The 72089-nt window shown below is 37.1% G+C and overlaps 1 protein-coding gene across 1 annotated transcript; it reads right to left on the bottom strand.

The window, feature by feature from the left end:
- Positions 1 to 20181: 20181 nt before the first annotated feature.
- Positions 20182 to 47781, bottom strand: LOC127075457 (myosin-2). The gene is made up of 24 exons (XM_051016921.1): positions 47091 to 47781; positions 46437 to 46538; positions 46201 to 46344; positions 45966 to 46116; positions 45837 to 45864; positions 45265 to 45433; positions 44997 to 45060; positions 44846 to 44859; positions 44673 to 44757; positions 42955 to 43058; positions 42712 to 42850; positions 42391 to 42509; positions 42117 to 42269; positions 41948 to 42037; positions 27371 to 27448; positions 26634 to 26789; positions 25386 to 25586; positions 25002 to 25207; positions 24785 to 24920; positions 24401 to 24530; positions 23570 to 23680; positions 23372 to 23484; positions 22218 to 22430; positions 20182 to 20877 (listed from the first exon to the last, which is right to left on the bottom strand). Exons 1-24 carry the CDS (start codon positions 47475 to 47477, stop codon positions 20419 to 20421), a joined length of 3552 nt encoding a protein of 1183 aa, XP_050872878.1. The 5' UTR covers positions 47478 to 47781; the 3' UTR covers positions 20182 to 20418.
- Positions 47782 to 72089: the final 24308 nt, after the last annotated feature.

The raw sequence follows: 72089 nt of genomic DNA, 5'->3' as shown, positions 1-72089 counted from the left end.
AAACTATTAAAATCACATTTTTCTCGATTCAATATCGAGCCCATTTTCCATACCCTTGTAAGTCGATTGCTTTTAAGCATCGCCATCAACCTCACATAGCTTACTCTTCGGCTTTCTTACAATGACTCAGTTCTCTTGCACTTACACTCATGCATTGCATTATTTGTTGTTTGGGCCCGATTTAATTATTTCATGATTTTTGAATCCCCATTTTGACAAAATGTACCCCACTCCCCCGATGTGTAATAATCTTGTACTGTTTTATTTCTTTATTTGTTTGACTATTTAGTTAGATACTAACACAAGAATAAAATCAACCATTTCCAAAAAATACAAAAATATGACTCGATCCAACGTCGAGTATTTTCTCAATAAACAAATCAATTCATTTCTCCCTCCTATTCTATTCCATTTCTTTCAAACTTTCTTCAAACGCCTGATTCAACGTCAGGCCATTTTTTCTAATAAAAACTCAAAAAATATTAATTTATAGTTAAGACCTTTTCAATAAGATGGAAGTGGAACGTGGTGTATACCGCGCACTCCTGAGACTAGGATTCGTGATGTATATCTCGCCAATCCTAGCTCTCGCCATCATCCAAATTTATCCACTTTGTTTTCTCTCAAACACTCATTCAAATTTCTCTTAAACATCCATCAATACTTGATCTAGGGTCAAGTCATTTTCACAACAAAACTCAAAATACCTAATTCTTATTTAAACACTTTTTCAATAAAGATGAAAATGGAACATGGTGTATACCATGCACTTCTGAGATTAAGATTCGAGACGTATGCCTCGCCTATCTTGGCTCTCGCTGTAACACCCCGATAATAATATAATAATTATTTAAATTAAGTTAATAATATATTTATTAATTTAATTAGATAATTGGATTATTATTATTATTTTTGGAATAATAATTATTGGGATAATTATTTATTGGAATATATAAGTTGGAATAATAAAAAGTCCCAATTTTTGGAAAAAGGGTTTTCACGTGAAAAGGAAAAGAGAAGCGGCTGAAAGAGAAAGGGCAAAGAGGCAGAGCAAGAGAAGAGGAAAAGCTTGAAGCTAACGGAATTTGCCGGATTAGCTCAGGTAAGGGGGGTTTATCATCGGTTAACGGGTATTATGTGATGATATGTACTGGGTAGTAATAAACTATTGTTTTACCTCTGATTAGATTGATGTATGCTGAAAATGGTGAAATATTGGATGAACGAAATTGGGATTTTAATCAAAGGAATTCGTAGAAATTATATGTAGTGATGTTAGGATTTGTGAAATCGAATAGGGGATGATTCGGATTAGATGATATGAGTAATATTGTGCGAAATTTGGACTGTGGAAGGGTGAATTGGATAGATCTCGTAGCAGAGAAAGACATTGCAGATCTGAGAGTTCTGGTTTCTGGTCATACGCGTATGGCACTAGGCAATACGCGTATGAGATGGCTGGTACGCGTATGGCACTAGGCAATACGCGTATGGATGAGGAAGATGGTGTTTTGAACGTGTTTTGGTCTCTGTTGGTACGCGTATGGGAATGTGATACGCGTAGCATACGCGTATGGGCATGGGCATTACGCGTATGGATTTGGTCAGGCGTGGGCAATACGCGTATGGGCATAGGCAATACGCGTATGGGCAGAATTGAGATTTTTCTGTGCTGTTGTTGTGCAGTTTTTGGCTGTTTAGGCTGAGTGATGTGACTTAGCTGATGCATGATGTAGTAGGGATCATTTCCCATTGTTTTGAGTAGCATAGGTATTAGTAGAGTGTGCTAATACTATGATTGATTATATGGCATGATATGATATGCTTTTGTGATAAATGTGTTGATGATATGTGATGGTATGCATTATGCTGTGAATGTATCAGTTATGTATGCATTGTGAATAGACTGTTTTATGGCTTAGAGTGTGAGCATATGTCTATTCTTGAGTTGTTGTTGATGCTGCATTGCTAGATGATTAGCGTGCATGGCATAGCCTGTGGGGCTGTAGCTAATTCCCATTGTGAGGAATTGGTGAGTGAATCGTTGTGAATTGTTGTTGATGTTTGCATGCTAGATGATTAGCTTGCATAGTCTAGCCTTTGGGGCTGTAGCTAATTCCCATGGTGAGGAATTAGTGAGTGAGTCATTAGATCTCAATGAGTGGGACTAGTGAGCTTAGTAGCCGTATCCGGAGGGATCGGTGAGCTTGAACTGTATGTTCAAGAATAGTCGGTACCACATGTGTGGAGTCTCATTGCATGAGTCATGTATGGCGTATAATATGAATGGATGTATTCCAATATTATACGTGTGTCGTGTTGCTATTAAGTATGAATATGAGTTGTATTGATGTTGAGTATGATGATTGAGTTGATATGCCGTTACTGAATGTATTAATCTGACTTGGGTGATGAAATGTGTTATTTACTTAGCATTACATGTTGTTCTATAATGCTTATTATATTGATTGAGGAACTCACCCTTACAACTGTTTTTCAGGTAACGAGCAGTGAGTTGAGTAGGAGCTAGTGCTTGGAGTCTAGTGTAGTCTCCTAGTGGGTCATGCTCTGATAGATGTAACATCGGGAGGGGATGTTTGACTATATTTTCTTTTAGTTGTTGATCAACTTTACATGTAATGTAATACATGATTTGAATGTCGATATTTTGTATCCGCTGCGAATTATGCAAAAGTATCTTATTTTGATTAAATACATGAGCATGACAGGATATTTTGACGAATGTTGTGTGACACCCTTCGGGGCATAATTACTCTGATTGATATGTTATTATTTTAAATTAAATATTTTGGGGTATTTAGAAGGGTGTTACATTAGTGGTATCAGAGCATAGTCGGTCGAGTCGAGTCGTAATTATTCTGTTTCCCCTGTACGGTATGGGTGTTGTATAACCCTATCAGTACTCATTGTTTTAGTTTGTTTGGGTTTTCAGAATAGAGATGGCTGGAAGAGGTAGAGATGATGCTGCAATTGCTGAGGCTCTGGGTATGCTAGCTGGAGTACTTGGAGGAAATCCGAATGTTGTGGGAATGGGAGCTGCTCGTCAATTGAGTGAGTTCCAGAAGAACAATCCTCCAATGTTCAAGGGAGCATACGATCCAGATGGTGCTCAGAAGTGGTTGAAGGAAATCGAGAGAATCTTCAGAGTGACTGAGTGTGCCGATAACCAGAAGGTCAGGTTCGGTACGCATATGCTGTCAGAGGAAGCTGATGATTGGTGGGTTGCTACCCGCACTGAGTTGGAATCTGCTGGAAATGCTGAGATCACTTGGGCTGTGTTCAGAGAGAGATTTCTGAGGAAGTATTTTCCAGAGGATGTTAGAGGGAAGAAAGAGATAGAGTTCTTGGAATTGAAGCAGGGTAACAAGTCTGTTACTGAGTATGCTGCTAAGTTCACAGAGCTGTCAAAGTATTATACTCCCTACAGTGAGGCTACTGGGGAATTTTCCAAATGTGTGAAGTTTGAGAACGGGTTGCGTCCCGAGATCAAACAGGCTATTGGATATCAGAGGATTAGAGTGTTTTCTGATTTGGTTGACTGTTGCAGGATTTTCGAACAGGATTCCAAGGCTAGAGCAGAGAGCTATCAGCAAAGGGTTGATAGGAAAGGTAAGAATCAGATTGATCGTGGGAAACCGTATGCAGCTGGCAAAGGTTTCCAGAGGCAGAGTGGGATGAAGAGGCCTAGTGGGGGAGACTCTAGTGCTCCTGTTAAGTGTTACAGATGTGGTCGGGCTGGACATCGTGTTCATGAGTGTACCAGTGCTGAGATGAAGTGTTTCAAGTGTGGAAAAGGTGGTCATTTGGCTGCAGAGTGTCGGTTGAAGACTGTGACTTGTTTCAACTGTGGAGAAGTGGGTCATATCAGTCCACAGTGTCCTAAGCCGAAGAAAGAGAATCAGTCAGGAGGCAAGGTCTTTGCTTTATCAGGTTCCGAGACTTCTGCAGATGATCGTTTGATCCGAGGTACGTGTTATATTAATGGCTTTCCTCTTGTAGCTATTATTGACACAGGTGCGACTCATTCTTTTATATCCTTGGATTGTGCTGTGAAACTTAAGTTAGAGATATCTGAGATGTTGGGTAGTATGGTGATTGATACTCCTGCGAAGGGTTCAGTGACTACTACTTCAGTTTGTTTAAGTTGTCCTTTGAGTATTTTTGGTAGAGATTTTGGGATAGATCTTGTGTGTCTTCCACTAGTGCAGATTGATGTTATTCTGGGCATGAACTGGTTGGTGTTTACCCGAGTCTATATCAATTGTTTTGATAAGACTGTGATTTTTCCTGAGATTGAAGAAGGAAAGAGTTTGTTTCTATCAGCAAGGCAGGTGAATGAGGAAGTAGCTGATGGGGCGGAGTTGTTTATGCTGTTAGCGACTATGGAAGCTAAAGATAAACTGGTGATTGGTGATCTAGCTGTGGTGTGTGATTTTCCTGATGTATTTCCGGAAGAAGTGAATGAATTGCCGCCAGAGCGTGAAGTTGAGTTCTCAATTGATTTGGTACCTGGTACTAGACCGATATCGATGGCTCCGTACCGTATGTCTGCTGTTGAGTTAGCTGAATTGAAGAGTCAGCTGGAAGATCTGTTAGATAAGAAATTTATTCGTCCGAGTGTGTCACCGTGGGGTGCTCCAGTGTTATTGGTTAAGAAGAAAGAAGGTACTATGAGGTTGTGTGTGGACTACAGGCAACTGAATAAAGTGACGATCAAGAATCGGTATCCTTTACCGAGAATTGATGATTTGATGGATCAGTTGGTTGGTGCGAGTGTGTTCAGCAAGATAGATTTGAGATCTGGGTATCATCAGATACGTGTGAAAACTGAGGATATTCAGAAGACTGCTTTCAGAACAAGGTATGGACATTATGAATATTCTGTAATGCCTTTTGGTGTGACTAATGCGCCTGGAGTATTCATGGAGTATATGAATAGGATTTTCCATCCGTACCTAGATCAGTTTGTTGTGGTGTTTATTGATGACATTTTGGTGTATTCGAAATCTGAAGAAGAGCATGCTAAGCATTTGAGAGTAGTTTTAGAAGTTCTACGAGAAAAGAAGTTATTTGCTAAACTATCCAAATGTGAATTTTGGTTAGAAGAGGTTAGTTTTCTTGGTCATGTGATTTCGAGAGGTGGTGTTGCTGTTGATCCTTCTAAGATAGAAGCGGTATCTAAGTGGGAAGCTCCGAAGTCTGTTGCTGAGATTCGAAGTTTCCTTGGTTTGGCTGGTTATTATAGGAAGTTTATTGAGGGATTTTCTAAGTTGGCGTTACCATTGACGATGTTGACTAGAAAGGGGCAAGCGTTTGTTTGGGACTCGAAATGTGAAGAAGGTTTCCAAGAGTTAAAGAGAAGGTTGACTACTGCTCCTATTCTGATATTACCGAGTCCGTCAGAATCATTTGAAGTCTACTGTGATGCTTCATTGTTGGGTTTGGATGGTGTGTTGATGCAGAATAAGCAGGTTATAGCTTATGCTTCGAGACAACTGAGGATTCATGAAAGGAACTATCCGACGCACGATTTAGAGTTGGCAGCCGTGGTATTTGTTCTGAAGTTGTGGAGGCATTATTTGTATGGATCAAGATTTGAGGTTTTCAGCGACCATAAAAGTTTGAAGTATTTGTTTGACCAGAAAGAGCTGAATATGAGACAGAGGAGATGGTTAGAATTTCTGAAGGATTATGATTTTGGTTTGAATTACCATCCGGGTAAAGCAAACGTAGTAGCTGATGCATTGAGTCGGAAGTCATTACATATGTCTATGTTAATGGTTAAAGAGTTGGATTTAATTGAGCAGTTTAGAGATTTGAGTTTGGTGTGTGAGAGTACTCACAATAGTGTTAAATTGGGAATGTTGAAGTTAACGAGTGGGATTCTGGATGAGATCAGAGAGGGTCAGAAATCCGATATGCTTTTGGTTGATAAGTTGACTTTAGTGAATCAAGGTCAAGGTGGTGAATTCAGAGTTGATGAGAATGGTATTTTAAAATTTGGTAGTCGGGTGTGTATTCCGGATGTTACTGAGCTTAAGAAGAGTATTCTTGAGGAAGGACATCGTAGTGGCTTGAGTATTCATCCTGGGGCTACGAAGATGTATCATGATTTGAAAAAGTTATTTTGGTGGCCAGGAATGAAAAGGGAAATTGCGAGTTTTGTTTATTCCTGTTTGACTTGTCAGAAGTCAAAGATTGAGCATCAGAAGCCGTCTGGGCTAATGCAACCGTTGGCTATTCCAGAGTGGAAGTGGGATAGTATCAGTATGGATTTTGTTTCTGGTTTGCCGAGGACGAGTAAGAATTTTGAGGCTATTTGGGTGATTGTTGATAGATTGACGAAGTCGGCTCATTTCATTCCGATCAGAATGGATTATCCGTTAGAGAGGCTAGCTGAGTTGTATATTGAGAAGATTGTAAGTTTGCATGGTATTCCGTCGAGTATTGTTTCGGACAGAGATCCTAGATTTACATCGAAATTTTGGGAAGGTTTGCAGAGAGCTTTGGGAACTAAGCTGAGATTGAGTTCTGCATATCATCCGCAGACTGATGGTCAGACTGAGAGGACGATTCAGTCATTAGAGGATCTTTTGAGAGCTTGTGTTTTGGAAAAGGGAGGTGCTTGGGATGGTTATTTGCCTTTGATTGAGTTTACCTACAACAATAGTTTTCATTCGAGCATTGGTATGGCACCGTTTGAAGCTTTGTATGGTAGGAGATGTCGGACACCTTTATGTTGGTATGAGTCCGGTGAGAGTGCTGTGGTTGGACCGGAGATTGTTCAACAAACTACGGAAAAGATTAAGATGATTCAGGAGAAGATGAGAACTGCTCAGAGTCGTCAGAAGAGTTATCATGATAAGAGGAGGAAGTCACTTGAGTTCCAAGAGGGAGATCATGTGTTTCTTCGTGTTACTCCGATAACTGGTGTTGGTCGAGCCTTGAAGTCGAAGAAGCTGACACCTCGATTTATTGGTCCTTATCAGATTTTGGAGAGGATAGGAGAGGTAGCCTATCGTATCGCTTTACCGCCGTCGCTTGCGAACTTGCATGATGTTTTTCATGTGTCTCAGTTGAGGAGATACATTCATGATCCATCGCATGTAGTCCAAGTAGATGATGTACAGGTGAGAGATAACCTGACTGTTGAAACATCACCTATGAGGATCGAGGATCGAGAGTTGAAGCAGTTGCGGGGTAAAGAGATTGCCTTGGTGAAGGTAGCTTGGGGAGGACCAGCAGGTGGCAATGTGACTTGGGAACTTGAGAGTCAGATGAAGGAGTCTTATCCGGAGTTATTTGCTTGAGGTATGTTTTCGAGGACGAAAACTCTTTTAGTGGGGGAGAGTTGTAACACCCCGATAATAATATAATAATTATTTAAATTAAGTTAATAATATATTTATTAATTTAATTAGATAATTGGATTATTATTATTTTTTTTGGAATAATAATTATTGGGATAATTATTTATTGGAATATATAAGTTGGAATAATAAAAAGTCCCAATTTTTGGAAAAAGGGTTTTCACGTGAAAAGGAAAAGAGAAGCGGCTGAAAGAGAAAGGGCAAAGAGGCAGAGCAAGAGAAGAGGAAAAGCTTGAAGCTAACGGAATTTGCCGGATTAACTCAGGTAAGGGGGGTTTATCATCGGTTAACGGGTATTATGTGATGATATGTACTGGGTAGTAATAAACTATTGTTTTACCTCTGATTAGATTGATGTATGCTGAAAATGGTGAAATATTGGATGAACGAAATTGGGATTTTAATCAAAGGAATTCGTAGAAATTATATGTAGTGATGTTAGGATTTGTGAAATCGAATAGGGGATGATTCGGATTAGATGATATGAGTAATATTGTGCGAAATTTGGACTGTGGAAGGGTGAATTGGATAGATCTCGTAGCAGAGAAAGACATTGCAGATCTGAGAGTTCTGGTTTCTGGTCATACGCGTATGGCACTAGGCAATACGCGTATGAGATGGCTGGTACGCGTATGGCACTAGGCAATACGCGTATGGATGAGGAAGATGGTGTTTTGAACGTGTTTTGGTCTCTGTTGGTACGCGTATGGGAATGTGATACGCGTAGCATACGCGTATGGGCATGGGCATTACGCGTATGGATTTGGTCAGGCGTGGGCAATACGCGTATGGGCATAGGCAATACGCGTATGGGCAGAATTGAGATTTTTCTGTGCTGTTGTTGTGCAGTTTTTGGCTGTTTAGGCTGAGTGATGTGACTTAGCTGATGCATGATGTAGTAGGGATCATTTCCCATTGTTTTGAGTAGCATAGGTATTAGTAGAGTGTGCTAATACTATGATTGATTATATGGCATGATATGATATGCTTTTGTGATAAATGTGTTGATGATATGTGATGGTATGCATTATGCTGTGAATGTATCAGTTATGTATGCATTGTGAATAGACTGTTTTATGGCTTAGAGTGTGAGCATATGTCTATTCTTGAGTTGTTGTTGATGCTGCATTGCTAGATGATTAGCGTGCATGGCATAGCCTGTGGGGCTGTAGCTAATTCCCATTGTGAGGAATTGGTGAGTGAATCGTTGTGAATTGTTGTTGATGTTTGCATGCTAGATGATTAGCTTGCATAGTCTAGCCTTTGGGGTTGTAGCTAATTCCCATGGTGAGGAATTAGTGAGTGAGTCATTAGATCTCAATGAGTGGGACTAGTGAGCTTAGTAGCCGTATCCGGAGGGATCGGTGAGCTTGAACTGTATGTTCAAGAATAGTCGGTACCGCATGTGTGGAGTCTCATTGCATGAGTCATGTATGGCGTATAATATGAATGGATGTATTCCAATATTATACGTGTGTCGTGTTGCTATTAAGTATGAATATGAGTTGTATTGATGTTGAGTATGATGATTGAGTTGATATGCCGTTACTGAATGTATTAATCTGACTTGGGTGATGAAATGTGTTATTTACTTAGCATTACATGTTGTTCTATAATGCTTATTATATTGATTGAGGAACTCACCCTTACAACTGTTTTTCAGGTAACGAGCAGTGAGTTGAGTAGGAGCTAGTGCTTGGAGTCTAGTGTAGTCTCCTAGTGGGTCATGCTCTGATAGATGTAACATCGGGAGGGGATGTTTGACTATATTTTCTTTTAGTTGTTGATCAACTTTACATGTAATGTAATACATGATTTGAATGTCGATATTTTGTATCCGCTGCGAATTATGCAAAAGTATCTTATTTTGATTAAATACATGAGCATGACAGGATATTTTGACGAATGTTGTGTGACACCCTTCGGGGCATAATTACTCTGATTGATATGTTATTATTTTAAATTAAATATTTTGGGGTATTTAGAAGGGTGTTACACTCGCCATCATCTAAAATTGTCAATGCGGTTTCTTCAAACCCTTTCTCAATCAAATTCCAAAATACCTAATTCCTATCTTAACCTTTTTCAATAAAGATGGAAATGGAACATGGTGTATACCGTGCACTCCTGAGGCTAGGATTCGAGATGTATATCTCGCTCATCCAAGTTCTCGCCATCACTCAAACTACATTCAACCAAATAAACTCTTTCTCGCCGCCGTGCGATTAATCAAAACATTTTTTCATAAATGAAAGACATATTGTCTTAAGGTGATGCAAAACAATGTTTTGGCCACGATTGTTGAGTAGAGATAAATGAAGCTTTTCCGAATGTAGATTTATAAATCCGTTCGATGTGTGGTATGCGTCCACTCCTCATCTGTTTTGGGTAAAACAATGTTTTCGTCGATTAATACAGTATAGCTTTCGCTAAAATCGACCAACAAACAAACATTTTTCTACCCAAAACTACGTAAGCCTTGATTTCTCTTTTGAGATACGTAGGAGCAGGATTTGTAAATCTTGTCAGGCCCACTAATAAAAAACTTAGGTTTAGTCCTTCGTCAAAAATCCAAAAACATTCTCTTCTCATCCTTTCTTTCTTTCCCACCTAATAACTTGAAAAGCCTAATATTTTAACTAACACTAACGCACACAACTAACCTAATGGTTCCCGTTGAGTACAACGGACGTGAGGGGTGCTAATACCTTCCCCTTGCGTAATCGACTCCCGAACCCCGATATTGGTTGCGATGACCATATCTTATTCTTTCTTTTGTCTTGGGTTTTATCGATATTTCCCCTTTTCTTTTCAGGAATAAATAAAGTTCGGTGGCGACTCTGTTCAGTCCATCATTGCGAGCGTGCGATCGCGCTTCGCTTTGAAGTCGTATCCATCATTTTTCCGAGGTGCGACAGTAGGCATGAGGACCCCAATCCTCACCGAGCACTTCATCTATTTCTTTTCCTTTTCCCATTCTTCTGCAAGTAATCTTTAGATATAACACCTATTCGAGCGAGAAAAATAAAAATGGTTCCCATGGAGTACCATGGATGTTAGAGGTGCTAATACCTTCCCCTTTCATAACCGAATTCCTTACCCATCATATCTCTTTCCCCGGGTTTTATTGATTTTTTCCCTTTCCTTTGGGAATAAATAAAGTTTGATGGCGGCTCTTTTTGTATGTTCGAGTGTGCGATGCGTTCGGGTATATTTTCGCTAGCTTCACACTCTGAACTTCCCGAAGAAGCAGTTAACACTTTGAATGGGTAAGTGGTATTATTTTTAACTTTATAGTTGAATATTTTTTATTCATGTTTAATTTTAACCGACATGTGTAGAGCGATGGAAGAGTATAATACACTCTAACATAATGTACTTGGTAAAAGACCATTCTATATTTCCTCAAAAGTAAGTATATTACTTGTGCATTTATTGACATTATATTATTTGTGTGTATTAGTGTGATATAAATATATTAAAATTATTTGTAGTGGAGAAAACAACCCGACAACCATTCATGTGGATACTATGTATGAGATATATTCTTTATATTGTCCCCACAAGCATTAGGGGTGGATGGATGAAACATAAGGTATTAACTTAATCCATATCTTCTTAAGTTCATGTTGTTGTTAGCTTATCATAATTTAATTTTTGATCTAATTATAGAAGTTTAACAACTAAAAACCTTACTCAAAAGAAGATATGGATGACATCCGATCACGTTGAGCCAGTGTCTTTTTATCTTGTTATGATTCTCTAAAAAAATTGTTTTTTATTGGTTGTAAATGTGTAAATTTCCTTAATTTTTTTGTGCAAATATGTAAATGTGTGTATTATGTCTTGATGATCAGAACAATGTAAATTTCTAACCTTTGTTTAAATGATATAATATATTCTAATTCTATCGCATATTTTATTGTCTGTGTAAAAAATGATACAGACAGGTGAAACTAAGATTAATAACAATGTAAATCTGGTATTCATTGGTTAATAGATTTATAATGATATGATACAGGCCAGTGAAAATGATACAGGCCAGTGAAAATGATATTCGCCGGTGAAAATGATATAGGTAAAAAATGAGATTTTATCCCTCGTTATTACATAAAACTAAGGTAAATTAAAAAATGAGATTTTATCCCTCGTTATTACATAAAACTAAGGTAAATGAATACCTTATTACCTCAGTTATTATATAAAACCGAAAGGTATGTGGCGCATGCAACAAAATTTAGAAAATAAAAATATGCAGTTGATAAGGATCGAACCGATGACCTTTTAACTTATAACCTTGGTTTTATAAACACTGAGGTGACAAGTGATTTCTTTTCATGCCACCCTTTGTTACCTCAAATGTGTAGTCGAGGTTAAATGCATTTCTCAGCCGATGTTAGCTGTGTTATATGTAGTAGTGTACCTGAGTATCTGTACTCCAGAGGAGCACAGATATGATAAACACAAATAGGGGGTGAGAATATATTCAAATAATAAATGTTGCACATAACAATTAGGATAGATTCACTCATCACTAACTATACAAGTATCCAATATGCACTATAATATCATGTATTCACATTTCACCCAGATCACCATCTAACTCAAGCAAATCCATATAGAGTATTCAACAACAATTAAACATCTCAGTTGCATAACTTTTATGTAATGCAATGCAACCTCAACTCAACTCATGCATGTGGTACCGACTCAACATTTGGTTCTTCATACGAATTGGGTCCCCTCTCTGAACCCTGAGCCCCCACTATGAGCTTGGGATAAGTCACTAATCCCTTCTCTGAACTCGTCACTCTTCTCAGAATACTCATAATGACCATATCTCGTTTTGAATGTAGTATTTGGAATATCGTTTGTCTTCACACAAATCTAATGATAACCCGAGGGAAAACCAATCTTGCTAAACACGTAAGTACCAACCAACTGATCTATCAGATCATCAATCCTCTGAAGGGTATACTTATTCTTGATAGTAACCTTATCTAGCTATCGAAATTCAACACACAACCTCATGCTACCATCTTTCTTCTTAACTAACAGCATCAGCGCTTCCCACAGGGAAACACTCGGTCAAACAAACTTGTTCTCAAGCAGATCCTCTAACTATTTCTTCAGCTCACTCAGCTCTGAAGTGGACATCCTATAAGGAGCCATCGATACAAGACTAGTACCAGGTACTAACTCTATAGCAAACTCCACGTCACGCTCCGACGGTAAATCACTAATGTCATCTAGGAAGGAAACTCACACACAACATGTAGATCAGTAATCATTCTCTCACTTTTCCCACTCAAGGACACGAACACGATGAACACTTGAGCACTCTCTCTTAAGGGTATCTCTACCTGCCTCGCGGTCATGAAAATTGACTCCGTACTCTCATTGGATTCAAGAAACTTCACTAATTTATTAAAACAATTTATAAACACACAGTTGAACTCCAACCAATTCATCCCCAAAATAATATCAAGTTGATTTAGAGGCAACAACCCAAAATCGATAAAGCAAGTTAGATTACTACTCCTACATTCAGAAGCTCGGTGATCTGGCCTCCTACACTTGAAGCAATTCATAGTTGTGTTCTTGTACTAAGAAACAGGATGTCCAAACTCACCATATTTGAAACATCTCACAGAAGTAGAAGTCCCTCCCTCACTTCGCTCATTCCCACCTGCATTCTTCTGATCCACCTTCTTCTTTCCCTTGTCATCTTGAGCACTATATGATTTCTCACGATTCTAATTCTTCCCTTTCTTCTCACTAAAAGTTATAGTGACCAGACCGTGCTCTGTTATCCTCGTCATATATTTTGCACTTATTTACCAACACAGGAAACTAACGAATCTCTTGATACCAAATAGCTTGCTAAATCTTGGGACGCAATCCGCTCTCGACTTGATACACTTTGACCCCTTAGCAGCCCCACTATTATAGTGGGGACAAAACTTTACCAGCTCCTCAAACTTCACAACATATTCTGCAACTATCGAATTTCCTTGTTTCAGCTCAAGGAACTTGATCTCCTTACCGCACATATCCTTAAGAAAGTACGTCTCTAGAAAATGAGTTCTAAACACAACCCAAGTAATCTCAGTACCTACGGCCTCCGGTCGCTGATGTACATTATGCCATCATGCTTCAGCTTCCTCTAACAACATATGAATACCAAACTGCACCTTTTGGACTTCAATGCAAGCCATCACTCAAAAAATCTTCTCAATTTATCTAAGCAATGTATGTGCACCCTCTGGATCATATCTTCCCTTGAAAGTCGATGGGATGTTTCTCTAAAATTTCCCCAATCCACATAATTCATTACCAGTCTAATTTTGTTGACCCTGTAGTGCCTGAGCTGCCGACTCAAAAGCATCAGCAATCACTCAGTTGTTTCTTCCCACCATTACTCTGCACATCATCAACCAGACATTAGGAGAATCAATGTATCTACAATGTTCATACACATGTCGCATATAAGGGAATAAGCAACAATACATAAATTTGGTCGGATGGACCAACCTTCTCTATTACCACTATGTAGCACCCTACTTTTAGAGTCATCAAATAATTAAATAAACCATGTAAAACACATATATCCTCCGATTAGGGTGCTACTCAAGAACAATCAAACTCATATTTGAACCACATAATTTAAAAATTAAATCATTTGATAAGTAGCAGAATTATAAAATACTTGGCATTATAAGCCTCAACAACATAAAGTTTGAAAATATGGTTCAACATCAAAATAAAAGAAGAGATAACTAATATAAGGAAAACAAATAAAAGAACAACTTGTTCTCCTCGTGTTACATATCAGAGTCACTCCAACTATAAGACTCGATTGACAAGCAACTAAAGAAACACAATGTTACCCTCTACATCAAGCTCCTACTCAAATACCTGATCATTTGTACTTCAGAGGAGCACCAACGCAACAAGCACAAATCGGGGTGAGAATATATTAAAATAATAAACGGTGCACAAAATAATTAGGATAGATTCACTTATCACAAACTATACATATATCCAATATGCACTACAATATCATGTATTCACATTTCACCCAAATCACCCTCAAATTCATACAAATCCATACGCAGCATTCAACAACATTTAAACATGTCATTTGCACAATTTTTATGTAATGAAATACAACCTCGACTCAACTCATGCATGTGGTACCAACTCAAAATTTGGTTCTTCATATAAATCGGGTCCCCTCTCTGAACACCGAACCCCCACTCAGAGCTTGGGACAAGTCCCTTCTCTGAACTCGTAACTCGTCTCTTTTACAACAACGACAATATATGATGCATGACATATATTAATGTAATGAAAGCAACATAATAATTATTACAACCTTTCTCTGACTCTAAACAATCATACAACAACATCATCATGATAACGAATACAACCACACTCTAACTATAGACGAATATGCATTAACTGCACAATCATTAATTCTCATCTAAACTACTCATCTCAACTCATCAACAAACATGTATAATAATTTACACAATATTATACTTGTATTTTCACCATATATATTCATACATCGAACATGTATCCATAATTACACATATTACCCATTTATGCATAATATTACTAAACAATGATCAATTAATTACACATATCAATTAATCAACTAATATTCATCAAGACGCGCCAAACAACAACCAACGATTGACCGGACGACAAAACCATATCAAAACTCCAACTCAACAGGCCAATATGCACCCACTAACACGATGACGGGTAGCCCGTCACCAGGGTGACGTCCGTCATCACCCTTATCCCTCAACTGTCACCCAATTGACGACTGGAAAGATTCCAAACTTGCCTAGAGACCATGACGGTCTCCCTGTCAGACAGCTGGCGCCCGTCAGCATCTCAAAGCACATGACGACCAAAGCGTCATGCAGGCGATGCCTGTCACCCTATTAATAGAAGACCTTTATCCCTCAATTGTCACGACTGTGACGACTGGCAAGGTCCCACGCTTGCTTGGAGACCATGACGATCTCCCTGTCAGACAGTTGACGCATGTCAAGGTCTCAAAGCACCTGACGACCAAAGCGTCATACAGGTGACACCCGTCACCCTGTTAATAAAAGCAAAAACGTGTTTTGCCATTGTGAAACCTTCAAAACACCCCAAACCAATTCCAAAACATCCCCAAACAACCCAAAATTGATACATACATGATTAACACATATTAGCATTTTATTTCCTATTAATCTAACATTTTATTCCATCAATCAATCACAAAAATTTAGAATTACATTCATGCTCTAAAACCCTCAATTTCACACCAAACAACATGTTTATGAACAATTTAGCATACACAACAATCACCACAATTATAGAGCACGAATTTCAATCAACTCATTACATAAAACAGAATTGCACTCATATTATTCATCAAATAAACAATAAAAAAAACGAAGAAAATCTTATTGGAGGTTAAGGGAGACCTTTATATCCTTTCATGATTAAGACACCCTTAGATAAATAATCACCCACTTACCTTGAAAATCCGGCAAAAGCAATCCAACAACCTTCCATGGACTTTCCTTTCTCAGACCATAGCTCTCCTTCTTTTCATTTTCCCGTACTTTCAAAATGCTCAAACAATCCCTATTTCTTCTAATTTTCTTATATATATATATATATATATATATATATATATATATATATATATATATATATATATATATATATATATATATATATATATATATATATATATATATATATATATATATATATATATATACATATATATATACATATATATATATATATATATATATATATATATATATATATATATATATATATATATATAAAATAACCTAATTAACTTCTTTTTAATTAACTTTTGGCCCAACTACCAAAAACTTGTCATTAATAACCTTCTATTTTTCATTATTTTCACTTTTTACAACAATCTTTACTATTTATTAATTAATTAATTAATTTCCACAAAAACTAATTAAATCAGCATAATTTACCACAAATATCGACATCGGTCAAACACGTTATAATTCACATAAAATAATTATTTAAATAATTTAATTAATTAAGTCAAATAAATAAATAATTAAAAAGATAATCAAGTCGGGGGGGGGGGGGGGGGGGGGGGGGGGGGGGGGAGATTGTCCAATACCCATTATTTGTTGACTCTTCTTTAATAATTTTACTATTTTATCTAATTGCAAAGTGCTCTTCCTGGCTAACATTAATTGCACTAATAATATTGGGGTAATGAAACCAACAAAAGTAGGGTTTGCTCTTCATCTTTGATATCTTCCCATGCATTCATGATTCTAAATACCAACTCATTAAATTTATTAATATGGTCAAATATACTACCTTCATCTTCCATTTCCATTTCCATTGAGTATAAATTCATTTTCATCATATATAGATTGGCTAATGTGATTGATGCAAACTTGCTTTCTAATGAATTCCACAATTTCTTTAAAGAGATTTATTTCAACACAATCACTTTAATTTGTGGAGTAAGTGTCAACCGAATTGTACTCACTGTCTTTTTGGTATTGAATTTCAATCTGATTCTTTCATCTCACTCACCTTTTCCTTTTCCAAAGCACAATCAAGACCTTATTGAAGCAAATAGTCTAGTATTATGCATTGCCATAACGGGAAATCCATTTTTCCATCAAATAAAAGAATATTCAACTTCAATGTTGACATAATATTATTTTAAAAAAACTCAAATCAAATTAGATAATAGCAACCATGTGATTTCTTCCCTTGATTGGAACCTTTGCTTTGATGTCGGTTGTTGGGAATATAACTAAAGTAAATATAAAAAAAATTGAATACAAATAAAATAAAATAAACTATTTTAATAATTTTACTATTTTATCTAATTGCAAAGTGCTCTTCTTGGCTAACATTAATTGCACTAATAATATTGGGGTAATGAAACCAATAAAAGTAGGGTTTGCTCTTCATCTTTGATATCTTCCCATGCATTCATGATTCTAAATACCAACTCATTAAATTTATTAATATGGTCAAATATACTACCTTCGTCTTCCATTTCCATTTCCATTGAGTATAAATTCATTTTCATCATATATAGATTGGCTAATGTGATTGATGCAAACTTGCTTTCTAACGAATTCCACAATTTCTTTAAAGAGATTTATTTCAACACAATCACTTTAATTTGTGGAGTAAGTGTCAACCGAATTGTACTCACTGTCTTTTTGGTATTGAATTTCAATATGATTCTTTCATCTCACTCACCTTTTCCTTTTCCAAAGCACAATCAAGACCTTATTGAAGCAAATAGTCTAGTATTATGCATTGCCATAACGGGAAATCCATTTTTCCATCAAATAAAAAAATATCCAACTTCAATGTTGACATAATATTATTTTAAAAAAACTCAAATCAAATTAGATAATAGCAACCATGTGATTTCTTCCCTGGATTGGAACCTTTGCTTTGATGTCGGTTGTTGGGAATATAACTAAAGTAAATATAAAAAAAATTGAATACAAATAAAATAAAATAAACTCACAACCAAAAACTTGTTACTAACTTTCAATTTTTGGACGGAAAAAATTGCAAACCATCTCAACAACTATTGTGGGACGGAAAAATAAAAAACCTTCTCAACAACTATTTTTTAATGGAAAAATAGAAAACCATCTCAACCACAATTTTTGTACGGAAAAATTATAAATCCTCACTAGACACACACAACTACCCAAATCTCTAATATATCAAAAAAACTCTAATTGTTTTGGTAAATAAACTTAAACTAACTCTTCATATTTATAATAACTTTTTACTTCTTTTTTCTTCACATTACCGTGGGACTCAGATGAGTTCCCACTTCAACACAACAATAACTACAAGTAATTTTTTATCACTCATAAAATAAGCATAGTAAAGTAATGGAATGACCATCAAATAATCAACAAATAAATCATGACATTCATATCAATCAAAGACATTCGTAAAAAAATCCTCTCACCCCAAGAATTTGTCTGAGGATTATTTCTTTTACACTCTTAGTCGAGACTAAGTGGCTACATGATCTGGCCCTCAATTATGATCATAGGTTCAGGCTCCATAGAAGATACTAATATTTAACTTCAGATCCATTGTACTTCGTCTAAGAGATATTGTTCACTTTGATATGTGTGGAAGTCCTTCACGATTTTGTCTTTTAAAAAAATATTTGTTGGGAGTGTTGTATATAAATCATTCTTAATTTCGATTTTCAAATAATATAAGATTTTTTGAACCAAAACAATTTATAACTATAACAAAAATATTGGATTCTTGTATCTTTCCGATGTTCTATCGTTTTGAAAAGAAACCCCTGATACTTAGAAAAATACATGTTTGATCCCTATATTTTAGGACATTTTAGTCACATTAATCATTTTAAGGACATTTTACATTTTAAGGACATTTTAGTACCTAACTATTTACATTCATGGACCGATATTTCTAGAATTTTTTTCAATTATTAGTTTAGACAATTAATCTACTTTGTTTTTTTCAATATTAGTTTAGACAATTAATCTACTTTGTTTTAAAATGAAATATTAAAGGATAAGTAAAACATAAAAATAATGATAAAAATCATTATCGTTTTTTTTCTATTCTTTTACTTTTTTATTATAAATTAATTTTTGCCACTTTCATAAATATTAAAAATAATAATTAATTTTGTTTAAAAAATAATAAAAATATTTTAAAAATTATTTTTGAATAATAATATGTGAAAGAGAAATTAAGAATTAAACAAAAAAGAATAAAAGATACTTAAAAACATCATTAAAAAATAGTATTAATATTTTATTAATACTTTTATAAAAGAGTTTAATGAACATGCACACGATCAATAAAAAACCAACAATCTATCATGCCATCACTTAAAAATATCACTAAGAAAGTATTAATACTTTATTGACGTGCACACCCAATAAAAAAACAACAATTTATCATATCATGCCATCAAAATAATTTTAAAATATAAATGTGATTTGACAAAATACACGTTGATAATTGATTGTCAATATAAAATTTATTTTACACGTAGTCATAGTTTAGAATAATTTTTTCTTGAATTTAACGTATAATTAGAAACGGAGAGTACTAGTAAGTGAGACATACTATGCCAAATTATGATCTAAAATAAGATGATTCATCCGTGTTGGGTTATGCTTGGAGCACAAGGTTCCATCACCATGAAGTGCAGGAGCATTAGCTAGGGTGCACAGTGCACTTCAAACATGCAGTTTGGTTCAAACCTTATTCATGCACAAAGCATTCTACCAGTGTTTGGCTTTCATGTTGTTTTGCTGGGTTTCGTTGAAGTATTTCACACAACTTCTTGGAGTAGGAGAGTGTAACATAAAAGCCAAACCTCTGCTCTTGCTAATGACCCTTTCACTTTTGCTGAGTTCAATTTCAAGGAGATCAAAAATGGAAGGTTGGCTTCTCCATGCCTGGCTTCTATAACCTAGCCATTGTTGCTGGAAAAGGACCACCGGAGAATCTTTTGGATCACATTGACAAGAGAGAACTGTTCGCAGACATGACAAGACAGCAAGAATTCTTTTCACTTACATTGAAGATACCAACACTTGAGTATTAAAATCTTTGAGGTCAGACACAATATTCGCAAGCCATTATTGGTTTTGGACTAAATAGAAGGAAAAATACTACACCTAAGCAAACTAGATCAATCAATACAACTATGCTACAGATCTACAACTATGCACAACCTATAATACTTCCACCATATAACAAAATTGATAGATATACAATGTCATTTCATTCACCAAGTAGCACTCTGATAACACTTTTATCAAGTGTTCAAACAACATAGTGACATATAAAGGAAGAAACTTTTCGAAAGGACAGTTCATGACAAGAATCATTTTGCAATTGTTGCTGAGTCTTCAACATTTATGTACTTCAGCAAAAAGACTGCTTGAAAAACCGGGTGCTATTATGCTCTCGAGCTTAATTTCCCCCACCATGTCCGTCGACTTTTTTCGGATTCGGAAAGCCTTGCTTTTGTCTCGTGTAATCTAACCTTGTATTGTTTCTTCCATCCCTCAAATCTTTGTTTAAGTTTCCGAAGTTCATCAGCGGAACTCGTGTTGGCAGACTGCCCTGGTTTAATCTCATTCAGAGCTTTAACTTCATCATTGAAGGTTTGTCTTCGTTGCTCAAATTCCTTCATCAGATTGCTTACAGTTGTCAAAGTACCATTAGCCTGCTTCCCGGCATCGGAGACGGAAAAACTACCAGAAAGCTTCATTGGTGTGCTCCCACTAGTTGTTCGAGATCCCATAAAAGAAGCATCTTCAGAATCATAGTAGCGAGGCGACACAAGATCGTGTCTTACAGGTTGAACAATGCCATTCTCTGAAGCAAGGCTCTTTCTAGCAGCAACAAGACTCGACTGCAGTGATATTGTAATTAGAACCAGCTATAAAAGTTTAAATTCTCTGTCTAGTTCAAAGTGAAATAAACTCCAGATAGAAAAAATCTACAGAGAAGTAATTTATCAGCCACAATTCTTCAGAAAAATAGAAATGACAAATTCAAAGTTAAGTTCAACACAATATCAAACAAACATGTGGTAAAAAATCTGGATTATTTAAGAAAATTGACAGGTTATCAAAGTTAAAAACACCAGTCGTAGGTTTAGGATTTGACCTAACCCCTCCTTACAAAATTGACATGTAGATTAATGGGTGCACTTCCTTATAAACTTCTTCATATCTTCTCATTTTTCACCGTGGGATATGGGTTTTTCGGTATACATCTCCTCACACACAACACTATTGGGCTTGTTGCATGATAAGTATAGTATGGTGGGCTCGAATACCGTCTTAGATTTTGGATTTTTCCTCTCTTTCATAAACCGATTTGTAATTTTAGGATGTCCTTCATTTCATATACTCTTTTCAGACCTTATCTCTTTTCAATGCAGGACTTGAGTTTGCATTGAATATGGTTGGTTGGAGCCAAGATAGAAGCATCTAGGCTTGTTGCACCCAATCAAAACAAGCAATGCTGACTGTATCAATGTAGCAATTTTGCGCTGTGAGAAATTGTAGTGGAACGTTATGGCGCACAATGAAATGGAATAAATGGCATGACTTGATGATTAGTTCTACTTGCTCACGCTAGAGCAAGAAATTTCGCTCATTAAACTTCTCTGAACTTGAATGCGAAGACGCAGTCATAGTAAGAAATATTTGATATGCAGATATATATCATCGGAGCAGATGAGTTTAACGGCCCAGTGTGTAGAGAAGGAGGCTGTGCCACCGTGGCTGATGGCGGTGAAGGAGGCGAAGGAGGAATATGATATGAGAAAGCCATGGGTAAGGACTAGATAGCTCTTGATACAATTTTAGAGTAGTAAGGAACCCAGGGAAAGAGAAAATTGAGTGATGCAATTTCCTTAACATGATTTCTGAGTATTACAGTACAGACTACAGAGCATAGGCTTATACAAAAATTGTAGCCATTATATGGCTGCAACTGACTCTATAAGACAACTATAACTAAAACAGTTAGTGACATCTGTCCTAGCTAACTAACCAATTAACAGAGATAGAAATTAAGTCAAATCAGACATTTAAAACTATCTTATTATTTTATCATATTTTGGATATAGATGTAATTTGGTCCATTAAGTGGAGGAGATATGATGAGATTGTTATTGCATCCATTTCAGTAACATCCATGAGTATATAAAAAAATGAGGCCTAGGCTAAACTGAAAACTTACTTGCAAGGATGCCATCTGCTTTTGCCAAGCCTCCTCCATTGACTTCATCTTTGTCTCATATTCAACCCTCTTTCGCTCAGATTGTTTTAGTTGTTCTCTCAATTCAGTATTTTCTTCTTCCTTTTGCTCCACAATTGCTTCCACCTTGTACACGCGTTTTTGTAATTCTGCTAAAGCTGAAGGCATGTTCTGAAGCAGCTCTTTGGACAAATCCTGCTAAACCAACAAGGAAAAGAAAGGGCCTTCATCATGAGCGGATGAGAATTTTAACAATATCCTAACGAAAAAATATTATATCCATGGAAGCAATATTTCTAATAGTAAATAAGAAAGATGTGTATTAAATGCATACGCAAATGAAGTTACAATATGTTGAATGGAAGAAAAAAATTGGAATACAACATCGTAAATCAGTGCTTGGTGCCATTTTCACTAGGTGGCTTACACAACTGTATAATTACCACAAAAATGAAGAAAAGGGGAATATTTTGGATATCTGGCAGCCGACTAGTAAAATCCGGCTGCAACAGAGTTTGGTTTTTATGCCGCTATCTTAATTAAATACGGAAAAAAGTTTGTCCAATGCATTTCGAATCATTGTTAATAGATTTAAGTTGAGGGATTAATAATTGGGATATAATTAAGAACTCAAATATACTAGAATTGGGAGTAGTCAAAATTACAAATGATTTAAATACTCTATCTAGGACTTCTGTCCATTGGGTTACAACTTTGTGTTTTATTCTTACTCATTAGTTTAAGACTTTTGTGTTTTATTCTTATTCTTAAATTAATTGTTCACTACTTTGTTATCATAAACAATTCTGCTCGTTAGGTACTTGCTAATTAATCTAATCTTTGTGGATCTGACAATTTTTTATACTACTTATGCGATAATTGGCACTTGATATAAGTGACTTTTTAGCACAACAACAGACATTTGTGTGATAATAGTATTGAATGGTGGGACAGAAGAGAAATGTGAAAACTATATGTTTGAAACTCTAATTAGTTACAATTTTTAGTCAGAAAAAAGAATAGAAAAACTAGATTTTAGTGTATTTACAACAACTGAAAAATAGCTAAGTAGAGATGGAGTTGTCTAAATTAAATCACAGAGAAAATAAGACTATATTGAGTGCATGCTAAAATACCTCAACTTCTGGCATCTGAACACAAGAGTTCCGTCTAGGTTTTTCATTTTCATGATATTTCTTCAGTCTATTGATGTAACTAGAATCCCTACGAACCAACCACCCACGAATCACTGCATGAAAAGGAAACAGAATAACCAAATCAAATTCAACACCTATTTGGAAGATAAGTATGACAGAAAAGAGAACCGTGCTAACCAGATTGAAGTATTATGATTGCATGAATCTCCTCAAGTTTTTTAGAATAAATTGTTATGGAAGATTTCATCAAAACACCATGTTTCCTTCTTGTAATGTCTCCTCGCATAACTGCAATATGACAAAGTAGCAATTAGAAATAAACTAGAACCAAGGTTATGAATAATCAATTGTGACAAGAATTTTGTGATATGAGCCTACAACAACAACTAAGCCTTATCTCACTAAGTGGGATCGACTACATGGATCAACTTCCATTATAATGTTCTATCCAAGACCATACTTTTATTTAAATTGTTCAGCTCGAGATCTTTCTTAATAACTTCTCTTATAGTTTTCCTAGGTCTTCCTCTACCTCTAACTCTTTGACCCCTCTCCATCTGGTCTACTTTCCTTGCAACAAAATCTAAAGGTCTGCTCTCTATATGTCCAATCCACCAAAGTCTATTCTCCACCATTTTTATACTATAGGTGCTACCGATAAGGTCCTCAAATTTATGAATAATCAATTGTGACAAGAATTTTGTGATATGAGCCTACAGTTTAGGTATTTAATTTTCTTAAAGCGTGAGTACCAATAAGGTCCTCAAATTTATTATACAACTAGAGGCCAAACTGCAGAGGTGTTTCTATTTCAACCAATATCATCTATATTATGATAGTTAGTTTCTATTTCAACCAATATCATCTATGCTATTATGATAATTAGTTTCTATTTCAACCAATATCATCTATGCTATTATCATCTTCACTTCAGAAACTTATTCATAATGCCTACACAATCAGTCGATAGGTTTGCAAAATTGAAACTAATATTGATACTGGCAGTACATGATTGTAATGTTGTCACTCCATTCCTAAGTTTACAGAAATAACTGTGGGCTTGATGACCACGGAAGCATTTTTGAATCCCAAGTATTCCCCGCAAAAACTGTTTTCTCTTATCCTCCAGCGCACCAATCTACAAAACAAATCAGAGCACACGATTGACCAAAAAAACACAATACGTAAAACTATAAACTCAAATAACAGATTAAACATAAGCAAAAATTTATGCTTCATGAACAAAGTATTGAAAAACGGGTTGGTCATCTTTCAATGGCACCTTCAGTGTTGAAGTACATGTTTTTAATTTGACTTGCATGATGCAGGGGGATAAACAAAATGAAAATACCAAGTAAGATACATCCCTACAAAGAAAACTTAGACATATACCTGCCCTGCTCGAAGATATAGTTTTGTGTAGCCAACTTGGTACATTTCAGAAGGGATATTAAATTTTTGCAAAACAGCAACTGAGACGCTCAACGGATCCCGAGGTATATCAGTCTCAGAAAGCAGAAACTTGTACCTAGATACATAAAGGAACTGAAATCAACTCATCAGTGAAGATAATCTAGAAACCCTGGGAAAGTTCTCAAATTCCAACTACCTTCTGGAAAATTCTTGATGGTTCACTCGAGTAGGAAATCCAACCTTCGAAATTTTAACAGCTTCTAGAACTCTACAACATCTGAGCTGTTGTAGGACAAGTTCCTTGTCATAAATTCCAGGAAGGTTCTTAATATTTGGCTTTATGCAGCGAATAAAGTGAGGAGTGGTGCTCTCCAATTGATGCATCAACTTGAACAATTGATCCTAAAAGTAAGGAACTTGTTAGATTTGTGTTACTTGATTAATTTCTTTGTATATGTAATGTTTAAGATGGCATTTATTTCCCATCATCATGTCCTAATCTTCTGTGAAAAACCAAAAAGTAATTTCTTTCCAAAGCCTTATTAAAGCTAAAGCAGCTTGAGAAATGCTAAAAAATTACCTTGAACTTTGTTCCAACACCTCTCTTTTGTGAGTATAGTGCACCAACATGGAAAGTGGAGTTTCCATGCTCCTCGGATTGGTTAATCACTTTGGAGAACAACTTCAGCAGTTCACAATTACATGATGAAAGGAGTTGAATAGCATTAGAAGACAATTTATCTCTGTTCTTTACTAGAAAGCCATTTGTATCATACAAAACCTGATAGAAGCCCATATGTTAGCAAAATCAAAAACTTAAAATAAAAATTTCATGGACATACCCTGAGTAACCAATGGCTCAGAGAGAAAATTAACAAAACAATGTTTGCTCATAGCTACTTGACTATAAGAGTTCCAGTCATAAAACACTTGCCAGATGCTTGCACGCTTAACGAAATTACATTTTTATTTGCAGGTAACGAAATAAACTGAAAACAAAAACTCGTGTTACGTATATTGTAGAAACTAGGAAGGGAGCAAGACACCACGTTCAAAAACAACTTATAGGTCATATTCAGAACTCGCACCTTTTTGCAAATCACATGCTAGATAAGAGTACATTCCTGAAAATATACACACTATTGTGGAACAGGAATTTGTCATATGTCATCTACATTACCATGCATGTATTGTTTAGACACTTTTCTTTTCCACTATATGCAATATTGTGGAAAAGAATGCAAAATTTAAACAATTTAACTTGAGTATTAATAAATTAAATAAAAAAGTTATAAAGTGGATTTTAGTGACCATATAACCAGTGTTTTACGATATACATGTGAGTCGTATCTCAGTTCTAAGTAAAATTGAACTCAATATATATATATATATATATATATATATATATATATATATATATATATATATATATATATATATATATATATATATATATATATATATGAAACTGAGTGTAATTAATTTTGGACATGAATACCGATCATATTGATGAATCAAAATTTTCTCCTGAAATTTTTGTAGCCAGACACTTTTTCTTTTCATTTTTTTGTATCCAGTCACTTTTTGTTTTGTTACTTTCATTTATGACTTGAATTGTTGAGGTTTGTGTATAACATATAGGTTTATTATTTTGCACGTCTCTTGTTTATACTAAGAAATGCCTTTTCTTCATCACGCGTCTTACAATTAAGATTCAATTCAAGATTTGGGAAACAGGTCTATCAATTTATGATTAGAATCTCAAATTCACAATTAGATTTGCAACTACTAAATTCCAGAACTCCTTAGATGCCGGGCAGAAACTAACCTCCCCTGCATAGTGACGTACACTAAAAGCCCTGCCTCTTTCCCCTTTGAAGCAATGATTAGTTCCCAGGAGGTTCAGTCTGTTGACAAATGTTAAATCAGAAGCCTCGGCAAAATTTGATTCATCATCCAATAAAGAGAGTAGATTGAGAGGTTTCTGCATATTTTCAACAGATAACATAATGACTACAGCAATGACAGAATAATGTGAAGCAGACAACATTGGACCCGAACACAATTTTTTTAAAAACCAAATAAAGACCTGTTTGGTTGATGAATTTTCTTTCTATTTTCATCTTTTAATGTCCTTTTTTAAAAATAATTTTAATATTCAAATTTCCAAGTTTTAGAAAATATGTTTGTTTCTACTTCTTATTGTCTATTTCCATGAAATGAAAATATGGGAAAGATATTATTTTAACATTTTTAACAAAAAAAAACAGTGGAAATATATTATTTAATCTTTAATTATTGACTCATTTTTAAAATTTTAAAAGTGTAACTAAACTTGGTAGGAACGTGTCTTCTGCACTTTTCTGTATAACTTTTGAGGTCAAATGTGTGATTGTGTGCTTTACTTTGATTTAGGAACCTTTCCCCAGAGAATATACAATAATAAACAGTTAATAGTCAGTTTTTTTGTTGTATTGGTATCAATTTCTAATATATAATAGCAGCTCAATTTCCAGACAAAATGGAACAAACAAATAATTTTGAAAACTAAAGCAAATAAGTAACCTTCTCAAATAGATCCAAGCACTCTTGATTGTCCCCAAAATCTAATGCTGTACAATCGATGCCATCTGATTCACAGTCCTGACAGAAAAAGTAAATTGCATATCAAGAACTTTTACCTTATACATGTGCGAAAATAATACCTCCTCTCACTGGATTCAATTTTCACTCTGATGAGAGTCAATTTACAAGTTGTAGATAATTATGGAAATTAATCAAAATTAATATGATTCTGATTTGTATTTATTTACTTTGCACTGTTACAGAAAAATCTCAAATTCAAAGATAGGTAACAACGGTTAGTGGAAAAATTAATAAATTTGGCACACACCAAGCCAGATATTGGATATTGGATTTCTTGTAAGTATGGCAAGCCGCCATATGTCAAATCCCACATAGGCAAATATGGCAGCATGTGCTTTAGGCAGAAAACCCACGTCTGGCTTTTGTTTATTTGTGTGGGAAAACCTAGTTACATGGAGAAGCAAGATGCCTTATGTGGTAGCTAAAAATAGCGTAGAAGCAGAACTAAGGGTGTGATTGGTTGTAAAAAGAAATAGTTAAGAGTGAAAGAAGAGAGAAATATGTGAGAAATAAAGAAGATTTGAGTTATTGTTTGGTATAAAAGAAGTATAAGAGAAATAGAGAAGAGAGAAATTTTGATGATTTTTAAAAATACAAAAATGTCCTTAAAAATAACATTAAATTTGGAAAAATAGAGGCATAAATAAAAAGTTAGTGTCAAAATAGTATTTCTCATTTCTTTCTTCCCCATTGTGAAGAGATTGAGAAAAGTGGTGGGTCCCACTTATTTTTTTCTTTCTTCTCACTTTCTATTCTAAACCAATCAAAGAGAAATTAGCTCTCTCTTCCACATTTCTCTCTCACCTTAGTCTCTCTATCTTTAACCAATCGCAACATAAGAGCCATTGGCAGCATGAATCTGTGAAGGTGAGTGGCTAAAGAGGATGCTTGAAGAACTGAAAATTTCTTATAATGGTAGGGTGAGAATTATGTGACAATAAGGTTGTTATCAGTATGGCCTAGAATTTAGTTCAACACGATAGACCAAGAAATTGACAGACACTTCATAAAAGAGATTGATCATAACAGATTGATCATGGCAACATTATGGTTCACCACGTACCACCGTCATGTCATCAAACTGAAGACATTTTGACCAATGCTCTTCCGAGGCACATCTATGGATATCTTAGAACCAATCTTGTTATAATAGATATCTATCACCCAGATTGAGAGGGTGTATATAATTATGCAAATTAATCAGAATTAATATGATTTTTGTTGAAATAAAAGAGATTAAGAGACATTTGAATAAACTGTGTGTTTTGAAAAACACTACGAAGACTTTATTATTTATAGAGAGATTACAACTAATTACATGATATAGTCGATGTGGGACTATTCTATATACAAATATTCTTAACACTATATATTTACAAATATCAACACTTCCCCTTAAGCTTGAGCATATAAGTCAAATGCACCAAGTTTGTTACATATATAATTAGTTCTGGGACTTCGTTGTGATTTTGTAAACATGTTTTTCAATTGATCATTAGAGTTGACAAAGCTTGTGACGATGTCACCTGACTCGATCTTCTCACTGATAAAGTGACAGTCTATTTCAATATGTTTGGTCCTCTCATTGGTCTTGCTTCTTCAATTTGAAGTTCCTTGAGCAACTGTTTTAACCAAATAAGTTCACATGTTGCCATTGTCATGGCCCTATACTCTGCCTCGGCGCTTGATCTTGCAACTACGTTTTGTTTCTTACTTTTCCAGGATATAAGGTTTCCTCCAACAAGTACACAATATCCAGAGGTGGATCGTCTATCAATTGGTGACCCTGCCCAATCAGCATCAGAGTATCCAACTATCTGAGTATGTCCTTTATCTTCATACACTAGACTTTTTCCTGGAGCACATTTGTTGTATCTCAGAATCCGGATAACAGCATTCGTGTGTTCCTGACAAGGGGAATTTAAGAACTGACTTACCACACTAACTGCAAAAGAAATGTTTGGACGAGTGACTGTGAGATAATTCAACTTTCCAACCAATCTTCTATACCTTCCTGAGTCAAATAGAGGCTCCCCCTGATTGGGTAGTAGTTTGACACTTGGATCCATAGGAGTATCAGCTGGTTTAGCATTCAACAAACCTGTTTCTTACCAAATATGCATAACATATTTCCGCTGAGAAATCACCAAACCATCTTTAGATTGGGCTACCTCAATACCCAAGAAATAGTGGAGTTTACCAAGATCTTTTGTTTGAAATTGATGTGAGAGATGTTGTTTTAACTGGAGTATACCCTGTTGATCACTACCAGTTATGACAATATCATCTACATACACAATAAGATAAATACACCATTGGACTGAGTGACGATAAAAAACATAATGGTCAGCTTCACTACGGACCATACCAAACTGTTGTACTACAGTTCTGAATCTGCCAAACCAAACTCTCGGAGATTGCTAAGACCAAAAAGAGACTTGTGTAACCTACACACCATATTCGACGACTCTCCCTGAGCAACAAACCCAGGTGGTTGCTCTATATATACTTCCTCTACAAGATTACCATGTAAAAAGTATTTTTTATATCAAGTTGATGAAGAGAGCAATGTTGAATGGCTGCAATGGCTAGAAGAAGTCTCACAGATGCCATCTTGGCTACAGGCGAGAAAGTATCACTGTAATCCAATCCAAAAATTCGAGTGTATCCTTTGGCTACCAAACGAGCTTTAAATCGATCAATCGTACCATCTGGACCAACCTTCACTGTATAAAGCCAACGGCAACCTACTAAAGATTTCCCAGGGGATAGAAGAATCGGTTCCCAAGGTACCACTACTTTGAAGAGCACACGTTTCATCAATTATTGCTTGCCTCCACTCAGGGTGAGATAAAGTTTCACTTGGAGTTTTAGGAAAAGAAACAGAAGACAAAGAAGACAAACAAGTATACTGCAAAGGGGAAAGACGATGATAACATAAATCAATATAATGTAAAGAAGGATTTCGTGTTTGACGTATACCTTTTCGAAGGACAATTGGAAGATCGGACTCAGGTTGCAGGATCGGATCCAGTGATGGCGGAGGCATCGGAGGAGAGTCTGCAATGACCTCAGGGACAGGGACGACAGGCGTTGGGTGACGACGCTGATATGTTTGAAGTGGTCGAGAAGTGGGGGGGGGGGGGGGGGGGGGGGTGTCAGGAACCATAGACTAATGGGGGATAATGGTAGACGGGACATTAATAACTGTCGGAAAAGGTATGGAAGTATTTTCTTGAATGGATTCTGGAGTTACGTGACTGGACTCGACATATGGAACAGACTCGAAGAAGGTAACATCGGCCGATATGAGGTATCATTGTAGAGTATGTGAATAACAACGATAACCTTTTTGGGATCGATGATAACCAAGAAAGACACACTTTAGTGATCAAACTGATAGTTTATCAAGACCAGGAGAGAGATTGTGTACAAAACATGTGGATTCGAAGACTCGAGGAAGAATTGGGTGAAGTGGGGAATTGGGAAAAAGGATTGAATGAGGGATTTTATTGTTAAGAGCGGATGAGGGCATGTGATTTATAAGGTAACATGTCGTTAGCACAGCATCCCCCCAAAATCGAAGTGGAACATTACCATGGAGAAGTAGGGTCCGAGTGGTTTCTACGAGATGTCGATTTTTATGTTCGGCTACCCCGTTTTGTTGAGGTGTGTGAGGGCAAGATGTTTGATATAAAATTTTGAAATTGTTAGGATAAATATTCACGGGCATTGTCACCTCTTAAGGTACGGATATACACACCGAATTGAGTTCTTATTTCTTGATAGAATTGTTCAAAGATAGAAAATAATTCAAATCTATTCTTCAATTAAAATAACCATGTGCAGCGTGAAAAATCATCAATAAAGGTGACAAAATACCTAGACTCAAGAGTAGAGACAGTACGTGAGGGACTCCAAACATTGGTGTGAACTAAAGCAAAAAGGGACGAAGCTCGTTTATTGACTCGATTGGGAAACTGACCACGAGTGTGTTTCCCTAGCTGACACGACTCACAATGTAAATTAGATACCTTCGATAAATTTGACACCAACTTATGTAGTTTAGAAAGACTGGGATGACCTAACTGGACATGAATAGTGAGTAAAGAATCTTTGGCTAAGCATGTGTGAGATGACACTGAGAGGTAATAAAGGCCTTGAGACTCACATCCGACGCCACTCATCCTTCCCGAACTTCGATCTTGCAGGGGAACATTATTGTTAGTGAAGGTGACACTACAATCAAGAGAACGAGTTAAACGACTGACTGAAAGTAAATTAAATGGACAATTAGGTACATAGAGGACAGAAGTAACAGAGAGAGAAGATAGAATTTGAACATTACTAATCCCTTTGGATCGGGTTTGAGAATCATTGACAGAAGTTATAGTAGGGAAGAAACCAGATGTAGAGAGGGAAGAGAAAAGATTTTTATTACCGGTAACATGATCAGACGCACCAGAATCAAGGACTGAAGTTCCAAGAGAAGATGATTGAGAGAGACAAGCAGATGAATTACCAATATGTGTTACCGAAGTAGTAGAATCTATGTTCTGATAATTCTGATACCATCTGAGGAAATCATCGTAGTTTGGCGTAAAGTTACGAAGAGTAGCAATGAGTATCTGAAGAGAGAAAGTATCACGCGAATCGGGTGAACGTTGGTGAAAAGTGGGGAACGGATGAATCGGAGGAGGCGCTTTTGCCGGTAGGGTTAGTTTGCTGGAAGATCGCCGGTAACAATAGCGACGGCGGCAGCAATGCGGTGGTGACTGGAGAATTTTGAAAGCTGATGTCGGAATGAGTCACGACAGAGTATGGAAGGCAAACCGGAGTTATGACACGGTTTGCCAAAAAAAAATCACTAGAAGACAATGGGTCAACCAAGTAAAGCACGGTGAAGGATTGTCTCTCAATAGACTCTAAATACCATGTTGAAATACAAGAGACTAAGAGACATTTGAATAAATAGTGTGTTTTGAAAAGCACTACGAAGACTTTATTATATCTAGAGATATTACAACTAATTACATGATATCGTCGATGTGGGATTATTCTGTATACAAATATTCTTAACACTATATATTTAAAAATATCAACAGATTTGTATTTAGTTACTTTGTAACATTTACAGAAAAATGTATAAGTTGTTTCCTTATTAGTATTAGTTATAATGAGGATCAATTTTCCTCCTCATCCTTAGGCCATAGAATTTGTTGAAGATTGGCACATATCAAATCATAATCATTTGATTATGATTTGTTAAGTTGTTACAAAACAGTGGTGTAAATAGATTTATTCTCTATTATTATTATTTCCTTATTTAGGTAGCAGCAATTATAGGGAGTTATGTCTCTGTTTATTAACAAGTTAGTATAGCTTGTTGTATTCTATTTATACCTTACAATGTAATAGTTCCTATCACGATGAAATATACAATATATTTCTATATGGTATCAGAGCGCAAGATCTGAACCATCCATAAATCGTGAGCACCACCCATGGCAGATACTAAAGCAGAAAATTCAGCCAACAGTTTGGCTGAAGGACATGCTCTTCCTATCACTGGTCACAAATTGAATGGCCAGAATTACAATCAATGGGTGCGCTCAGTCAAAATCTACCTTCAAGGAAAAGGGAAGGAAGGTTATATCACAGGAGACTCCAAGTGTCCAAAAAAGGGGGATTCAAACCTCGAAAAATGGCAATTAGAAAACAGTCTAGTAATGTCATGGCTGCTAAACACCATGACAAATGAAATTGGAGAAAATTTCATGTACTACGACACTGCCAAAGAGATGTGGGATGCCGTAAAGGAAACCTACTCTAATGTCGACAATACATCTGCAATTTTTGAAATCAAGAGCATACTCCATGATTTGCGTCAAGATGACCGATCAGTCACAGAGTATTTTAATACTCTCAATCGTCACTGGCAGCAACTGGATGTATATGATGAAGTTGAATGGAGCTGCACGGAGGACAAAAAGAAGTACAAAGAATTGGTGGAGAAAGATAGAGTCTACAAATTTCTATTAGGTTTGAACACAGAACTTGATGAAGTTCGTGGGAGAATCCTTGGAACCAAACCTCTTCCAAAAATTCGAGAAGCATTCTCGGAAATACGAAGAGAGGAGAGCAGGAGAAAAGTGATGCTTGGAAAATCCAGTGCAGTCCCATCTATAGAAGGATCTGCAATGGCAGCAAGGGGAGATCAGCGTTCTTTCCAAAAGAAAACTCGGCCTTGGTGTGACCACGGCAAGAAACCGGGTCATACCAAGGAGACATGCTGGATCATTCATGGAAAGCCATCAGAGCTAAAATGGACTAAAAACCGGGACAGCAGGGGGAACACAGCTGAGGTAAATTCTCACTCATCACCATTCAACAAGGAGCAAATGGAAGCCTTACAAAAAATGCTTCAACAAACAATTGGTACAGCTACTGTGGCACAAAAAGGTAATCTTTTTCATGCTCTAAACACTAGCATGGGAAAACAAAATTCATGGATTATTGACTCAGGAGCATTTGATCACATGACTGGAGATTTGACTGTCTTTGATAGCTATTCTCCATGTCAAAATAATTCGACTGTTCGAATTGCTGATGGTACCCTTTCTAAGGTCATGGGTAAAGGTTCAGTCATTATTTCACAAAATATTACTCTTAGTTCAGTACTGTATGTGCCTAAACTTGATTGTAACTTGCTGTCCATCAGTAAACTTACAAAGGATTTGAAGTGTATCACTAAATTCTTTCCTAACCTGTGTGAATTTCAGATTTTGGAGTCGGGGAGGACGATTGGCAATGCTAAAGAATGTGCTGGACTCTATATCCTTCAGGCTGAAGCATCTAAACCAAAATCCGAGGCAACCTCTTGCGCTGTAGTTTCTGCATGTAGTGAAAATTCTGCAATGCTGTGGCACTATAGACTAGGCCACCCAAATTTTATGTACTTGAAAAAAATGTTTCCTAAAGTATTCAATAAAAATCAGAAGTTGTTTCAATGTGAAATTTGTCAATTGTCCAAACATACACGCAGCCCCCACCCACCTCAACCCTATAAACCTTCCCAACCTTTTTATGTTATTCATAGTGATATATGGGGACCATCGCGAGTCAGAAATGTAACTGGATCAAGATGGTTTGTCACCTTTATTGATGACCACACACGGATCACTTGGGTCTACCTTATGAAAGACAAATCGGAAGTTGGTAGAATATTTGAATGTTTCCATACCATGGTGCAAACACAATTTCAAAGCAAGATTAGAGTGCTTAGGAGTGATAATGGTCGTGAGTACTATAATTCTGCACTAAGCTCATACTTTACGCAACATGGAATAATACACCAAACCTCATGTGTGGATACACCTCAGCAGAACGGGGTTGCCGAGAGAAAGAATAGACACCTCCTAGAAGTAACCCGATCTCTCATGCTAGCTACAAATGTCCCTAACCATTTTTGGGGAGAAGCTGTCCTCTCTACAACCTATCTAATAAACAGAATGCCTTCCCGAATCCTTAACTTTCATACGCCTTACTCCACTCTCCAAACCTTATACTCAACCAATCGCATCCTTACATCTATTCCTTTAAAAATATTTGGATGCACAACCTTTGTCCATAATCTTGATCCCCAACGCAGTAAACTTGACCCGAAATCCATTAAATGCATATTCCTCGGCTACTCTCCTCACCAAAAGGGATACAAATGTTATTCACCTCAAAACAAAAAATTCTACCACACCATGGATGTGACTGTTTTTGAGAATCAACCATATTATCCCAAAGTTGGCATTCAGGGGGAGAACATTTATCCAATTGAAGTGGTAGAATCCCAACTTTTGGAACTTGAGCTAACTGAACCCAAACTCACTGGAGAGGCATCAAAACCTACACCTGAACCAAATGTAACTGGATCAAGATGGTTTGTCACCTTTATTGATGACCACACACGGATCACTTGGGTCTACCTTATGAAAGACAAATCGGAAGTTGGTAGAATATTTGAATGTTTCCATACCATGGTGCAAACACAATTTCAAAGCAAGATTAGAGTGCTTAGGAGTGATAATGGTCGTGAGTACTATAATTCTGCACTAAGCTCATACTTTACGCAACATGGAATAATACACCAAACCTCATGTGTGGATACACCTCAGCAGAACGGGGTTGCCGAGAGAAAGAATAGACACCTCCTAGAAGTAACCCGATCTCTCATGCTAGCTACAAATGTCCCTAACCATTTTGGGGAGAAGCTGTCCTCTCTACAACCTATCTAATAAACAGAATGCCTTCCCGAATCCTTAACTTTCATACGCCTTACTCCACTCTCCAAACCTTATACTCAACCAATCGCATCCTTACATCTATTCCTTTAAAAATATTTGGATGCACAACCTTTGTCCATAATCTTGATCCCCAACGCAGTAAACTTGACCCGAAATCCATTAAATGCATATTCCTCGGCTACTCTCCTCACCAAAAGGGATACAAATGTTATTCACCTCAAAACAAAAAATTCTACCACACCATGGATGTGACTTTTTTTGAGAATCAACCATATTATCCCAAAGTTGGCATTCAGGGGGAGAACATTTATCCAATTGAAGTGGTAGAATCCCAACTTTTGGAACTTGAGCTAACTGAACCCAAACTCACTGGAGAGGCATCAAAACCTACACCTGAACCAAATGTAACTGGATCAAGATGGTTTGTCACCTTTATTGATGACCACACACGGATCACTTGGGTCTACCTTATGAAAGACAAATCGGAAGTTGGTAGAATATTTGAATGTTTCCATACCATGGTGCAAACACAATTTCAAAGCAAGATTAGAGTGCTTAGGAGTGATAATGGTCGTGAGTACTATAATTCTGCACTAAGCTCATACTTTACGCAACATGGAATAATACACCAAACCTCATGTGTGGATACACCTCAGCAGAACGGGGTTGCCGAGAGAAAGAATAGACACCTCCTAGAAGTAACCCGATCTCTCATGCTAGCTACAAATGTCCCTAACCATTTTTGGGGAGAAGCTGTCCTCTCTACAACCTATCTAATAAACAGAATGCCTTCCCGAATCCTTAACTTTCATACGCCTTACTCCACTCTCCAAACCTTATACTCAACCAATCGCATCCTTACATCTATTCCTTTAAAAATATTTGGATGCACAACCTTTGTCCATAATCTTGATCCCCAACGCAGTAAACTTGACCCGAAATCCATTAAATGCATATTCCTCGGCTACTCTCCTCACCAAAAGGGATACAAATGTTATTCACCTCAAAACAAAAAATTCTACCACACCATGGATGTGACTTTTTTTGAGAATCAACCATATTATCCCAAAGTTGGCATTCAGGGGGAGAACATTTATCCAATTGAAGTGGTAGAATCCCAACTTTTGGAACTTGAGCTAACTGAACCCAAACTCACTGGAGAGGCATCAAAACCTACACCTGAACCAAATGAAAATGCAACAGAAATTGCAGAACCTACACATGGACCAGAAGAAACTACATTAGAAAATGTAGAGGAAATTGCAGTAGAAACTACAGCCCCTACAACAAAAACTGCACCAGAAAACAACGTGAAAGTGTACTCCAGGAAGAGCAAGAAGGGAATAGAGTCCTGCACAGCTCCAAGGCAGAACCAAGAAACCTCCAAGACTCTAGAAAATGACGTTCCCTCAGGTAATACTGCTCCTAACTCTGTGAATGTTAATGACATTAATATTCCTATTGCTTTGAGAAAAAATGTAAGATCGTGTACTAAACATCCCATTGAAAGATTTGTATCTTATGGAAAATTGTCCCAGAGTTACAAGACGTTTGTAACAGCCCTTGACAATACACATATTCCAAGCAACATCCAAGAGGCACTCCAAAATTCTGAATGGACAGCAGCCGTAACTGAAGAGGTTCAGGCCTTAATTAAGAATGGCACTTGGGAGATCACAAGCCTACCATCAGGGAAGAAGCCGGTAGGATGCAAATGGATATTCTCCATGAAGTATAATGCAGATGGGAGCGTAAATCGGTACAAAGCTCGACTTGTAGCAAAGGGATTTACTCAATCATATGGAGTAGACTATGAAGAGACTTTTGCACTGGTGGCCAAACTGAACTCAGTTAGAGTTATTCTCTCTTTGGCTGCAAATTTAGATTGGCCACTCCATCAACTAGATATCAAGAATACCTTCTTAAATGGTGACCTAGAAGAGGAAGTTTATATGCAGACTCCTCCTGGACTTGAATCATCCAGCACCGCAAATATGGTGTGCAGGCTCTGAAAATCCCTTTATGGCCTCAAGCAGTCTCCAAGGGCGTGGTTTGATAGATTGACTCGAGTTGTAAAGAAAGACGGGTGCAACCAATGTCAATCAGATCACACTATGTTTGTTAAACACTCCATGGAAGGAAAGGTAGCTTTGTTTATTGTTTATGTTGATGATATCGTTATTACAGGAAATGATTATGATCAAATTGATCATTTAAAGGGACTCTTGGCAAAGGAATTTGAAGTTAAGGACTTGGGACAACTGAAGTATTTTTTAGGGATGGAAGTTGCTCGAACAAAGGATGGTATCTATGTATCACAAAGGAAATACACCCTTGACTTACTTCAAGAAACTGGAATGCTTGGGTGCAAGGCAGCTAATACACCAATAGAACAAATAAAAGGAAGAGAAGATGAAAGTCCACCAGCCGACAAAGATAGATATCAAAGTTTAGTTGGGAAACTAATCTACCTATCTCACACTAGGCCCGACATTGGGTTCGCTGTAAGCTTGGCTAGTCGCTACATGTCAAATCCAACTGAGTCTAACATGAAAATGGCGAATAGAATCCTCCAATATCTCAAAGGCACACCAGGCCGAGGCCTCCACTTCAAGAGGAATTCAAACAGGGACATTGAAGTTTATACAGATTCAGATTGGGCAGGATGCTCCACAGACAGAAAATCGACTACAGGCTATTGTTCATTTGTGTGGGGGAACCTAGTAACTTGGAGAAGCAAGAAACAATCTGTAGTGGCGAGGAGTAGTGCAGAAGCAGAATTTAGAGCTATGGCCCTAGGTATTTGTGAAGGAATGTGGCTTAAGAGCATGCTAGATGAAATCAAAATTCATGTGAACCATTCTGTGAGATTACTATGTGATAACAAAGCTGCTATAAGCATTGCAAAGAACCCAGTCCAACATGATAGAACAAAACATGTGGAAATTGACCGACACTTCATTAAAGAAAAAATTGATCAGAAGATTATAAATATTGATCATGTCCCATCATGCAAGCAACCTGCAGATATTTAACCAAGGCTCTTCCAAGGAATACTTATGAAAATATCAAATCCAATTTGGGTATGATAGACATCTACCACCCAGATTGAGGGGGAGTGTTGAAGATTAGCACATATCAAATCATAATCATTTGATTATGATTTGTTAAGCTGTTACAAAACAGTGGTGTAAATAGATTTATTCTCTATTATTATTATTTCCTTATTTAAGTAGCAGCAATTATAGGGAGTTATGTCTCTGTTTATTAGCAAGTTAGTACAGCTTGTTGTATTCTATTTATACCTTACAATGTAATAGTTCCTATCACGATGAAATATACAATATATTTCTATAGAATTGATTATGGGATCTGTATTTTTTTCTATTTATTTCCTCCTCTGTATCATTTAGAATCAATCAAATTAATATTGTCTTCACATTTCTACATAAATCTAAATTAATATTGCCAAACAACAGACTCTGATAAGATACCCTTGATTAAACTATTTTCTATGAATAGAATACTAATAGAGATATGGATGACGAGGTGGGCCTCAACTATGGATCTAAGCCAAAAGTGTGGAAGGTCTATACTAAAAGAATAAAAGGAATAATTATAGGAGTTTGTTATTGTTATTATAGGAGTTTGTTATCATAATTAGAGGAATTTGTTATTATAATTAGAGGAGTTTGTTTCAATAAAATAGGAATAAGTTTGTGGCTATAAAAGAGGATAGAAAGGGTAGGAATGAGATATCTAAGAATTCTATTAGGATTCACCATCTTGGTGAGGGAAGCACTGTGTGCTTAAGGGGCTGATAGGTATTCACCTTCGGTTGTTATTTTACTGTTTCATTCATTTATTTTCTATTATTCCATATATTCATATAAGAACCCATCAATTGGTCCGACCTATCGGATCCGAACCCGCACCGTGTCTGAGAGCGCTAGATGCCACGGAAACAAAAAATGGAAAACAGAATTGAAGCATTGCAGGAACAAATGGGTGAAGTAAAGACGACGTTACAGTCCTTGATCGAACAAATGCAGACTCAAAGCCGGGTGATCGGTGAGATGAGCAAGCAACTGGGCAAACAGAAGACAGCACCGGAGAATGACACGTCTGTCGAAGTATCGTCTTACAACGCATCACGTCTTGCTGGGAAGAAAGTGAAGCTGCCAGTCTTCGAAGGTGATGATCCAGTTGCATGGATTACGCGCGCAGAGATTTATTTTGATGTGCAGAACACCCCGGATGAAATGCGGGTTAAGCTGTCACGTTTGAGTATGGAGGGTTCAACTATACATTGGTTCAATTTACTGCTTGAAACAGAGGATGATCTCTCTTGGAAAAAATTGAAGAAGGCCTTAATTGTGCGTTATGGCGGTCGACGCTTAGAAAATCCGTTTGAAGAATTGTCCATGTTACGACAAACCAGAAGTGTGGAGGAGTTTGTGGAAGCTTTTGAGCTTCTATCATCGCAAGTGGGTCAATTACCTGAGGAACAATATTTGGGTTATTTCATGAGTGGTTTAAAACCACAGATCAGAAGGCGAGTTCGAACATTGAATCCTATCACTAGGATGCAAATGATGAGGATGGCTAAAGATGTTGAAGGTGAACTAAAAGAAGAAGATGACGATGGGGAGCGATATTATGGGAAGAAGAAGGTCGTTTCTGATTTTTGGGGCCGAAAACATTGGGCTGGATCCTCACCCAAATATCGTAATGGGTCAAATTTTAACCCTAAAGATCTGACCAATCGACTAATACGGGTTGGTCCAACCCGACTCAAAAAACGGGTTTGGTGGGTTCCATGCAAAATTCCTCTTCGTTGTTGCATTCAACCGGTAAGAAAACAGAAAACGACCGGCACACTAATTTTTTTAAGCGATGGAAAGGGGTTCGAAGTGTGCACAGTGATGAGATGGAGGAAAGTCGAGCTAAAGGTCTATGTTTCAAGTGTGGCGGGAAGTATCACCCCACTCTTCACAAATGCCCTGAAAGATCAATAAGGGTTTTGATTCTAGGAGACGGCGAGAGTCTAAACGAGGAAGGCGAGATCATATCCATGGAGGCTCATAATTCTGAGAGTGAAGAGGAAGCAGAGTGTAAGTTCATTGGGGTGTTGGGAAGTATGGGTGAGCATCGAACTATGAAAATTGAAGGCAAATTGGGGGATGTTGATGTGGGTGTTTTAGTGGATAGTGGAGCTAGTCACAATTTTATTTCTTCTAAAACCATTGCTGCTTTAGGCTTGCAAGTCACTCCTATGGCTGCAAAGAGCATTAAGTTGGGAGACGGACATAGGGTGTTTTCTCAAGGGGTGCGTAAAGAAGTTAGGATAAATCTGGGTCCAATGGTGATAGTGGTGGATGCCTTGGTTCTGGATTTAGGGCGACTGGATGTAGTACTGGGAGTTTCATGGTTGAGTACTCTAGGGAAGGTCGTTATGGATTGGAAGGCTCTCTCGATGCAATTTTGGCATAAAGATGAGCTAGTAATGTTACAAGGGCAGGGAGGGAAACAATAACAACAAGGTTTCCTCAACAATTTCTTGGAAGATAGACATGAGAGAAGGGGTGAAGTGTGGAGTTGGTCCAAAGGTGAAAAGAAACTAGATGATGCTTATCTGAGGGGACAATTTCCCGAATTTAGCCTTGAGGACAAGGCTGGTTTTATGGAGCGAGGTATTGATAGAGATATGGATGACGAGGTGAGCCTCAACTATGGATCTAAGCCAAAAGTGTGGAGGGTCTATACTAAAAGAATAAAAGGAATAATTATAGAAGTTTGTTAGTGTTATTATAGGAGTTTGTTATTATAGGAGTTTGTTATCATAATTAGAAGAATTTGTTATTATAATTAGAGGAGTTTGTTTCAATAAAATAGGAATAAGCTTGTGGCTATAAAAGAGCGTCTATGGTATTAGACCCACTGCACTGTGTTTTTGTTAGTATTTGGCAACAATTTTCGAAGTCTGATCAAATCTCCCCTTTTGCAAAGAGAACGGAAGTACTAAACTTTAAATGCAAGGAGACATTTTTCTAGGAATTCACACTAAGCATTCTTAGGACAGAAATTCGCACAACAAAATTCACAAAATTGTTTCACATTATATTGTTCAATACTAATTTATTAAAGGTGTTCAGCATCAAAATATCAAGTAATATTGACACCTAAAATAGTTCCTGACCTCCTGCTCAAGTTTAAACAGATGCCGATTAAAATGTTGTTGAAGCCTTTCATTGGCATAATTTATACAAAACTGTTCAAAGTTGTTCTTCTGAAAAAGAGAAGCAAGAAACTGTTAGAACATATACCATATTCTTTGAAGCATGAATATATCAATACAAATCGCCTACCTGGAATGACTGAAACCCATAAAAATCAAGGATACTAATGGATTTCTCTGTATGTTTTTCATTCACTTCAAGTGACTTGTTAAGTTGTTGTACAAGCCATTCAAACAAGCTTGAATAAATAAATTTGGCAATTGCATCTCTTGTTTCAATGGCCTGGCATAGAATGTGAAAAAGATAGATAAATAAATAAACAGCACACATATACACATATTGAATAAAGAGCATTTATAACCACAGAAAATACAAGAATGAAATGTTCGAATAATAAGCAGACCTGCAATAATGTCAAACTTTTGGAAACAGTATCTTTGTCAGATTGGACTTTATGGGTAGATAATGCTGCCATTAAGTCCTGGGAACTGCAACCCATCAGCAGGGCAGCACTGGTTACAGCTGCAAAAAAAAAATCATGTATTCTTCAAAATCATTTCCGGACACATTACAAAATAAGATATTTTTTGTTGTCTTTAGTCTATGGCATTGCAAAGAATGCTAGCCCCAGTGTGCTTTAAGAATTTAATAACATCAAATTACCATACACAGCATGAGGTAAAGATAGACCACCAAAAGACATGTGACATGCTATGAAACTTACCTTCATCACCCACAACCTCGATGTGATTTTCACTGTCAGTGACTTTGAATGATATATTTCCCAACCATAATATTGCAGCAAGCACTTTAAAGATCAGCTCTTGGTCCTCTTTACAAATTCGAACAGCATCAAATGCTTCCTGGGGAAATTGTAGATGCAAAAGGAGAAAATTAGATGAATTTTAAGAGGCCAGAAATAAAGTAAGAATTTTTTATAAAGCAAACACATTGTCAAGTATTATACCATCAGCTGATGAAAGTTTATAGCATCGTCAATGCCACCAATAGTGATGCAGTCACTCTGGTTTAGATATTTATATTCATGGGCTGCTCTAAGACTTAGTCTATCTGCATAGGAAAAGAGAATGGATCTATAAGTCAATATAAAAATTCAATTATGGTCAAGAAAACACTCTGCAAAGAAAATATAACTTCATATGTGAAAAATTATGCTAATTAATGTGTCATAAATAAAAAAGTCTCTGCAAGACCTTATTAAAATATATTTAAAAGGGCAAAGGATGTACACTGATAATACTGGTTGGCATAGGATAAAATTCCAAACTACATTCAAATGAGATGGTCTTGAGGATGGTAATTAGTTTAGTTGTCCCAGAATAGTGATATATTGGTCAAAATATTTGAATTTGGACCTACTCTCTCATCGGTTAAAGTTGTTGTACCAAAACTGACGTGTAAGGTCGGGGATGCATCTCTCACTTATAAACATGTTTTCAGGTCATATTTGATCTAATGTGAGTAAGGCTGTTCAAAAAACCATGAACCGAACTGAATCGCCCGAACCGAACCGAACTGAGGGTAAAATAATCGAACCGTTATGTTTGGTTAGTGAACCGAATCATATTGCATAAACAATTCTAATGCTAAGTAAACCGAACCGAAATTGGAACCAAACTGATTGAAACTAAAAATGAAAAATACTAAAAACAAGTTTAAATTTAAAAAAAAAAATCGAAAAATAGTTCAACGGTTCGGTTCTTTAACAAATGGTTCAGGTTTGGGAAAAATTGTCTTCTAACGGTTCGGTACGGTTCAGAATTTTGAAACGGTATACCAAACCAATAGTTTTGGTTCGGTTCGGTTTTTAATAAATTAAAATGGTTCGGTTCAAGTGAATTTTTAGCATGGTTTGATTCGATTTGGTTCGGTTTTTTCATTGAACTGTACTATAAATAGCCCTAAATGTGAGACTCTCAACACACCTCCCTCAAACCAAAAACCTAGACATCTAAAGCATGGCCTGGCTACCTAGTTAACAGGTGGCCCCACGTGTTTTGGATAGGCTTTAACACTGTTGAGTTTGCAACCTCAATTGATAATATCATATCAAATAAATGCTTAGGATTTGATACCGCATTTATAAACACTTTTTAATGTTGCATCTCATCAAATGTAGACTCTCAGAGCACACCATCCTCAAACCCAAGACTGGACATTTAGAGTGTGACCCAAGTGGCCCGATAGCAGGTGACCCAAGAGATCTTCGATAGACTCTAATACCATCATACAATTTTAGATTGAGCCTAACTTAACCTTATGAAACTGGCTTACACAGTGAAGGATGCTTCTCACTTATAAACATTTTTTCAAGTCATATGTCATCTATGTGGAACTCTCAACAGAAGATCATACTCATTGTCTAAGCATGACAGCTTCAATAATGGTAACATAAGGGTAAGTAAAACCCCAAAAAATGTCCTGAAGCTGAGAGCTTCTTCAGCATCAAAATACTTCAATATTTTTCAGAATAACAAAAGAATGTGCTACTAAAATCCAAAGAAAATGGGCTGTTTGGCTCTTTAAAGTAAATGATATGATCATTACAACTTCAACTGATTGCATAAACCCCATATAAATACGTCATATACAAACTGTGAGACAGAAAAGTATACAAGTACTCGAAGTTCACAAAGAAGTTGATAGATTGCTAAGAAGACACACCTTTAAGACTAGATGAAGATCCAGCACAAAGTTGATATAGTACATGATACGACCTCTCACCATTGGCCACTTGAACAACTCTTGACTGCTCACAGAACACATGATATTTCATCAGTGAGAAGAGATAAACATTACAGATTAAAACTTGGTTCAAATAGGGCATCAGAGATTACCTTTTCCAACAAATCTGTCCGAGTTAGCATATGGATTTGAATATGACAAACACAGAGCCATGAAAATAAGTTAACTCGGTAATTACAATAGAAATGGAGATAAAAATGTCAAGCACATGTGTAGTAAAATATATAGCTTGAATTAGCTTACAGGTTTGAATTTTAGCCCCACATATTTTACCCGTGGCACTGAAATGAATTTCCATAAACTTTCCCTGCACCAAATTAAAAATGCATATGAATGAAACTGCTCAGCCTTTAAAGATCATCCAAAAGGAGATGCATAGCCTTCAACAATTAAAAGTAAGATTAAAATTTCAAATTTATGGACATACTTGTTGGAAAACCTTTCAACTGTAGAAATCCTAATAAAACAATAGCATGAGTAAATTCCATTACACTAGGAATAAAATACTCACAAATCTGGTTGAGTTGTCATTCACAGATGTTTTTGCATTCCCAAAAGTTTCTAGTATACAATTTGTTTGAAGAACATCATTTGTTGTCCCGCTACTGCCACTGCCAAGAGAAGCTAAGTATTGTATAGCAATTTTAGCTGTCTCTGTCTTCCCAGATCCACTCTCACCACTGCAAAGAAATTCTAATAGTGAATTTCAGCAACTGCTAGAATTTATATTTATTACTACTATGAAATTTCAATGCCATCAAGTTCAAGAACATATATATACAAGTATTGTGCATAATAGAAAGCGAGAAACTCATGGTAAGAGTAGAAGAATCAGAGAGAAAGAGTGGGAAAATCTGAGATCTTAGCTCTTTGTATTTTGAGATTGTGTCAAATTTAGTTAGATGAGGGACAGGAACTGGTATTTATACAAGAGGGACTTGTGCTGAGTTAGTACAAGTTAACTACAATAGATAGGCCTTGTTTGGTTTTATTCTATTTTTTGTTTTCCAGCTACTACAAGCCAAAGCTAACAGTTACTCAATTAGTACACAAAAAGAGTCTCCAAGGTACTAAAATGCTGACCTTATGACAATGGACTGATTTACTTCATCTGCAAGATACAAAAAAGACAAATAGAAAACCTTTATAAACTTGTAATTCACTTACAACACAAAAATTTCAAACAAAGAGAGGGAAACAGTCCCCACTCACCACTCATCATCTGGTTATAAGCTGCATCTATCATGCCATAAACATGAGGACTATCAACAAGTTGTTGCCTATAAGTGAAAACATAATTATTTCCATAAATCTGGAGATCTTTGAAAGGATTGAGTGCAATTAAAATGGGCCCTGCTTTACTCTGCAGACAGAAAGCAAGAGCAGCTTATGAGATCATATAGATGATCACCCAAGCCAAGGAAAAAGCCAGAGCAGGCATACATACATAAATCATCTCCTGAGAATATCTAAACCTAAGATTGTGAAGAACCGAGGGCTCATTCAAATAAGCGAGTTTAATAAGGTTGTCCACACCATCTAAAATATTAGGATTAGCTGGTACAATTTCTGATGTAGCCAAATTCAGCACCTGAAGTAACCACTGAATAGCATGAGCAACTTGTAACCTTGCAAACTTAAGATTACTCGGTATCTTCCAAAGACGCAAAGCATAGAACTTACTTTTCCATTTGAGAGTAAAACATATACTTCCTCTCCCGAAGTTGACTGCATTGACCCTAGCTCCCATTGCCCTCTTGGTTGCCTACACCAAACACTAAGCTTCTGTAGGAAACAAACAACAAACCAAAAGTAATTTATTAGAAAAACAATTCATTCATTAAGCAATGTCTTGGTCTCTCTCTCTATCTATCTATCTATATATCTATATCTATCTATCTATCTATCTATCTATATATATATATATATATATATATATATATATATATATATATATATATAGCACAACACCAATCACTAACAATCAAAAGAACAAAAATGATGCTCAAACATACTTAACTCAAAACCGACAACCGCAAACAAAAACTCTAGCTTCTAAGGTTAAATCTAAAAAGTAAAGTAGATAAACTTTACTCATATACCTAAAATAACCAAAAATAAAATTAGATAGAAAATGAGAAAAAACTTAAGTGAATTTGGTTTTTGTAAAATGTTTAAGTATAGTTTTTGCCAAATTCAACATGAATCGAAACATGCACTAAGAACCATTGTTAAAACTTGATTCGTGATTTGAATGCATGATGATAATCATATTATTTTAAAAACAAACTAAGAATCAATTAGTTTACTCTTTCTATTTTCAAAATTCACAGTTACCATTTTAATGAAATAAGAAACAGTGTCAGTATCCAATTCTGAAATAGCTGCCACATAAGGTGACTCCACAATATCCATTTTCACCCTCTTCCTCCCAAAACTGCTTTCTCTTGCCTTGTATTCAAAACATGTTGATGTTTCCTTCCTCATACTTTCCACATTGTCGTTAAATCCATTATCCACCACACCACCACCGTTGCAGACCTTAAAATTATTGGGCAAGGACCGCCTCGCCGGCGGGAGGCGAGCCTTGGATGCCGGGCGGGATGGCAAAGCAGGCGGTGAGTCCTTCTTCTCGTCTTCATCTTCATCCTTCCGGCGAAGCGAATCTAACATCTCTTCCAAGGAGCTTCTGGTAAGAGAACATGGCGAAGCTGATAACACCATTTCTTCTTCAAAAAAAGAATGTGATTTCGTTGGCGACTTGTAAATCGACAAGAAGAAGAAGAAGAAGAAGAAGAATGCGAAATTTGGGATTTGGAATTGAGCAGGTGGTAGTTGGAGTTTCACGTTTGCATTGCGAAATTGAACGACATTTGTGGGTGAAAATTGGTTAGAGTTGTTGCAAGAATTGAAGAGTTGTTATACGGGTTTCGATTAGTGAAAGGGTGACTGAAAAGTGGTTGTGTTGTGTTTGTTTTTGGAGAGAAACTCAGAGACAAAAATGGAGAAACAATGGGTAACTAAAAACAGAACTAAAAAATAATAATTTATTTTTATAATATAATAAGGGGGAGAGAGAGGAAACAAAATTTCTTTTTAAAAATTCGTCCGTTGTATAATACTTTTTCTTTTCGGATTAAAGAAAATTGAAAATATTTATATTTGAATTTGGTTTTTCTTCTGTCGTGGTTATAGTAAGTCACTAGGTTTTGGTTTTCTCTCTATAAATTCAAATCATTGAGGGAGGTTACAAATCTTCATTTCATTTTCAAAAAATAAATATTTAGTTGAATTTTTTTATTAAAACTATTTGGATCTGATAAACGAAATAATAATGAAATAGCATAAAATAAGTAAAATATGGTTCTATATATAATTTTAGAAGAAAAGATAAAAGAATGCAGGAGTTTGAGTATATAGAGTTGATAGTTCCTTAGATTGATGTTTGACTAAATTAGATATACTCTTTTTTTGTGCTATTATTATAATCTAGCATTCAGACGGACACTCATCTATATGTTTTTTTAATAAACACACGGGCATTTATCTATATGTTCTTTTAATAAACACACGTGAAAATATATACGATATTGTTTTATTTTATTTTATGTTAATTTTAGTTTGAAGTTAATAGTAGAAAGTTATGTGAAACATGATAATAGTAGTTTCAATAGAAGTTATTAGAAATTATTATGTAAATTACTTAAGGGTAAAATTGATAGAAAAATAGGTTACACCAAAATCAATTTTTCCCTTTATATATTGTTATAGATAAATAGTAGTAATAAGTTATTTCAAATTTTTGAACATTATTAATATTATATGTAAAATTATACTTTTTTTTATTTAATATTATTATTTGATAAGCTTTGATTTTAATTTAAAATATTTAATTTTAACAAAGTTCAGTTTTCCCACTAATTTTAAATAGAATAATTTGATAAATTTGATTTATATTTTATATAAAATCTATAAAAAAATTGTACTATTTTTTAATTACCCAAAAAATAATTGATGTTTATTAATAACTATTACAGTGGTTTGCAAGGTCTACTATGAATGTCCAATATTAAGCATTGCATGGAAATACGTGCAGAATTGGTGAAACATCACTCCAATTAAAATAAGTGTAGAATTGACTCCAATTAAGGACATGAGATTCCAACCTCCAACACATTTTCTATCGTTAGATCTAATTGGACGACAACTCATACAAGACGTTGTATCTCGTAGAGGCAGTTTTAATCGCTCACATTATATAAAATCCAACATGCGTCATTTCAGGTATTCTCTCATTCATACATTCATACTACTTTATTACTCATTCATTAACTTGGACGTTGAGTGCTAACCTCGCAAATCTGTCTCATCTCCGTCGTACTGGAAGTTCACCCATTTCATTCGATCTCCACCTATTTCTAGTTCTAGTTCTAAATAATGGCGTCGTATGTGTGAATTGACTTTTGATTCTCGTGAATTTCCACGAAGAACTACCATTTATTCACCATGATTCCAAATCGTCGATATTTTCTCTATGAGATCACCAATCTTTCTTCTTTCAAAGCGTCGATCTCTTCCTTGTACAAAGCGTCAATCCAGTTTGTACCATCATCGCAATAATGAAAGTCACTCACTCATCCACCACACACAACGCCAACGTCACAACTATTGCTACAACCAACGCTCATGATCCAGTGAGGGAGGTTTCACTTCCTTCGTCGATTGAAGATGTTTTGGTCTTAGTTACTCCTCATACAATTCCTACGCCACAATATCTAGAACCTCCAACATTTGTATAAGGGACCTTTCAATATCTTCCAATCTTCTCTACAGTCGCTCCAAGGTCAAACATCGAAGCAATTCTCATCACAACCTATAATTCCTAGACATGAAATATTCCATAGTCTCCAACAATTGCAAGCTAGATTAGGCACACAAAGAGGAAAACAATATGTTGAACAATGTTTGTAACCTAGTGCAACAACAAAATTAACATTTCCTCGTTGAGGGGGTATTTTAGATCAAAGTAAACTTGTAGTTCATTTCCCCCACAAATACTTCTGACTATGAGACTGTTTCATGCGTCGAGTAGGGAATCAAACCAGAACATATTCTCGTTGACATTGTTTCACCACCCAAAACGGCCCATAGATCACCAAACCACGATTTGTTTCAAAGAAACCAAACCTCACATCATGGTTCTAGAGGAAAAGGCGGGAGCCACATGTCGCTGGATAATCGTCATCGTCACTGATCGCCATCAAACCACTCCTAGAGAAAGAGAGACGTGGAGATGAAGCACAAGCTAGTAATCAAAAGATCAAAACCAATTCTCAAGATAGATCCTCAATAACATGATCCTCATATATCTTGAAAAGCCCCCGAAGCTGGAGAGTCAAGATGAAACAGGGGATCCGGGAAGACATATTGAACATATAGATATCAGGTTGGAGTATTATCACTGACGGGGATTGTAGCGGGGTATTCGTTACCTTTAGATTTATTGACTAAATCAAAAATAAATCATACAATTTGAGTCGCCACCGCACTTCTATTTATCCAAAGGAAAGGTTAGAAAGCGAACAAAAACCGAGAAGTTTTATCAAATCAAAAACTAATAAAAATGCCAGAGATCGGGGTAAGGGGGTTGGTTATGCAATGGGAAGGTTTTAAGCACCCAAAACATCCTTAGTACTCTAAGGGAGCCCTTTTTACAAATGTTGTAAGGTAGGTTGGTATTTGTGAAAATATTTGTGCAAACATGATTGGGGAGATGAGAAAAGAATATACAAATTATTTACAATTTTGTGTTTGAATGGATAAACCCATTGCCTACGTAACATCTTAAAAAGGTAGGATCAAAACCTCGTAGTTCGGGGTAAAAACCTCAAAAGAGGTTGTGAATTGATTGGTCAAAAGCCTTAAGGTCTTTTGTTATCAAAGGGAGAAAACTCAACCTAAAACCACAAATCCACCATGTGAGGAGAGCTTCAACATGCTAGCGAGGGGTTAACCCTATAATAAGCATGGAAGACTTATAGTCCATCACTAAGGATATAGGCGAGTATTATATCAACCTCTAGGATAACTCAAACCTAATAGCTAATGTTTATGAAAAGCTTTAACACAAATGGTCATTGGAACCATAAAACAATTGAGTGAGTTGTATTTACAGATGAAAAGTATTCACAAAATAAGGTCAAAGTTGACTTAAGATTCAATTCAAAATAAGTATTATGAAAAGAGTTTGAAAAAATCAAAGGCATAATGCCTAGGTTTCTAATTTTTGAAAACAATGTTAATGTTTGCACAAAAGTTTGGCTTGGGTTAGAGTGGAGAGAAGAAGAGAAGGGTTAGGTCCTAAACATGCAAAGATGAGGGAAGAGTAATAAAACCACTTGGAGTTCCCTTCTTGAGATCATAAAGATGATCCAAGTTGCTCCATTCCTTTGGACTTAGCAAGCAATAAGCAAATAACTCAAGCAATCAAGCAAACAATCAATCAAGCTCCTAGGAATCTTCCAATTGGCTTTTATGTCTCTTATCTTGGATGTCCATGACAATGGTTCTTCTAATGGGCTCAAGTTTGGGATCCCTAGCACACAAGAACACACAAATCAAAAAGTTCCACAATGCAAATTAAAGAATGTACAAGAGTGAGTTTAGAATTAGGAGTCCTTTCAATTCATCTTCAAGATTAATCATTCTAAAGGCATGAGGCCTAGTTGCTCTTTGACAATTTTAGCATTATAAAGGCATGAGGCCTAGTTACTCTTCAAACTCCATTAGCATAGGTAAGGTCCTAAATCTAAGTCCTTTCTCCATTTGCATTGGGTTCACACAAACAAAACAAAACAAACACAAGGCAATAGTATATACACAATAATGTGCTCAAGTGAGCAAAAGGCAAATTGCATTAACATAAACATGAGCTCAAGTGAGCAAAGGGCAAAGACAAATTAATTAATGTGCAAGAAATTAAATTGCATTGAAGTAAATTGCAAGAATTAAATGCTTGAATTAATAGTTAGTAATTAGTAGTTAGTGTTAGTGTGTCATAAGGCAATTCAGCACTATGTTAAGCAATCGTAAGTGGACTAATGTAGTAGTCACACCTATCTGAGGTCGGTCAATACAACTATAGGCAACAAACACAAGTTAGAGACCATGACTAGTAAGCCAAGCTCCTACAACTTGCCATGCCAAAAGAAGAGAAAAATGATCTTGTATGGATTTAGGTTTCTTGCTTGACCAAGAAGCAACCTATCCTTAATGCAAAGCAATTCACTTGATCTTTGATCAAGATGAATTTGATTTGAATAAAGAAAGGTTAAGCCCCTCATATGTCAAGGCTAACCACCAATCTTTAACTCATTGATCAAAAAGAAAAAAGAAGAAGAAGAAGAAATGGAATGTACATAATTGAAATTCAAATGATATAACCAACACACATTGATCAAATATGAAGGGAATCAACATCTATCAATGGTAAACAGAAGTGAGATGAAGCTTAGAAGTCAAGAAACAATAAAAATATTTTTGGTATTTTTTGGAATTAAAATAATACTTGAATTAAAATAAACAAATAAAGGTCATGAAGGAGAATGGCGATCAAAAACGCAGTGGAATTTAAAAAAAATTCTCCTTTAATGATCCTTAGGAATGGGCATGATCAGTGATAGAATCATTACCTTTTGTGGCGATCACGAACGTTGAACGATGACAACGTCTCTACTCAGTCCATACGAACGGATTCCTTCAATCTCAATGCTAGCTGCTATGAATGAAGGCTTTGAGTGAGAGAGAGAGAAACGAAATTGCAAGAGTGACAATGCTTCTACCCAAGGGTTCTATTTATAGAACCACTTGTATGGGCTGCAAGCTAAAAAATCCACTCAAGTGTATATAGCCCATATCTTATAATATGCCATATACACTTAAGGGCACCGTACATTACGGTATTCCTTAATTACTCTATCTCTCATCAATCCGTCCTTTGTGTGTGACCCTATAGGTTTTCGCGGCATTGGTAATTATATTAAATCACGTATTTAACATAATAAACAGTGAGCGGTATCTAGCAACACATCACTGCTACCCAAGACACGAAAATGTCATGTGATCTGACAAATCCTTCTGTGATAATAATTATGTGTATAATTACCCTTTTGCCCTTATGTCTATATTGAACACAGGGTATAGACCGTGTCATCCTTGTCCAGTTCAATATTGGGCCCATAGACATTTATCTTGTTACGCAGGATGGGCAAATTTCATCTAGGTCACTCATGTCCCTTAGCATGCTTCGTGGAGTACCCATCAACTGTCTTTATGGTTATCCAGTTACGGACAAGGTTTGATCAGCAATAAAGCACTTGACTCTACATCTAGGGTCCATAGTGGTTTCAGGTCGAAGAGTGGTGTACACCATTATCACCATGAGAATAACTTATGACACTTTGCATAACTTTCTATATAGTATTCTCATAGCGGGTCAATCCGGTATAAATATTACTCTTAATATTCATACCTATGTTTAAGACTTGATAACTCCTTATCCATGATCCATGAGATGTGACCATCAGTCTATATACATAATAGTCTTCATGCTTTAATGTTATCCCATTTCACAATAAAGCTTGACTACGGATACTTTAAGAATAGTGTCCTTATGTTTAATGTGATCTCATGATTAAGTCATACTTGATACATTAAACGGACTAGCTATTCTAGGGACTTTATTAAACAAACATAATAAAGAAAAAGCCTTTTTATTATTAAGAAATAATTCGATACAAGCACCAAAAATATTGGCCTCTAGGGCTTACACCAACAATCTCCCACTAGCACTAGAGCCAATCAGGCATATCCCTAATGCCCATAGATCTAGTATGGCCATCATGCTTTTGCTGCGCAAGAGGCTTTGTCAGTGGGTCAGCAATATTGTCAAGTGTAGGTACTTTACATATTTTCACATCTCCTCTATCTATTATCTCTCGAATGAGGTGATAACGCCTAAGTATGCGTTTGGATCGTTGGTGAGATCTAGGCTCCTTAGCTTGTGCGATAGCACCATTGTTATCACAATAGAGACCAATGGGATCCACAATGCTAGGAACTATGTCAAGTTCACTAATGAACTTTTTGATCCAAACAGCTTCCTTTGCTGCACTTGAGGCAGTAATATACTCGGCCTCGGTTGTAGAATCAGCAATTGTATCTTGCTTTGAACTTTTCCAGCTCACAACGCCACCGTTTAAGCAAAACACATAACCAGATTGCGATCTAAAGTCATCCTTATCTGTCTGGAAGCTAGCATTGGTGTATCCAATTACAGCCAACTCTTCCTAACCTCCATATATCAAGAATGAGTCCTTAGTCCTTCTCAAATACTTAAGGATATTCTTGACAGCTATCCAATGGGCATCACTAGGATCAGATTGGTACCTACTCGTTGCACTTAAAGCATACGAGACATCTGGTCGAGTACATAACATGGCATACATGATAGATCCTATTGCAGATGCATATGGAATCTTATTCATGCGATCCTTTCTTCCTTAGTTGAAGGGGACTGTGTTTTTGATAGACACAGGCCATGTTGCATAGGTATGAATCCTTTCTTGGAATCATGCATATTAAAGTGTCTCAGCACTTTGTCTATGTACGTACTCTGACTTAGGTCAAGCAGTTTTTATGATCTATCTCTATAGATTCTGATTCCTAATATATAGGCTGCTTCACCTAGGTCCTTCATAGAAAAGCATTTCCCCAACCAAGACTTTACTTGTTGCAGGATAGGGACATCGTTTCCAATGACTAGTATGTCATCTACATATAATACCAGGAACACGATCATGCTCCCACTAACCTTCTTGTAGACACAAGGCTCATCTTCGTTCTTGATGAATCCATATTGTTTTACTGTTTCATCAAAACGAAGATTCCAGCTTCTGGAAGCTTGCTTCAATCCATAGATTGACCTTTGTAACTTACATATCTTTTGGGCTTCTTCTGGTATGTCAAATCCTTCAGGTTGTGTCATGTACACATCCTCAAGAAGATTCCCATTAAGGAAAGCAGTTTCGACATCCATCTGCCATATTTCATAATCATGATATGCAGCGATAGCAAGTAAAATCCGAACAAATTTAAGCATTGCAACTGGTGAAAAGGTTTCATCATAGTCAACCCAATGAATTTGTTTATATCCTTTTGCAACCAGTCTTGCCTTATAGGTATGTATCTTACCATCCATGTCAGTCTTCTTTTTGAAGACCCACTTGCATCCTATAGGGTTAACTCCTACAGGAGGCTCTACCAAGGTCCAAACTTGGTTTGTGTACATGAAATCCATTTCAGATTTCATGGCTTCTAGCCACTTCTCAGACTCGGGACCAGTTATGGCCTCTTGGTAGGTCACAAGCTCATCTTTATCCATGAGTAATACATCACCTTGATCTGTTATGAGATATCCATATCTCTCAGGTAGGTGACGTATCCTGCTTGACCTACGCTGGTCTTGTTCTACTTGAGCAGGTTGCTCTTCCACAAATACTTGTGTTTCCTGCTCTAATTCCTCCATAAGTGTATCGATGCTTTGTGATTCTTGAATTTCTTCAAGCTCTACTTTCCTCCCACTGATTCCTTTGGAAATAAAATCCTTTTCTAGGAAAACTCTAGTTCGAGCGACAAACACTTTGCCCTCAGAAGGATTGTAGAAGTAATACCCTCTTGTTTCTTTAGGATACCCCACAAATAAGCATTTGTCAGATTTTGGCTCAAGCTTAGTTGAAATTTGTCGTTTCACATAAACTTCGCAACCCCAAATCTTCATGTAAGACATATGTGGTTTCTTACCACTCCATATCTCATATGGTGTCTTCTCAACCCTTTTGGATGGAACACGGTTAAGTGTGTAAGCTGTTGTCAATAGTGCATGTCCCCAAAAGGAGTTTGGAAGATCGGGACACGATATAACCAACACACATTGATCAAATATGAAGGGAACAACATCTATCAATGGTAAACAGAAGTGAGATGAAGCTTAGAAGTCAAGAAACAATAAAAATATTTTTGGTATTTTTTGGAATTAAAATAAACAAATAAAGGTCATGAAGGAGAATGGCGATCCAAAACGCAGGGGAATTTAAAAAAATTCTCCTTTAATGATCCTTACGAATGGGCATGATCAGTGATAGAATCATTACCTTTTGTGGCGATCACGAACGTTGAACGATGACAACGCCTCTACTTAGTCCACATGAACGGATTCCTTCAATCTCAGTGCTAGCTGCTATGAATGAAGGCTTTGAGTGAGAGAGAGAGAAACGAAATTGCAAGAGTGACAATGCTTCTACCCAAGGGTTCTATTTATAGAACCACTTGTATGGGCCGCAAGCTAAAAAACTCACTCAAGTGTATATGGCCCATATCTTATAATATGCCATATACACTTAAGGGTACCGTACATTACGATATTCCTTAATTACTCTATCTCTCATCAATCCGTCCTTTGTGTGTGACCCTATAGGTTTTCGCGACATTGGTAATTATATTAAATCATGTATTTAACATAATAAACAGTGAGCGGTATCTAGCAACACATCACTGCTACCCAAGACACGAAAATGTCATGTGATCTGACAAATCCTTCTGTGATAATAATTATGTGTATAATTACCCTTTTGCCCTTATGTCTATATTGAACACAAGGCATATACCGTGTCATCCTTGTCCAGTTCAATATTGGGCCCATAGACATTTATCCTGTTACGCAGGATGGGCAAATTTCATCTAGGTCACTCATGTCCCTTAGCATGCTTCGTGGAGTACCCATCAACTGTCTTTATGGCTATCCAGTTACGGACAATATTTGATCAGCAATAAAGCACTCGACTCTACATCTAAGGTTCATAGTGGTTTCAGGTCGAAGAGTGGTATACACCATTATCACCATGAGAATAACTTATGACACTTTGCATAACTCTCTATATAGTATTCTCATAGCGGGTCAATCCGGTATAAATATTACTCTTAATATTCATACCTATGTTTAAGACTTGATAACTCCTTATCCATGATCCATGAGATGTGACCATCAGTCTATATACATAATAATCTTCATGCTTTAATGTTATCCCATTTCACAATAAAGCTTGACTACGGATACTTTAAGAATAATGTCCTTATGTTTAATGTGATATCATGATTAAGTCATACTTGATACATTAAACGGACTAGGTATTCTAGGGACTTTATTAAACAAACATAATAAAGAAAAAGCCTTTTTATTATTAACAAATAATTTGATACAAGCACCAAAAGTATTGGCCTATAGGGCTTACACCAACAGGTCAAACTTCAAATCCAATTCAAATCAACTTGGAAAAGTCCAATTGGATCATCACAAGTTTAACATGGTCAAACAAGGTTTGACAAAAAATTTCATCATTTTTTGAAAAAAGAAACTAATTTTAAACATTTAAAAATGAAGAAAAATAACATAATTGAACTAAAATCTCAAATAAATCTCAAATCAATTAAGAAATTGATGAGAATATTTTTCATAGATTCATCATCATTCAAAGATGTTAAGAAAATATATTTGGAATTTTTTAATATTGGAAAGTATTTTAAATGAATTAAAAATAAATAGAAAAAAGAAAATTCACAAAAAATATAAAATGGAATCATAAAAAATATTAAAATTCATTTTCAGAAACTAGAATTTAAAAGGGTAATATTGCAATCGGTCCCATATTTTTATGATTAAAAATGAAGAAGTTATGGATTTTTAAAATAAAATGGAATTAAAGAAAATAAAATGAAATTCAGAAAATAGGAAAAAACATGGAGCGTCTGATCTTGTCTCATTAATTGACGTGGCATATCAAATGGTTGATAAACGCGCGCTCATGGTAGGCCTTGGTCAAAAGAGAAACACGCTTCATTTAAAAAAGTTATAACACTCAAGGGTCCATATTAGATCAGAAGCAACGCATCCAATGGCCATGAACTCGTCCACGTGGGAATGGTGGTGGAAACCACCGTCTTCTCAGGTGAGACTCACCGTTCCGGCCAAAATTTGCAGGTTTTCAAACCTTCATTAAAATGCATGATCTATACATCAATAGAAAGCTGGGGTGATGTACATCACCCCTGTGACCTTGGTTTCCACTCAATATCTCTATGGAGAGAGAAATCTGAGATGGAAATTTATGGTGTTCAATCTGAGTTTACTCAATTCATGAAATTAAAAGCTCAAATCAACTACCTCTCACATGAGGACTTCAGAGGTACCAAGCAATGCAAGAAATGATCAATATCCAAGTAGTTTCGAATCAAAACAGCTTGAACAACAACCTTTGAAGTGCAGCTTTACAAGACTTGATCTACTCCAATTCTTTGATGCAGCGTGTTCTTGAGGTAGCAAGGAAACAAGGTTTAGGAATTGAAGTTCAAAGATCAACCAATGAAGTTAAAAATTAAACTTGAAAATTGAAAAAGAAAACTCAGAATTCCTTTTAATGGAGGTTGGGATATCACTTGTGCAGCAGTTCAGGCGCCTTGAGGTTGATTTTTGAAGAGAATGCAACACTTTATTTATAGGCAAGGTTGATGCAAGCAAGGAGAAAACTCATGTGCATGTGAAGTTGGATCCTCAATGCATGGGCCTGTACAGGCGCATGGGAGGCCCAAATGCAATGGCAAATGCAAGCTGAAGTCACATGGATCAGGTTTGGACGTGCAAATTTCATTGCAATGGAGTGTGCACAAAGATTCAACATGTTATACATAATTGGAACCAAAACTTCACCTCTTCGAAAATGCTATTTGAAAAAATGAAACATATCCATGTGGGTAATGGTTGGAAAGGTCTTGACATGAGGAACAAATGTTATGTTGAATAAAAATCCATTTGGAGTTGGGAAACTCATGAAAACAGGCCTTGAAGTTCAAGGTGCAAAACATGTATGTGGAAATTTAGCCAAAATGGACCAACTTCAAACCCCTCTATTTCAATGATGCAAGCCTCAAATGGAAAAACCTTCAACATCAAAGTTGTATATAGTTTCAAGAAAATCAATTTGGACTTAAATTTTGCATCATTTGGATTTTTGATGAGAAAGTTATGGGCACTTGAAGTTGGACTTTTTCACTTTTCAATGACTTTGGTCCAAAGTGACCTATAATGTTTTGTATTATCACATGTATTTCTTTTAGGATTATGAAATTTTGTCCAACATAAAAAATTAAATAGGCATCTTAAAATTTCCAATTCACTTGATCCCACCTCAAAATCATAAAAAATGAAGGAGTTAGGTCCTTGGGAAGTTGACCTAAAATTAGGGTTTCGGTCAAAATGACCTATAATGTTTTGAAATGAATGACGACCTTCAAAGTTTCAAATGTATTTTTGATGAACATGAATTTTGTTCATATGGTTCTTAAGAACATATTTTCTCTTGGGGTCATCTTCATTTGACAAACACATCAAAAGTTAGGTCTCAGTGGATTTCAAAATAGTTAGATGAATTGATTGATCAACTTCTCAAGTCCAAACTTCAAATCTTAATGAATTGATGATTGAGGAAACTCACATAAGCTCATATATGCATAAAATGATGAATGAAATAACTTCCCTTGATTGTATTTGATCATGGATTGAGGTTGCTTCATGAGTAAGGCACAGTCAATGCACAGTTGAATAAGGGTTTCCTTGGGAAACAATCCACAAGCCCTTTGGTTCATCTTGATCAAATTGACAAATTGAGATACTTGGGAGGCATATATGATGATTTATAGCTTTGGGAACCATTGTCATGCTTGCTTTCAACTTCATCTGGCCACTTCAATGGGCATAAGGGCCTCCTAGGAGCATGGGATCACATGATCACTTGAGCTTCAAAACAAAAAGTTAGTGACATATTTTTGTGCTTTTGGTTAGTAAACAAAATAAGAAAAGCAATAATATACAATTCAAGCATGCTTGGTGGTCTCAAACCAACTCACACAAGTCCCAACCTAAGGGTAAAGGAGTCAAGATGCTATGATCCTTGAGGCAAGATGCAAAGAGCAATGATATGATGCCATGAGGGATCTTAGGGTCAAAATTAGGGTCTTACAGATGACCCTATTTAAGGTCATTCTAGCCGGAGATATGAAGGTTAAAATCTTCGTCTCGACGAGGTAGAATGGGCTTAAATAATAACAAAGAGACGAAGTTTGGTCCCTAAGAGACCTCATGATGCAAATGTATGTATGCGAAAGTTAATACTCTGTGGGGATATATGTCCACAAAGGAAGAAAGAAATCAGGAGAAACTGAAAATCCATATGAGTAATACACTCATAAATGGGACAGAGACTCTGGGGATTTTACTGGGGAATAAAGGGGATAAAATGCGTGAGCATGTCACGACTTGAAACTTGCTGAGAGACACGAAGGGATTCCATGAAAATAAATCAATGGAAAGACTCGAGCTGACGCAAAGATGCATGTATTGGGGAATATGCCAATACAATAAAACTATCCACAAAGGATACTTCGGATAAAAATCCGGACTCTGGAGGGGAAAAATCCGCTAAGGGACTCAGGCGAGGATATCCATAAAGGACTCAGCTGAGGAAGAGATAAATAAGGTATTACCAGCTACTGGGTAATAAGCTCAAAGAGACATGTGATTAAAACACCGGTATAAGGGTAAGAGAACAAAACGCTCAGGAAGAAAGAATATCTAAGACCGGTATAAGGGTGAGAGATATCAATCATCCAAAACATTTGAGGAAGACCTAAAAGGTATATTCCAACTCAGGAAATTCTGACTCCACAGGGGACAAAAAAGTCATAATAGGGAGCAGAAGGAAGGAACACCATGGATACCGGTTACTGGGCATATAATAGGTGACCAACCAGGCGTGAATTGAGGAATATTTCCAAGACACTCATCATCCAAAAAGGAGGGCTGAAAAAGCAAACTCGATTTACAGGATGGGCATTCGATTCCATAAGGGAATACGGATCTTACTCGACTGGGGAAGAAAAAGACTTCGACTGAAGAGCGCATGAGATATATTATCTATTACCGTTAGAACGTAGATAACATACTCGCATGGAAGATTATCCATAACCGCTTACTGGGTTAATGAAGGATAAATCGACCGAAAAGAAATGACATCGGGATACCGTCTACTGGGTATAAAATGATGACCAATCAGGGGGAGAAACAATCATTACCAAACAAGGGTAAATGAAAGATGACTCGCTGGGGATAAATTGCTTGATTAGAGCAATTATCCAAGAGATATATCACCGATTACTGGGTGGTACACTAAAAAAAATGAAGGAATATCAATACCGAATATTGGATAAAGATAACCAACAAAGAGGGGATTACATCTACCAGTTACTGGGTAGAAAACCACCAAGAGAGTATCCGTCATCGGTTAGGATGAACAAAATCAAGGATTAACTCTGCAAGGGGACAAAATGGGGTTTACAACTACCGGTTACTGGGTAGAAAACCACAGAAATAGGACTTACAACTACCAGTTACTGGGTAGAAGGCCACAACATCCGCTGGGGAGAAAATGAACAATTACTGTTTACTGAGGAATTGGTCACCTGAACCACAGGGAACTGCAGGGAAAATAACACGAGTAGTCAATCTAGGAACAAACTAGAGAGACGCAATGAAACAAGACTCAACCCAATGAGGATACAAACTCAAGGGAGTAATTCCATCCCAATACATGTTTTGGGAGGAAACTGAAATAATAATCATCCACGAGAACATAACTCAGTGGGGAATATGGAAGAAAGGATAAACACTTTCTGCCTATGGGGCTGACTCTACCTGGAGAGATTAGACACAAACATCTACTTGGGGGAATATGTATCACCAAATAGCAGGAGATAACAAACAAAGATATATGGCAAAGAATGCGACATGAATATCTAAGTGTTATAATTATGCATGTATATGCATGGTTTATGTATGATTGATGCTGACAAACAGACATATCTAACACAAACAGGTCCAAGAATCAATGGATAGACATCCGATACTACATCTTAAGAGAGAAAGCCAGGCCCACTGGAGAAACATCCAATCTGGTGGGGGCAACAAATACCAGGAAACCAATCGTCACTGAGGATCGAGCGAAGTCGCTGCCAGAGACAAAGACCACTGCTAGGGGGAACAAGCAGGATCACTGGGAATCAGAGACTGCTGTTGGGAATAAGCAAGGGATCACAATCACCAAAGATGGGGATCTTCCAACAGTATGCAGAGGCATGGATAAGATCAGACAAAGAAGAAATCTACCGGGGATCTTATTAGAGGGTGATGTGGAATTCTGTGGGGGACAACCACCAAACAGAAGCACATCAAACACGCATTCACTTCTAACCATGGAAGGAATGTCTCTGCTGCGGAGAAGGAGAACCAGTCACTCCGCTAGGGAAGAAGACAACACGTCCTCCTCAGGAGTCCCAAAGCCAAACTAGAATCAGGTAACGCCTTAGCTGGGGGAAGCTACTCAATCACCACTAGGGAGCTTAACACAGGTAAGATCCACTATAGAAGTAACTCTACTGGGGAAAGAGCCAAGGAAAGATAAGAAATTCTGCGGGGAATAACCACCGAACAAAAGTTCTAATATCCATCATATTTCCTCATACTGTTGGAGAAACAAATCTCTGCCGAGGAGAAGAGAAACACTGCTACGATGGGGATAGGAAAATAAACATTTTCATCACCCGCTCTGCTAGGAGGAAAACTACTCAAAAAGGAGGAAGTAACAACAATCAGGCTCCGATCAGGCAATTCCACTAGGGAAACAACTGCTGATGATTGGACCGGGGACAACCTGTAGGCGATCAGCTGGAGATAAACCAACGGAGATCAAACTGGGGAAGTCTATTGTGAGCAATTCTGCTGAGGATGAGCAAGAGGCAAACCTGCTGGAGATTAATGTAGGCGAATCCACAGGGGATAAGCTACAAACCAACTTGCTCGAAAAAAAGACAGCATGTCAATTTATCAATCTATAAGGGATTTTAGGTCAATCCACACAAGGGATGACAACCATATAATTGATAACACAGATGATATATCCAGCCTTATTGGGGAGCTAGAAGACCGAGACCAAACTCCAGACTCTCTGGGGTTCTGGGTGGTGTGTCACCTTCTTTTGCACTTGCTGAAGAGACAACCTGAAAGATGATGAAGAGGATAATAGATATGCTAGGAATATGAACAAATGTCTTACCCTTTTGGAGATCATACTATCCTTGGGAGAGCACTGAAGACATTCCAATTATCCTTTCAGTCATTGTGAATGTTCACTTTGTTTAAAAGAAAATTTATAAAAACTTTATTTAAAACAATGATATTTATCAATTAAAACATGCAAACATTTGTTGAACAGAAACAAATAAGAGTGCAAAGAATTGGATAAAGGCTCAAATTTATTTGATGGAATGGTAGTCTGCAAATGGCAAGACTCCATGGATCTTTACAAGTTTGAAATTGGTGATATATATTGGAAAAAGGCTACATTGAACATAATGACCATTTCTCCACCAACTCTGAATCCAATGCATTTGAAGCTTCAGTTGACGATGACTGAGCGAGAATTCTTTGATAGATGACAGCTGAAAAGCAAAGTCTTGTCAAGATGCAGTTACTTGCCAAATCAATAATTTTTGCCTAGATTTCCCCATGGTGAGTTACTCAATCTAGAGGGAAATATATATATATATATATATATATATATATATATATATATATATATATATATATATATATATATTCATTTTTTATGTCTCTAACTTTTGCCTGGATCGCCTTTTCGGGTTTTCAATCCACCGAGACGCTCATTTTTGCCTAAGTCGCCCCTTCGGGTTTTCAACTTAGCGAGCTATTCTGTTTTTATTGTAGGCGAAGTATTTCTTGACTGCATCTGAATTCACAGGACGGGTGAAATCCTCCCCATCCATAGTTGTAAGTATCAAAGCACCACCTGAAAAGGCCCTCTTAACAACATATGAACCTTCATAGTTTGGAGTCCACTTGCCACTGGAATCGGGCGCGAAAGATAAAACTTTCTTGAGCACGAGGTCACCTTCTCGGAACACACGAGGTCACCTTCTCGGAACACACGAGGCTTGACCTTCTTATCAAAGGCTTTCTTCATCCTTTGCTGATATAACTGACCATGGCACATGGCAGTTAATCTCTTCTCTTCAATTAAGTTCAACTGGTCATAGCGACTCTGAATCCATTCAGCCTCAATCAACTTGGCTTCCATCAAGACTCTCATTGATGGGATCTCAACCTCTACGGGGAGCACAACCTCCATGCCATAAACAAGGGAGAAAGGGGTTGCCCCTATTGAAATGCGAACAGATGTACGATAGCCATGCAAAGAAAATGGCAGCATCTCATGCCAATCCTTGTATGTAACAACCATCTTCTGAATAATCCTCTTGATGTTCTTATTAGCAGCTTCAACATCCCCATTCATCTTGGGTTTATAAGGGGAAGAATTATGATGTGCAATCTTGAACTCGCTACACAGCTCTTTCACCATCTTGTTATTCAAGTTAGATCCATTATCAGTAATGATCTTGTCTGGCACACCATAATGGCATATGAGTTGATTCTTGATAAACTTCACAACCACCTGCCTGGTCACATTCGCATACGATGCCGCTTCAACCCACTTGGTGAAGTAATCAATAGCTACGAGAATAAATCTGTGACCGTTCAACGCCTTTGGATCTATCATGCCAATCATGTCAATTCCCCACATGGAGAAAGGCCAAGGTGATTAAATCACATTCAGAAGTGTCGGGGGAATATGAATCTTATCTGCATAAATCTGACACTTATGGCATTTCTTCACGTATTTGCAGCAGTTAGACTCCATTGTCAGCCAATAGTAGCCTGCTCTCAACATCTTTTTTGCCATGGCATGTCCATTGGAATGAGTACCAAATGAGCCCTCATGGACTTCAGTCATCAACAGGTCTGCTTCGTGTCTATCCACACATCTGAGCAGAACCATGTCAAAATTCCTCTTATAAAGCACATCGCTATTGAGGTAGAAACTGCCAGATAATCTCCTCAAAGTCTTCTTGTCTTTAACAGATGCCCTAGGCGGGTAAATCTGACTCTGAAGAAAACATTTGATATCATAATACCATGGCTTATCATCTTTCACTTCTTCAACTGCAAATACATGAGCTGGTCTGTCCAAGCGCATTACAGTGATATTGGGAACTTCATTCCAGAATTTCACCACATTCATAGAAGCAAGTGTAGCAAGAGCATCTGCCATCCGATTTTCATCTCGAGGAATATGATGGAAGTCAACCTCAGTAAAGAACGTTGAAATCCTCCTCGCATAATCTCTATATGGGATGAGGCCAGGCTGATTCGTCTCCCATTCACCCTTAATCTGATTAACAACAAGGGCCGAATCACCATACACATCAAGATGTTTGATTCTAAGATCAATACATTCTTCCAAACCCATAATACAAGCCTCATACTCTGCCATATTATTTGTGCATTTGAAAGTTAGCCTTGCTGTAAAAGGAAAATGTGTGCCCTGAGGAGTAATAATCACTGCCCCAATATCATTTCCATATTGATTTACAACACCATCAAACACCATGCTCCATCGGGAGCCAGACTCTGGCCCTTCATTGAGCATAGGCTCATCACAATCTTTCATTTTCAAATACAGAATCTCCTCATCAGGGAAGTCGTACTGAACTGACTGATAATCCTCAATTGGTTGATGTGCCAAGTGGTCAACCAAGATACTACCTTTAATAGCTTTCTGAGCTCGATACTCAATATCATACTCAGACAGCAGCATCTGCTAACGAGCAAACCTCCTAGTTAAAGCAGGCTTCTCAAAGATATACTTGATTGGATCCATTTTGGATATCAACCAAGTCGTATGGTTCAACATATACTGGCGTAAGCGCTTAGCAGCCCAAGCCAAAGCACAATATGTCTTCTCAAGCATTGAGTATCGAGACTCACAATCAGTGAACTTCTTACTCAAATAGTATATAACATACTCTTTCTTCCTTGATTCATCTTGCTGACCTAATACACAACCCATAGAGTCTTCAAGAACTGTTAGATACATAATCAAGGGTCTCCCTTCCGCAGGCGGAGACAGAATCAGAGGCTCGGACAAATACTCTTTAATACTGTCAAAGGCCTTCTGGCAATCCTCGGTCCAATCATGACGCTGATCTTTCCGGAGGAGCTTGAATATTAGTGCACATGTGGCAGTCATGTGGGATATAAATATGGAAATATAATTCAAGCGGCCAAGAAAACCTCGGACTTGCTTCTCAGTTTTGGGCGCAGGCATCTCTTGTATTGCTTTGACCTTGGCAGGATCAACTTCAATACCTCTCTCACTGATAATAAAGCCCAATAACTTGCCGGAACAGACTCCAGATGTACACTTGTTCGGATTCAGACGAAGTTTGTACTTCCTCAAATGCTGAAAAAGCTTCAGCAAGTGCTTAACATGTTCAACTTCCGTTCTTGACTTTGCAATCATATCATCAACATATACCTCGATCTCCTTGTGCATCATGTCATGAAACAAGGTAGTCATAACACGTAGATACGTGGCTCCGATGTTCTTCAAACCGAAGGGCATCACTCGATAACAGAATGTTCCCCAAGGTGTGATGAATGTTGTCTTCTCCATATCCTTGGGTGCCATTTTGATCTGATTATATCCGGAAAATCCGTACATGAATGAGAAGACATTGAATTTAGCTGTATTATCTACCAACATATCAATATATGGCAGAGGGAAATCATCTTTCAGACTAGCTTTATTCAAGTCTCGATAGTCCACACACATTCGGACTTTTCCATCTTTCTTGGGAACGAACACAATATTGGCCACCCATTGAGGATATGTAGAAGTCACCAGAAACCCCACATCAATTTGCTTCTGAACTTCTTCTTTAATCTTCACTGCCATATCAGGATGAGTTCTTCTGAGCTTCTGCTTCATAGGCACACACTCAGGCCTCAAAGGCAGGAAATGTTGCACGATATCAGTATCCAGACCAGGCATGTCTTCATATGACCAGGCAAAGATGTCGACATATTCTCGTAGCAACTCAATCAACCCCTTCTTCACAGACTCTTCCAGGAGTGCCCCAATCTTTACTTCACGAACACAGTCTTCAGACCCCAAGTTGACTGTTTCCAGATTCTCAAGATGCGGCTGAATGATCTTCTTCTCGTGCTCAAGCAAACGGGTAATCTCATCAGGAATCTCTTCAACATCATCTTCTTCTGCCTCAAATACAGGGAACTCAAAGTTGGGAGATGGCGTTGGACCATTATGTTTAATGGGTTTGATCAACCTGCATAATGATTTTGGATATAAAAGAGATTTTAGAATTCAAACAAAGCAAATCAATATGCAGATGAAAAGATTGATTTTATTCTTTTTTTAGGGTTTTATGGTGATCACCAATTTCATGCAAAAAAGCAAAACGTGAAAATAATTTGGAAAAACAAACATTTAACATGAATTTATTGAATGAATATCATTGTATTTATGGGCCAACAATGTTATCACTTCTCCTTTTGGCATGGGAGAAGGGTTTTTAAACAAAAATGACATTACGTGGACATATGGACAACTGTTGGAACATCAACAGCGACCCAATTATTGCAGACTCCTCCAAGGATGACAAAGTTGCCAGAATCTTCATCTGCATCATCTTCAACAATAGCAACAGTCTCTTGGTCTTCGACTGTATGGATGAAACCACCACTCTGAAACAAACCGTACTTGTTGAAAGTGCCTGAAGAATACCCTATGCCAGCCCGGGATTTATTGTCTTCCATCTTGATCATTTGTCCTAAACCAGTAGTTGTGCCATGCTCAATAGCCAACTTCGCATCATTATAGGACGCAAATGAAGAAGTTCCTTTCTTAGAAGGCTCAACAATAGATAAGGCTTAGAACGGTGTCCCAACCTCATCCTCAGCATCAATATAAGAAAAGGAAGACAAATGACTTACCAAGAGAGCCTTCTCTCCCCCTACCACCACCAACTTCTTGTTTTTCACGAACTTTAACTTTTGGTGTAGGGTGGATGTCACCGCGCCTGTCTCGTGAATCCATGGTCTGCCCAACATACATCTATATGATGGGTGGATATCCATGACCTAGAAAGTGATCTAGAAATCACTAGGTCCTATCTTGATTGGGAGCTCAACCTCGCCAATCACAATCTTACGCGATCCATCAAAAGCTTTGACGACCACTCCACTCTGCCTCATGGGAGGCCCCTGGTATGAAAGTTTCGCCAGAGTGGATTTTGGCAACACATTCAGCGATGATCCTGTGTCTACCAGCACATTAGACAGGGCATCATCCTTACAGTTCATAGAGATGTGTAGTGCCAAATTGTGGTCTTTTCCCTCCTCGAGGAGATCAGCATAACAGAAGCTCAGGTTGTTACAAGCAGTAATGTTTGCAATAATGCTATCAAACTGTTCTATGGTGACGTCGTGATCTACGTACACCACATCCAACACCTTCTGCAAAAGTTCAAGCATTCCAAGGATATGGGACATCCTATCCAATTCTTCCGACAAACCCAATTGAAATAAAGTATCAGAGCATAAGTACCTTGTCGGAGTTATTTTCCATTTGACGTGAGATGCATACCTCTGTTCATGCTCCAGGTTGTCAAAGATGATATCATGTGAATTCGGATGATGGATGATCCGTTTCCGTGGACGGGACGATTCCACATTTGTTTTCTTTCCTTTGGAAATTCGCTTTGGCGGAATTCTTGATTCCTGCAACAAGCTTTATTACCCAAACAAAAAAGTATGGAAAACGGAAAAATGATTACCGTAGCCTTGTAGAGGATGGAGAGTAGAGCAACTTTTGTGAAGGGTGCCGATAATTTGGATGGAGTAGAGTGGTAAAGCTGAAATCTTTTTGTGGTATGGCTATGGAGGAAGGTGAAGAACAATGGAGGAAGGAGAGGGATTATGTAAAAATGAGAGAGAGAGAGAGAGAGAGAGTGAAAAAATCAGATTTTATTGGTAGATTAAGGGTAGAATGAGTTTAAGTGGTGGAAAATCCGGGTGGGGTCCATGCAATCACAAAAATCCAAAATTTTAAAAATATGGCCGATGGGCCTGACACGGGTCGTGTCAGGCCACTATTTTATGGTGCTTCTTCCAGTAGAGTTGACACGGGCTGTGTCAGCTGACACGGGCGACCGTGTCAGCCTACTGTAAAATTCTGCCTTCTTAGCTGCTTGCTTGACACAGGCCATGGCAGGTGACACGGGCACCAATGTCAGGGCCCTATTTTTTTTCAAAAATTTCTGATTTTTTTTCACTCTTACCCTATTCTCTGGTATCCAACAATCTTTTATGAGTTTAGCTCAACCCTTCTCTTCTGCACTATGCGATGTACCTGTGAACCTGCGAATAAACTTGTAAACACACCAAACATGGAAATAGTTAGAATAAAACCGCGTGGGTTGACTCCCACGAAGCATTGCGTTTAACGTCGCATGACTCGACGGTCGTCTCTCTCATCCTTGGAGATAAACATTATCGATCAGACCACTTTCCTGTCCCTTATAATAGTGTTTCAACCTTTGTCTATTCACCTTGAATGTATCCTCATTATTTGGATTTTTAAGTTCGATTGCTCCATGGGGAAAAACTTTGTGAACCACAAACGAACCCGACTACCTGGATTTCAACTTTCCTGGAGGCTTTAATCTGGATTTGAACAAGAGTACTAGTTGTCCCTCGACAAACTCTTTTCTCTGTAGCCCGGTACTGTCAGAAATATGATATATAGGACCTGCATCCAACAATTTCACCACCTCCTTCCGAACTACCTCTTTTATTGCTTGGATGAGTTTCTCTTCTTTGACATTCTTTAGGCTCGAGTTTATAATAGCAGAACATTTTCCTTCAAAATCTAAAGATACATCTTTGAGGTCCTCCGGAAGTTGTTTCAACTCCGTTCCTTTCTTTGGCTCTTCATCCTCCTCACCAGAATGAGGTAGGCGTAAATCCTTCCACCGGTGTGGTCGAGATCCTTTCCAAGGGGGTTGTGCATCCAACAAGGCTAGCACTTTGGAGTCCCCGTTGTCTATTTTTTTATCACTGTCGGAAATGGAGAAACTCAACACTCTTTCCAAAGGTGACTATGGTGCATTCAAATGGCTATCATATGTCATCACCTGATCCAGAACCTCTATAGTGTGACTGGTACAAATATTATCCTTGTCCTGCATGGTGTTTCGAACATCGATTTTCAATTCCTCATCATAAACCTTTAATATCATGGTTCCTTCTTCTATGTTGATTACGCACCTTCTCGTCTCCAAAAAACGGTCTACCAAGAATGAGAGGGATCTCTTCATCTTCTGGCATTTCTAGAATTACAAAATCAACCGGAAATATAAACTTGTCAATTTTCACCAGATCATCTTTAACAATACCATACGGTTTCTTGACCGAATGGTCAGCAAAGTGGAGTGTCGTCCTGGTATCTTGCATAACCCCTATACCAAGCTTCTTGTAAATGGATAACGGCATGAGACTCACATTAGCTCCTAGATCAATAAGGGCTTTGTTAAATGACATGTCTCCAATAATACAAGGGATGGTGACCGCTCCTCGATCTTTCTTCTTTATCAGAATCTTCATACCCTGCAAAATAACATTACAAGTTTCAGTTAGAAATCGGGTTGGTTCCGGCGGTACGCCTCTTCGAAATGATGTCCTTCATGAACTTGGCATAAGTAGGCATTTGTTCAAGTGCCTCCAACAATGTAATGTTAATCTTTAGCTTCTTGAACAACTCTAAGAATTTTTCAAAGTTTTTCTCATACTGTCCTTTTTTCTTGTTTCTAGTGGTAAAGGGAAGCTTAACAACCGGCTTAGGCTCAATGGCTGTTTCTTTCACTCTTGGTTTCGGTGCTACCACTTCTTCCCTCACAACTTCACTTTCTTTGATCTCAAGATCCACTTCGATCAATTGATCTTCCTCTTCATCCACCTCCTCGACTACTTCATCAGATTTACCACTTCCTGTTATCACATCGCTCACATTATTATTCTCTCTAGGATTTGGCACAGTTGCACTAGGTAGAGAACCTTGTGCTTGAGAACTCGATGCTAATTGCTGAGCGATTTGACCCATTTGACTTCAAGATTTTTTATGGATGTTGTGGTGTTTTTATGATAGTTCCGGGTTTCTTCTTGAAATTGAACATGATGAGCTGCCATTCTTTCAATGGCAATCTCCCACTTAGCTTTCTTAGGTTCCTGTTGTTGTTGTTGTTGTTGATATTGAGTTTGGTATTGACCATGTTGAGGAGCGGTCTCTTTTTGGTCTTTCCATGAGAAGTTGGGATGATTCTTCCAGCTCGGATTGTACGTGTTGGAATAAGGATTATTCTGCTTCAAAAATTTGATTTCCTCCACTTGTTAAGGAGTTGCAAAACAATAAACAGTTTGGTGCGGACCACTACAAATTTCACAACAGACAGTAGGAGTCGATTGGACCTGTGCCACTTGTCGGGTACCTATATTCATCACCTTCAGCTTCTTCTCAACTTCAGCAGCTATAATATCTTCAATACGGATTTTATTAGTTTCCAGCTTTAAATCTATAACCTCTTCTGTTTTGCTTTGACATCTATCGTACAACTCCAAGTGCTCATTAGCAGCAATAACTTCAATGATCTTTTTGATACCGGTGGCTATTGAAAAATTTGTGGAACCACTGGCTGCAGTATCAATCAGTTGTTTGGTCTTTTATTTGAGACCATTCACAGACATCTACATCTGTTCAGTTGCATCCATATTATAAGTTGGGCAGGCTACTAGGACTCTCTTGAATCTCTTGTAAGTGTCTCCCAAAGTTTCCCCATCCTTCTACTTAAAATTCAGAATTTCATACATCTTCCGCAGAAATACCGATGCTGGAAAGTACTCATTCAGGAAGGCTTTTTCCATTTCTTCCCAAGATGTGATGCTACCGGCAGGTAGGGAATAAAACCATTCTTCAGCTTCTTCCGCTAAGGTAAACGAGAACCTTCTCAATTTCTTGGCTTCTTCGGTGTGACCATCAATTTTTAGAGTGTTGCTCATGGTCAGAAACCTCTGCAAATGCTTGTTTGCATCTTCATTCACTTTTCCAGTAAAATGCTTCCTTTCAAGCTGATTAATGGTACTAGGGTGCAGCTGGAAATTAGCCACGTTCACTGGTTGGTTGG

This window comes from Lathyrus oleraceus, chromosome 4, assembly GCF_024323335.1.
Source record: "Lathyrus oleraceus cultivar Zhongwan6 chromosome 4, CAAS_Psat_ZW6_1.0, whole genome shotgun sequence".
In the NCBI taxonomy this organism is placed as follows: Eukaryota; Viridiplantae; Streptophyta; class Magnoliopsida; order Fabales; family Fabaceae; genus Lathyrus; species Lathyrus oleraceus.
Note: the sequence above shows the minus strand (reverse complement) of the source record. Positions and strands in the feature narration are given on the sequence as shown.

Excerpts from the sequence above, each read along its gene's own strand:
- LOC127075457 (XM_051016921.1), bottom strand. The coding sequence starts at position 47,477 with ATGGTGTTATCAGCTTCGCCATGTTCTCTTACCAGAAGCTCCTTGGAA. Across the intron at positions 46,117-46,200 it reads ATTCTCAGGAGATGATTTAT|AGTAAAGCAGGGCCCATTTT; the intron begins GTATGTATGCCT and ends TTCTGTCTGCAG. Across the intron at positions 27,449-41,947 it reads TGTTTAAACTTGAGCAGGAG|GACTGTGAATCAGATGGCAT; the intron begins GTCAGGAACTAT and ends TTTTTCTGTCAG.